Source organism: Vidua macroura, chromosome 1 (assembly GCF_024509145.1).
Source record: "Vidua macroura isolate BioBank_ID:100142 chromosome 1, ASM2450914v1, whole genome shotgun sequence".
Classification (NCBI taxonomy): Eukaryota; Metazoa; Chordata; class Aves; order Passeriformes; family Viduidae; genus Vidua; species Vidua macroura.
In genome coordinates this window covers 21014046-21074993 of record NC_071571.1, presented here as the reverse complement: position 1 = coordinate 21074993, position 60948 = coordinate 21014046, and the positions used below count along the sequence as shown (strand labels likewise).

The window sequence follows — 60948 nt, the reverse complement described above, 5'->3', positions numbered from 1 at the left end:
GTATTTTTGAAACGTAAAGTTCTATATTTGACAAGCAGATTCTCTTAATTTACCTACATTTTTCACCAGTAATACCACTGTTGCACAAGTTTTTAATGTCAAGCCCACACTGCAAGACAGAATACTTGTGTTCAAAGCAAAGTGAGTCCTAAGACAAATTAAAGAACCTTTTCAAATCATTGTTATCTGCAAAGGATTTTTTTTTTTTCAGAAAAAGAAATCTAACAAAAATACTCTCTTAATACTAAGATACTCGGCTGTCAGTCTGCAATAAGAAATGATCATGGTAATTCCAGAAGTTAGGAAATTAGCTTTTGGCGTGGGCTTTTTCTCCCCCAGGATGCATTCAACTTGAAAGTTGACATTTCTAAACCTGTGGTTCCTTTTCATCATCTCAGAGAAGCAGCAACCAAGTCCAAGTAAACCAAACTTTAAATAATATATGATTCAAGGAAAAGATTTTATTTTAGGGCTAAGAAGTTGATAATAAATAAAGGAATATAATAATGTAATAACAGATGTTCTCATGCACTTAACACATACAGTAATGCTGGCTTACACTGCTGTTTGGACAAATTAAGAAGAGGTATTTGGCAATATTGTAAGTTTTGAATAGTTTAAAGATTATAGAACAAGAAATTCTGCTGTTTTTACATTTCTTTTATACAAATTCAAATAAATATTAATATATCTATTTTTCCTCAAATTTTCTGTTCACTTTTAACATGCCCAATAACTAAGCCACAGTAATATACAACTGCCAAGAAAGAGTATTTAAGAATTATACTTATTCCTAAAAATGTATCTTATTAATGTCACATTATGCAAGCTCTTTAGGTAAAATTAGATTTTAGGAAAAACTGCAGAAAATTTAAACTCATTAAAACATATCCAGTGCAAAGGCCAGTCTAGTCCACACATTATGGTACTGTAATGTAAGCTAATATAATTTAAATAATAAAACATGCCTATATGATTCTGAGAAAGCTGAATATGTTTCATGTTTTAAAGATCTGACATCTAATATGCAGATTCTGCAATATCAGAATTTTTCAAATCTTCATGAGATGGCAAAATAATGGTAAGATCTTTTAAGTAGGCTTTTTTTTTTAGGGTAACTCACATTAACAGTACTACAGTGGCCAAAAAAGACAAACTATTATAATAGAAATCAATCTGATTAAAAAATTAAATATTCCAATTAACACTGAAAAAGTGTTTGTAATCATTATTTACAATTCCTCAATGATACCAGTGTATAACTCCACACAGTCAAAGTGTACCACTCCCCAAGCCATCTCCAATTCCGTATCCCCGCCGGAGGATCCGATGGCTGGATGTTGTTCATGGCCAACGCGTCAGTTTAGGGAAGGAGATCGGTCTGTGCTCCAGAGCAGTTCTATGTACGGCCATTTGGTCTGCAAGCAGCGTTTCACCGGGGTGTCGTCAGTCTGCAGCATTGGCTCTTCAAAGCCCATGACAACTGCTGTGCCTTCCACATACATGACCTGTCAAAGTAAACCCAACTCTGTCAGCCTGTTCAAGAACTGAAAGATGAGATCATTATTTTCACCAGGTCAGGAGAGGATTTGTTATGATACACATCAAATCTGTGAAGTTTTACATACTCCCTTTTTAATGAAATGGAAGTATGAAATTGAAAAACCCTCATCTTTGAATGCTTCTGCTTATATTATGGCATATGGAACTGCTGGAGATTTCACAGGCTTCATTTTAAGGACTTAATTACAAGCTATTCCAAAGATTGAATAGATATATTTTCTGAAAGAAGTCTTACTTAAGTCATTCTTGCTCCTTATGTCTCTTAATGCCTCACAATCTTTTACTCTAAATTCTCCTTCAGGAACTTAGAAGCAGTCATATTGTGTCTATTATACCCCTTTTTTCAAGAATGCTGAAAATGAAACAGGTCATCTTTGTTTCCTCAGTAAATGGCTCAAAAAATACTGATTTTTTGATGCAAGCATGAAGTACTAAAAAAATTCACAAAAAAATCTAAATAACCTAATTTAGCTGTAGAGTTATTTCTAGAAGTTGCACTTTCTGTGTATTACATCTCCACTGTCCCTTAGAGTTCAGATCCCCCTTGTGACAGGTAGGTGTGAGAAAGTGTTCTTTTCAAAATGCAGAGTTTCAGAGATGTCGTCTGGCCAAGCAATCCAGTATAGTAGCTCAAATACGATTAGGAGCAAATAAGTTTCTAATTCCAAATATATAATTTTGGAAGAAAATTATCAAAAGAATAGCTTTGTAAAAAGTCTGTTTCAAGTTTAGAGTATTTTGCCTTTAACTATATTCAGTTTTGCTTAGTGACTGTTATTAGGCCTTAATTGTAAATCTTACCTTTTCGTTATAATTAGATTGCTTCAGTCCATTGTAATGGTAAACAGTGAATGACTCTGAAACCCTTGAGTCCTAATAGAAAGAATACAGTTAATTTCATGAGGCATCCACTGTGCCTTGCTTCTCTTGTCTTTACAACTAGACAGATGCATTCAACCAGTAAGACTTGAGAAAACTGTTAAAAAGTGCCATTTCTTTCAGGTGACAAAATCTTCATTTAACCTTTCTTATCAGAAATAAAAAAACTAGATGTCAATAAATTAATGAAAAATGCCACCAAGAGCAAGTCATGATTTTCTGTGTTCACCTGGACAATCTGAAGTACAACTTCAGCACTGACTATGGAGAAGCCATCCTAATATTTAATGTCAGAAACCTTATGCAGTAGTCATATGCATGTTTATTTTTGACAGTTTGGATGACACAAAGTTTTTTACTAAGGACCAGATCCAATCTCTGGCTCTCCATCTGAGAGCTAAAAAGCTCCCATGCCTGTCTAAATAAACTAATTTTGAAGACACCGGTTCTGCCAAGGTCCAACAGCAAAGCTACTGGCTCTTGGTGATCTTTACCATTCCAGGTGTTTAAATGCTGTAGTCCTAAGAGGACTGAAAGCTTTGGATTCACTGAACCAGGAAATACAAATCAGGTGTAGTATCAGCTCTTTCATGCCTACCGGACCAGGCTCCAAACAAAAGCTATCCCTTTTTTGAGCACATGGAAGTAAAGGCTGGAACAAGAATAAATCTGCTCAGGTTACAGTACATCCATCAGATTACAAAATCCTCATTCATTTTTCTACTCTTGAATGATTCACAAACTCTATCTCTCTATGGGTCTCTCACAGCCATCCAGGCTATTCACTGGAGGGAGGGTGGTGAAAAGGAAGATAAGAGGTAACTCTGGTAACTCTGCTTACAGAAGTTGCTTCACAGAGATAAATAAAATTAAGCCTTCCTGGGGAGGGAAAGAGGACATATTAATTTCCCTGAGGAAGTTATGCTCACCCAGAAGGGAAAAAATGCTGTTTCCCAGTTCCTGTGCCATGGAATTTAAGAATTTTGCACAGTTATTGTTAAAAAAAAAAAAAAAAAAAAAAAAAAAAAAGGCTAGTATGGAATTCAGGAATGCCCCTCTCCAGGTGACTGCCCTAAGTGGTCTTTTGAGGTGGAGTTGAGTACTTAGGAGAGTAAGAACAGGGGTTTGAATATTCTCAGCAAAGGAATCTAATCTGGATCTCCCAAGCCCTAGCTAGATGTTCAAATATTAACATCAGCAATTCCAACCATCGCTGGTATCTGCATTTTCCTCACAGTATTTGAAAAGAAGACTTTCAAATATATTTTCATCTTCATTTCTGCAGAATTTCACTTTCAGAAAGAATTCTTAGCAAGGTGTCAGTATGGTTAAGGGCTACTGCTATCTGATCCACAGAGTACAGACAGACTGAAAAAATGGATACTGGCAGGTTCCAGTCCAAAACATGCTGATTGCTCAAATAGCACCCATAAGGCAGTAACAGTTCCCACGTTTTTTACTGGAGCCAGTGATGGTTTAACAGGACAGGAAGAACTGAGTGGTGGGGAATCACACGTAGCAGGGAATTAGCACTTGACAGACAGGCATTGACTCAGGGACTCCAATTTTAACAGGTGGCAGAGTTCCTCCAGCAAGGTGACCAAAGCAGCGTTCTGCCCATGACTGCACTGTGCTTTGTTCTCCAGCTCCCCTTCTTCAGTCAGTGATACCCTTATGACAGGCACGAGAGGCAGCAGTCTCATACAATGGCTCTTTTCTCCTCCACCTCCCTATGGCCCATGGTACTGGACAGTTTAGGCGCAGCCAATTATGGAGGATGTTCTTTGGCATCCTGAACTTCATTTTAAGCCTGGGGCCTAAAATGAAGTAGTGGAGTCTTCCGGATTTGCAGATGTAATATAATTGTAAGAAAGAAATTATATTCAATTGTACATATATTTCCACTTCCATACAAACAAATGAAAGGAAGAAGAAAGAGTTGGCAAAAATACAATGCAGGTGTAATTCTAAAAGGCCAGAGAAAATGAAGACTAACTCCTCCTTCTCTTTCCTCCAGATGAAAAAAGCATCTGAATGATATGATATATTCAGTCCCTACCATCTTTGGCAGAGCAATTCTAGTGTCTTCTGACTGACCAGAATGCTTCATAGTACAGAATGTAATACCCAGTGCTGCACAATCCTAACAAAAAGAATCTTGCTGAAGGCATTCAAACCCATCAGTTTCACGTTTCCTTGACTGTAAAAATTAAGCCTCATAGTTTCAGTGACACATTAAGCTAAGAAGTCTTTAAAGAAGTACTCCTCTCAGCCCTTCTCCTTCTTCCACCAGCCTATTCTTCTACCCCAGGTAAACCTGCTCTTTTTTTGCCAATACAAGCATGTGCATGGCCATGGAACAAGCACACACCTGCAAATAGAGCTCTTATCCAGACCAGCTTCCTGTTCTGGTTTACCACAAATCTGTTTAAAGAGGCTCCTGGTGGCAGGGAGGCAGTGTGAGAGCAGGAAAATGTGACCCAAGGCAAAGGGGAAAGAGGACACCAGTGCTAGGGTAACACCTGCCTCTCAGTAGTGGTATAGTCTTAAAGAATACATGGAACAGACTGAGAGTTTGAAAATAATTTTCCAATACCCTAACTTCCACATATGTTAAATCTAAGCCTATAATGATTTTTTTGTTAAACTGTCGAAAATTTTACATTATCAAGAAATGTACATAAAAAGAGTTTTAAATGTGTTTGCAACCTTTTCCCGTTTGCAAGCAACCTTTTTAATATTGATAAAACCAGTATGGTCATTTATTCTCAGAAAAACCAAACTCAGATGAACTTTCTGAGTAAGGAAACAATTCAATGTCATACTCAAAATGATTATATATTTCCTGAAGTTAAATTTAGAACAATGGAGTTTCCTTCCAGTGTAAAGCTGACAAAATCACAGACATGTTACAGAAAACAGAAATCTACCATTTGTGGTGGAATACAGAAGTTATCTGCTGATCAGCTGAGTTGAATGAACACAATACTTATTAAAATTTACTCTTGTGATATTCATGGAAGTTTTTAATGAATCTCAAAGCCAACCAGAATAAACAATGCTCTGCAGCAATTAAGCTATATTGATTACCTGCTCAGGGAAAAATTCTTGCAGAAAGGGACCCAGTAGTATGATGCCCAGTCCTTCTGGGTCTAATTTGGTCTTCATGAGGTTTACACTAAGATAAAAACATTGAATATAAAAGTATGAGTAAGACACTTTTATTCTTGCATGACTAAGTTATGCTGTGCTACCACAGTACTGACTGCCAAGTATAGCAATACTATTCTATTTTTAATCGTAAATGACAACTGCACCAGAATGGCATGCAAGTTGCCAAAACATGGTTATTTTTAAGTAAAAGTAATTTATTATTTTAAATTAAAGAAGTGATAATTCTGAAGGACCACCATATTTGGTAAAATAATTTGAAACCCATATAATCTAAAACCAGGTTTACAGCCCAAAGGCATTTTGCTGTCTTGTAAGCATTCTTTAAAGATACAAAAACCAGTCATCTTTCAAATATAGCTCTGTCACTGCCAAACAACCTGTTTTTAAATAGAGATTTGAATACCTCCCAAGATTTTCTAAGTACGTTGAAATAAAATTAACAGATACATTTCTTATTTACATCAAGTACTCGGTATCAAAGAAGCCAGAACCAACAAACAATGGAAATAATAACAATACTAATCTGGAAGCCTTACTGCATGACTATAGTCTAATTTCAGGTCACTGCAAACGAAGGTCAATTGTAAGACTATATATCTATTTAAGCAATATATTTCTACAGGCAGCAGATTGCATCTATTTGCATCTACCTAGCCCTCTGCTTGAGTTACAAGCTGTACCGTACACAAGAGCGTCCTCATTGGGTCAAACCAACTGAGCGCCTTGCCCAGTATCCTGTTCCTGACACTGGTCAGAAGTGGATGCTTATGATAGGGCAAACACACATCTTTAGTTTACCCTCCCCATTTCCAGCAGTCTGCTGCTCAAAGACATCTTCAGTGACAGGCAGTATCTAAAACACAAAGATATATATTTTTTTTTCCATGCATGTGCCTAATTGGCTTTGAATCCATCTATATTTCTGGCTCTTAATAAATTCCACTCAAAAAATACAAATTAAACTATGGATTCTGGGAATCATAGTCTTCTATGTTTGAACTGAATCACCTGATTCAGTTTGATGACACCTCATTTTTGTATTGTGTGAAGCAATTAACAGTCATTCCCTATTTACTGTGTCAATGGCTGTCTATCTTTTCCAGTTCTAACCTAGCTTTTCCTTGCGCTAATGGCATTCTGCATCTTTAATTAGCCTTGTTGCCAGCTTTCTGTAATATCCTTTTTCCAAGATGGAGTGAAACATCAGGCATTTATACAATGATGTAACTCCTATGAATCCCACTCCATATGTCTATCACTATGAGTTTAAATCTAGAGATCTGTTTCCTGACCAGTAATATCTAGTTCACAGACCCACAATGTGTATGTGAAATCAGCATTGCTTTATCCCCTGAGCAACCAATCTACATTTATTTTGACACTGCTCTGTTTCCATGTCTTCAAGTAACTTCTGCTGCTCTTACACATTCTTTTTTTTAACATCTCAAACATATTTGTATCAGTAACAATCATACAAATCCCTACTGTCAAATCCTTGCTGGTAAAATAACAAAATTCACAGACTTAATACAAATTCCCATCAAATTCCTCTAATTATCTCCCTCTATAAAGAAAAAGTGACATTTTTATTCCTTGATCAATTCTTTATCTACAAAAAATGTTCCTTCCTATTCCATGTTTTCACACGAACCATTTACCTGTGAATTTTCCCTAGACTGGCCTTCGAATCCTTTTCTAAGTCCTACTGTTCATTTGCCACCTTTCTCATTCCTATACTCTTTGGTACCAGCACAGCTCACAATCGTAGGTAACCTAAAAGAGTTCAGCAATGTCATTCTGATGTTTCTTCAGGAATTTGCATTTTTTTTTACTTATTTTGACACTTCAGAATGTTAGTTACTCTGACCACCCATCAAAAGGCTTAAGTGCGGAACCACTCTGTAATCTTCTCCAGTGATGAGAACTACTCCCTGCCATCTTCCCTGGTGAATATGAAGAACTCATTGAACTTTTCTAATTGACTTTAAATACTTTTAAATCATAGGGAATCATCTGTCAGAACTACAAACCTCTTGCAAGCCCCTTGGCACTGATGGGCTCAGAAGAATACTATTAGTTTTTGTTTTATAACTTTATTTATTAGTCTACAGGTTTTGACTCTGCTTTATATTGTATTTACATTTAACCTTCCATAAATCCAGATTCTTCCCATTTTTTTTAGTGTACACACTACGTTTTCCTTTCAGAAGACACACTCTTAGTTTCTCATAGATGCCTCTTTTACTACTTAGGCCTTTAACCACCCCCCAGGTCTCTTTTGTTGGGGGCTGTGAGCAGAAGGTGTAGTTTCCAAGGTCTTTTTGATTGTTGTACAGAAGCATTTTGTCCTTTTGGCTACCACTTATGTTTCTTCATCTTTAAGTAACTTCCTTTCTTGGTCCTAACATAGAACTAGCAGTAAGTTATTTGAATTATTTTTGTTTCTCCCTCAACACACAGAGGACGTATTATGTAAATCTAAAGAGAGTGGCTCTGTTAAGGTCCTTGGGAAAAGAATTTTAAAATTCATAAAACTGAATGTGGTATCCTATAAACTATGCTAATTTATTATTTTTTTTAAAAATCACTACTCAAGTGAAACCATGACTGAGAATTTGCAAGATACTGGACTTCAATCCTTCTATTCCTCATTCTCACTGCTCTCAAAGTACAAAATTTTGGCTATTTCAGGGGCCGTTTGAAATCTGCCCAAATTCTTGAAGTGCTGGAACAGAGTTGCACAAACATTGTGCTTGCAAACAGAATCATTACAGATAATTTTTTAAATGAACTTAAAAATATTTAATAAAGTTAAAGCAAGGTATATACTAATAAAGAAATACAAGAATTGTTTAAAAATACAGCACCACATACGTTTTTAAATATGGCCAGTGTACAAAATTCAATCAGTTAAGCAGGAAGGTAGATTTAATAAACTTGGATTGTGCTATGTTTCAACTCAGCTTTTTTCTTTCAGCAAATCATTAACACCTTTCAATGTTACTGGTACCACAGCAGAGCTACTGAACACATGTGTGATTGTGCTTCAGTCTCCTCAGTGCAAAGCTTGGCATCTGAACTCAAGAGGTTACAAGTGTTGGGGTGATGGCCTTTGTACTGTTATTGCTGAGAAGTGTGTGGGGACGAAAGCCTCCACTACTGGTCAAATAGGCAGAGAGCATAAAATGTTTTAAGCAAGCTAAACCTACATTGGCAGATGTGTTCAGATCAGTGCCCTAAAGGGCATCAAATGATTTGTAGAAACAGGCAAAACAAATGAGACAGGTGGGTCCTCAGATACATTTACTAGAAGACTAGAAAATTCTACTAAAAACACATACAGTGGCATTCAGTACTGGCTAAGCCACCTTGCTAATTCATGCCTGCTCTACAGACTTTTCTCCTCTACAGTTCTAAAATTCTAATCAGATCTGATATTTATACATTCTGAGATTCTGAGAAACTTAAAGCCTTGGATTAGATAATAAATTTAAATACTACATTTGGAGGCAAGGCCTTTAATTTTACTTAAAAACAAGCAAACAAAAAACAACCAAAAAAGCCTGTATGGAGTTTGAAATACATTATTTATACTTGCATTCCACACTAAAAAGACACAGCATCTAGAACCCAGACTGAGTAGGTTCTCAAGATAATAGTAACAGGCAATATATTTATTTAAGAGGAGATTATTTAAGACTGCACATTCCATAGTTTGATCATGGCTTTTCAATACAGCATGTCTTTTATGACTTGCTCCTCATATATAACTTTTTATTTTATGTGCTATGCACAATAAAATAGGACAGGGCTGTGCCACAAATGCCCTGAAAGACAAACAGCCAAATGGAAAAGACACTGCATGAAGAAAGAGGATTTCTGCAGATTTATTGAGACAGTAGAACAAAAAGGCAAAAGTTATCTTCTCAGACCTATTAAACAATGGCTTTTTTTCCTTTCCCCTCCTTTAAAAAAAAAAGTCTTTTGCAAATTTCACCATTTATTGTTATAATATGAATGTGAGCCTTTTGTCTTGTACTTTCTTTTGGTTTGGGTATCTCTTTATTTCAATTTTTACTCCTATCCTCCAGAGATCAACTAAATAAACTTCATTATAAACCACACTATAAACATTTGAAAGGACAGAAAATAGGCTCAATCACATTTCAGATGGCTCTGGTAAGTAAACTCACAGTCTCCACAGTCATTTCAGTTTTAACCCAACTAAAGTAGACCAAACATTTACAAGAGAGAAGCAACTTTTGGTGCAGTAAAAAAGTACAAGTGCTCAGCTCGCCTTTCTGGGTTAAGCATTTGGTCACAAAACATGGTAAGTTTTGACATTGAGGGTTAACTGCTGTCATTTAACATTAGTCTTATCTGTCCATATTAGAGCTAAAATATTTAACTCCAACCCTGGGAATCAATGTGTTATTTCTGAAAATAAATGGCAATTATAAACACTACTAGGTCCTGATTGCTGGTGAAAACAAAACTGTAACTGAAGCAGTTTCAGCTTCCAACTTTGCAGAAAGATCCAGTGGTAATCCAGACTTGTCTCTGAATACCTTGACGGTTTAGCTCTTCTGACGCACCATTTCACCCGCATTAATATATAGACAAATAATCCTGATTATCTCCTAAATATATAGTAATGGAGTAGGTTTGAGGGGTTTTTTTCCTTCTAGTTATTACTACCAAAGTTAGAGACATCTTAATCTTAATTCCTCCCCTTAAATTTAAAGCTTAACATTTGAAAATAACAGTCTGTGCCCAGAATGTAAAGTACGAAGAAGATCCAAACTAGGAAAAAACCCCAAAACCAACCCAAAATTATAATAGATATGTGGTAAAAAAGCCTTAAATGATATTTAATGTCATTAACTAATACTTCTGTAGTATTTAAATTTTATTATACGTACTATTCAGGATCTGAAACAAGGTCCAGAGCCTTCATGACATCTTCTAGAAGTGTGTCAGGTATAAACCCATTATCTGAAGAAGCAGCAAAGTTTCTTGTGAGGAAAAGAAACAAAATGCTTTCCAGAACAAATTTCACTTCAAAATACAAATACAACATATCTTTATCTGTAAAATCTGCAAGCAAATGTTTGGGTTCTAGAAGGAAAGGAGTTCTCAAACGCTTCTTTGACACTTTAAATAAAAAAAAGTGCAATAGAGAAACTGGATTTATCAGTCATACACTTAGAAGCTTAATACTTGCTACAGAGTTCTCCACAACGTACCTTGAGATAACATCTGTACTGTTTCCCCCTTTTGATTAGTTAAAATAATACCTGAATGCTAGACATCCTCTGTTTTCCAAAACATAAGAAAATTTTCCATGTATGCTGCATACATTCAAGAACAAAATTTCATGAAGGATGAATCATACCAGATCAGTTGTTTTATGAAAATTTAATATAGGAGAAATAAATTTTATTTAAGCTTTATGTTAATTAACAAAGAACATAACAAGGTTAAAAAATGTCTCTTTTAAAAACTCTACTTCCTATTGTACAAATTCCGTTACTGCAGAATTCTCAGGTAATTTCTTCATAGAATTATGGAATGGTTTAGGTTAGAATGGACCTTAAAGATCACCTAGTTCCAACCTGCCTGCATGGGCAGGGAGACATTCCAGTATACCAATGGAATGGTTAATGTCACTTGTAGATTGACTCCTGTACAGAACATTTCTTAAGGACTACGCATTTCATTCCTCTCTTCATGAGTACATTTCTATTAAAAAAATCTTATTTCAGCACAAAGTACAGCCCTTACCCTCAGGGTCATATGTCTGGAAAACTCTTCTTGCTTGTTCTGAAGGTGCTTCAGGAGCAACAAGGGCCATGTCCTATCGAGGTGGGAAAAAAAAAAAACAAACACAAAATTTACAAAACATTCTTACTTCAGATACAGATTACTAATAAAATATTTAGCCATACTTCATCCAGTTGGAACCTAAATTAATGAAAATTTCAATACAACAGAAGAAAAGTTAAAGTAATTTGGCAATTTTGCTGATAGTGACATAAAACAATCAAGAAATATGCTAAAGATTATTCCACAAACTTCTGAATCCCACAAATTTTATGCAAGTCTTATCATGCAGATGTTGTGGCACAAAAGCTAACTGGAAACTACAATTCCAATCATTTGTACTCGAGCTCCAAGTGGGAAAGTGTACAGAAGAAACTAATTTGGAAGGAGTCCCTTTGTCCTGCTCATCTCTCCTGATGAGAACAACTTGAAAATTGCTTGCTTCATGTCCTGGAAATGTAAATGCTAGATTTTTATATTAATTCAGTATCACAATAATGTAGTTTTAAGAATCCATAAATATGACTTAATAGAAACAAACCCACTGTTAAAAGAAAAATTTTCCACTAATTTTATAAATGAATGGTAACTAGAACATTTAAAGAAAACCAACATTTTAACAGTGTATCTTCATGTTTAGATATGTTCTGAAATAATTTAAAGTACTTTCAGATAAAAAGACTGTATTAGCTCAGCAAAGCTGGTTTCAGGATGCCAAATAAAGTATGAAGTTGTGCAGTTGTTGAGCACATACCCTGTCATAATGAGTAACACTAATGTTATATAGGGCACATACATACACTATGAAATTTTGCAGTATGTGACAAGCTCTTAAATAATCTGGAATACAAAACATACTAAGCAGGAACAGATTTCATTATCACAGTGTATTACAATAAACTAATGTAAATATTTCTCAGTTTAAAACTAGTGATGCCATAGCATCATTAATAAAGCTTATTAATGACAAGATGATTAGTGATTTCAGTATTCAGGATTTAACTCTGAAGAAGGGATATTTTAGTGGTAGTTTCTTATTACAAAAGTCAGCAGATCACAAAGCCTATGTAACAAGGGAGAACACTTAGACTTTCCAATGGTATGGAAGGATATAACCCAAAGTAACTTCCAATGGCATAGGCATATAATTTCAAATGTAAACTACATAGTTCTACTTTGGTTTACGAGTATGCAGTTCCTTCCACACAATCTTAATGTAATCCAAGAATAAAGACTACCATTTGCGTTGTCCTCCCTACCCACAAATTATCTTGTTAATGTAGTTCTTTCCACAGTTTCATATGATGCAAAACAGATTCTTGAAAGAAAGTCTTCTGCAACTGCCAACAATTTTTTTCATAGTCTATTTGAAAATAGTGTGTATTTCTGCTAGCATTTTAATTTTCCAGGTCCTTAGTTTTTCAGTTCATGTATGTATAAATGGGAAGAACTTAGAGATGAAATCACTAAATGCATTAGTCATACTGAAAATTCCCTCTCTTTTAAAGGAACTTTCAAATATCGTAAAGCCTCCATATTGTTACATATTAACTTTTTTTATTCACTAAATGTGATGTTCTGATGCTCTAAGCAAGTAACTTCAGATGGAAAGCTAGAAAACTCTCCCTTAGAGTAAGATGACCAAAATCCCAACCTCTCTTACCTGTAAAATAATTCTAACTTTTCACTGAGATTGTTGTAGTATAAAATGTTTAAAATGCAAAATCCTTTACATACAAATCTCACATAACCTCTTAACTCATCATGTCATTCATTTGCACTATGAAGATAACTTTAAAAACTTCCAATTAGTCCATATATTTGTACTGGGGGAAAAATACCATAGGTCTTTCATGCAATAAAGCTAAAAATGTGATAAACATCTAACAAAAACATATTTCAGCTGCCCAAGCTGATATTTCACCATATGTGCCAAAATATATTGCCCACCCCAGCCTTATGAATTGTATTTTGATATAACCCATGCAGTGAAAGTTCCATATAAGGGAATCTCATAAACAGTTAATTACAATAATTATTTCCAATACTAAGTACAACATGTCCCAAAAATCATGTTTCACTCATTGGCTCTTGTGATACACAAACAAGTCATTTTATATTATTTTGAAAAGTTATTCTCATCAGTCATACCAGTTATTTTAAGATCCCATGCTTAGCTTCAGATGCAAAAAATATTCTTCATAAGTTTTAATGAAAACATTCCCAAACTTTTCATTCTACAAATTCAAAGCAGAACATAATAGCTAAGCCACACTGAAATGCTGGCTATAAATTTTTTACAAAAATCAGACCCTGAAAGACCCATTGCCCTGAAAAATGAAATCTGCTTCCATATGAACTGCTTTATGGTTCTACACTATCACTACTGAGTGATATGTGGAAGAATTATACATTGTAATACTAACTTTCTTCTTTAAAATTTACCTAAAAACAGTACAGAAACACTGTTTCTTTATCAATTTTTAACTTGCTGTAACTTAATTGCATCTGGAGAACTGAAGTTTATTCAATCCAGTCTTCTATTATGAGGAAAGTGTGTATTTTTCAATGCTATAATCAGTGGCTTTCAAGGCATCAACTTTTCCAAAATTGCTTCCTAAGAAAACAAGGTTGATGTGATCTCTGAAAGTGATTCCCATCTCTCTAGCTGACTTCTGAATCCATTGCCCAATTTAAATTTTACAGGAGTCTCACAACTGATTGTTGAAACTGGATGCCAGGCAAAGCATCTCAGTGAGGAATTGGTTCAAAAAGAAATTTGATTTTATGTGCCAGCAAGGTTCCTTTGGAGACTGTATTTTGAAAGAGAAAAGACACTTCACACAATCCTACTGATGTACTATGCAACTATATCATTGTAATTTGGACACACAGGTCTTTCACACACGACTGGAATGCATTTCAAATTGAATAGTGCTCTGAAATTAGAATGTCCAACTTCAGATCCTCCTGTGGTTATAATCATTCATTCGCAATGAATCTCCACATCCATTCTACATACCCCAGAGGACACAGGGCACGTTCTTCTTCAAAAGGTGAAGGGACCCTGCTACCAAAGCCAGAACTAAAATGCTCTTTATAGCCTGAGATATAACAACTCACTTGACTAAGAGAGAATAGAATTAATTGAATGCAGATTTATTTGGGGGCAAGGAGCAGAAGTGCCACATATATCACCATGCATACAAATGAGTTTGTGTCCTAAAGGTATCAGATAGTTTTACTTGTAGGGACTGAACCAAAGTGTCAGTGAATCAGTAGGAATCTGATTCTCCTCTAGTGCTTTGTACATCAGTGAAATGTCAATGTTGGTTCTTTTGTTCTTAGGTAGTGATAATGATCCTGTGAGCCATACAGACACATAGAGAACCTGTCTTCTTTTTCCATAACCTTTTTCTCACCTCTAAAAAACCCTGCCAGTAGGACTTGGACTTGTAGGAAGTGAACCAAAAATTAAAATTTAACACAGACTGGTATGAGTTGAAAAGAAGGAAATGTATCATCACTATAGTAGCAAAAATAGGTTCAAAGACTTAGAATGATATAAAAATCCAGTTGCTGACTCTCATTAAGATGAAGAAGGCTCAACAGAATTTAGGCATTGCTTGAAATTAAATAACAGCTTTTTTTTGGTAGGTTTTCCTAGGAGCTATTTATCAAACCAAGGAAAAAAAGAGTCCTTAAGATCTAAAATGGGAGGCCATTATTACCATTATACAAAGAACTGAACAGTTACAGAAAGGTCATAGATCTTTTCTCCTCTTAGGCATCACTGAGGAAGTATTGAGACCACTGAGGTATGAAGTTACTGGTTCTAAAAATACCAACATAGCATCTACTGTCAATCTAGGCAGACTATTGTGAAGGGTCGGTCTGGAAAGGGACAGTTAGAGAATTATGCCATGGTAACAAAGCAAGTCAAATTCTAGAGCACTTACCTGTGAAGTCAGTCCTAAACCATTTGATGTTATTTGATATAAATTTATTTTGAAAGACTATGAGTCTGGCTCTGAACAGAGATGGCCAGTGAAGGCTAGTTGAAGACTTCCATTTGTGTTCAGGGACATAATCCACACTAGTAGTTTGTAGGGGGCAGTGCCCTTGGTTGTTGCAGCCATGGCAGTGCCCTGTACAGACTGCTTACCATGAATTTCTTACGCTGGCCAATAGAATGTGCCATTGCTATGCAGCATACTATCTTCCACGAGAGAAGGCATTAAAAAATGTCAAACTACTGGAACATATCCAAACAATACTTGAAGGAGTATAAGATTTTTCCTCACTTGACAGATGTATATGGAGGAACTGAAGGAAAGGTCCTAGAGTTGCTATACAAGAGCTCTGCAGCCACAACTATTTCCACTTCAGAATGGCAGGTGTCAAAGATCATATACTGTATCCTCCTAAGCCTTGAAGAGGGGCTATGAGTCTATCTGGGATTCAGAAAATGCCAAAAGAAAGTACTTTCCTTGAATAAGAAGAGAAGAAAAAGACACAAAGGAAGAACGCCACTCCCAAAGTAGCGGAATTCTTATTATCAAGGGTCAGAAAACAAAATACAGGCCTTGAAGTTTAGACCAGGAAAAGACAACAATTTATCTGAAAGTGTTCATCAAGGGATAGTGGGGGTGCTGGAGGAGGAACATTCATGACAAGCAATTTGCTGCAACAAGGTGGTTAAAAGGAAGCAAATTTGCTCTAGCTGTACACTGCCTTGCAAAAGTGAAATGACTGCATTTCATCTACAGTACCTGCAGTACCTTGCTGAGGACAGAAGAGAGCTCTCAATAGGGAAGAGAGAAAAGCTACATATGGACTACTTCAAACTCTTTTTCACCTTCACCCATAGTACCAGGCAGAAAAGAGAGCCTACTTAATCCAAGGGTGGGGTGAGGCTGTGGAAGAAAAGCGAACACAAACCAAAGAAGAATTAGTCACAGAAATCTGAGGACCCTGTCAGTCTGCTCATCTGGAAAGCAGGGCTTTTAACATACACTCAAGTAAGTTATAAAAACCACAATATATCCTCCATTCCTTTGGAAAAGGATGGTTTAATAATACAGTCAACAAAAAAAAGCCACAGCATTGCAGTTTTTAAAAATAAGAGAAACTCAGAAGTACAGTGAATACCTATTTACAGTTACATTGCCACAGATGTTGGTGGTTTAGTTTAAAACATCACAAGAAGGCAAAAATTCACTTGCTCATTCATTAAAAAATAAGAGCTTTTTCAACATGTTCCTTGCTTTCATGGACAGATTACAAGAGATTAAACCAATAAAGAATAGGTATATAGTATTTTTATTATTCAGTTATTAGCTTGTTTTCCTCATCAACACAAAACAAGGTATTTTTTTTTTAAAGTAAAAATACATTACTGGAATTATAGACCAAGAGTCAGCAAATTAGAGCTTACTGGAATTCTTATCTAATAACTAAATTACATACTACTCTCCAGTCACAAGCTTAATCTGAAAGGGCAGCTTTTCAAATTATACTCATATAGCTTTTTTTTTTTTTTTTGGAAGACAGAACACAATGCTATACAAACACGAAACTTTGTTCTTAAGAGGAATCAAACTGAAAGTGGACAATTCCATGTTTTATGACTTCCAAAACCTCCACAATATAATTAATTCAGGATGAACTTTAGCCTCTTCTGTTATGCTACCCATTTTCTATGTAAAAAAATGAATATCTAGTATTAAACACTATTTCTACATCTAACACTTTTTCAGCCTATAGACAAGAGCTGATTGCTATAAAAGCAGTGGTGAGTATTAACATATTACCAATTCTATTTGGGAATTACAATAAGGAGATGAGAAATAAACATGTATGTCAGGAACATTTGATAACAAAGTTTAAAACTAGTGAAGATGCACTGCAGAAATTTAAATCTTCCTAACTACAGTTCTAACAATACTGAAAGCTGCACTAAATGTTGGAAACCAGCCTACAGTATTCAGTTTCCTCCTAAACCATATAATTCTCTCTTGGGATGACAAAAATCCTCTGACGTGCTTCAATCCAGAATGATGAAATGTTTTTTGAAAATAGACCAGATCAATTATTTTTTAACTCAAATATGCCGAGTGTTTCTAAAGGACAATTCTTAGCCTGATTCATTAACCTAACAGTAATATTTTATGGCTTTTCATGTAATGTACAAGCTCTGTACATTACTGTGAAGTAATGAAGAAAAAAAGTATATTAATAATGGCATGTGATCCACTGTTATTTAGTATTGATAAGTAGTATTTCAGGAAATCTTTATATGCACATTGCTACATGTACAGAGAAAATACTAAATATTCACACACATGACAGTTTCATATATTATAAAAGCAGTCATTTATGTTCATCTTTGAAGTATATTATTTCAGGTAGCTAATTCTAACAGTAGTAGAATAGAGCAATTAGCTTCTATAAAAACAATATGTTTTATTCTTTTATTAATACAAAACACGTGTTTTTTTTCACTAAAGCTGTATTATAAAGTAAAGCCCATCTCACTTCACTCCTGCATGACTTTCTTAACTACACATAGGCAGTGACTGAATTTCTTCTCTAAATACATCTGAACTGCTTCAATAGTTTCATACCACAGCCTCTGACAACTTTGGCACCCCTCTATAACAGTTATTTTTAAAGTACACATATAAGATATCCTAAACTATCAACTAGTAGAAGAAAATGGCATTGGACTCCCCGTAACACAAAAAGAAAACAGATTTCATAAGCTTCTTATGTAAAACAAACCAACACTGGAAAAAATGTACTTAAATATCTAAATGAGGTTGCTACATGAGGTGGCTATGAGGTTGAGTTTTAGAAACAAAAGAATATGTTATACACATAGCTAATCACATATAACTTCTTATGTAAGAGGAGAAAGATAGAAAATGAAGGCAATAGCTAAAGCATCACTAAATGTGCTTCACCTTTGCTAGAAGTTCCAAGATCCCTCCTCCACAGACAATCCCTGTCTCTGCCTTTTCTCTGTATTTGCATCCTTTCACATTTAGACTTTCAATTCATTCAATTCAACATCCTAACCTAAAAGTAGAGCTGCCTTATCAAAAGAGGTCAGAGATGTTATTTTTATTTTGTATGAAACAAAGCTGTTATCACTAAGAAAGGAGTAAATAAAGGGATGGAAAACTTATTTTTCAACAATTAAAAAAAAAATGGTTAGAAATTGGTTGCTAAATATCTTTGTGACTGTACTTGGATTAAACCTGATGCTGTATATGGATTCACCCTAAGTTCCCGGGGATTCCACAGCTGTCACATATATTAAGGTTTTGTGGATCAAACAACAGCTACAACCCAGATTTCAACCAGGTTCCTGTCATTTATAAAATGACCCAAAGTCTCCTGATAGAGATTCTCTACACAAGTTCAGCCTGTCATGTCACAGGTTTATTACACAGTGTGTGAGTTTTGCAAAAAACAGAACTTGGCACAAAGTTTCAGAACAGACTACAACAGTTACTATTTTAAAGCCTATTCTTATTACTGAAGCATGTGTTGGCAGTCTCATCTACTGTTTCTAGTTCCCGCATCTATCCCTGTAGGGTTTGGGAATACGGGAATAAAGCAGGCTGAACAGAGAATAAAAAAATATGTAAGCCTCCACTTCCAAGGATACATGGTGCCCTGCTCAGAAAGAACATCTGGTCTTCAGACATTTTGGAGAAAAAATATGCAAAGAGACAAATGGCCACAAAATAATTACCCTGTTGTTTTGCAAAAGTACACTTCCCTTAAAAATATCTTTAATAGGCATTGAGTAACTATATTTAAAACTCTGTTTCCTAAGTTCTGTAATATATTAATGACTTCAGGACATTTTCTCAGGAAGAAAAATTGTAAGGGGAAGAATGATATCTCAGATTCCATCCAGAACATGTATTTATAACAAAGGAACAAGGATTAACAGCCATTCATAGAGATTCATTTTCCCAAATGAAAAGGCAGATAAACAGTTCGTAAACTGGAACTACCAGTCTGTCACATGGTGAATACTACATTCCCAATTCTTAGCATTCCCAGTACCATTATCTGGTATTAAAAAGATGCAGTTAGTAGGCTACAATTAAAAGATAAAGTAAAAGGGAAGGTGCTTTGTAAAGGAAAGAATGGAAGGCGTGAGCCTGGCACTATCAAGGTTGTACGACTTCTACCTCTTACCTCAAAGGTACATGGCATATGTGGAGAAGTTTTTGATTTTATTTGCCTTCTCTTCACTGTATTACTATAAACATGTTAAATTCCATATTTTGGAAAACAATGGTTTAGCTTCTAGGGCTCTTATGAAAAATTTTGTGTGGAAATGACTCAAAATTTCTCTTTCAAAATTCAATTTCTGGAATATTCCGTGAAGATAACCCCTGATTATGAATATACTATTTGCTGTCTTAAATTGGTTTATTTACTGACCTGCTCTGGTTTATAACCTTTGACAATCAGACATATATGCAGTTGTTGGGGGGGGAAATAAGGAAAATAAACTCAACTTTTTTACCCTCTCCATGTGCTGAGGTTGTATCTTATGACAAACAGCACCTTTTACCTCTGCCTTACCTCTGCCATAAATACACCATTGTGCCAAAGCCTGGTGTGGACACTGGAGCATAGCACTGCATTTACAGGATTTCTGGAAAGTATGTTCTACTGCTCTTAATTAACACTCTTCTTTTCATTTTTCACTTGATGCCAGATTAACTATTAAGAGAGCTAATGTCATCTTCCTAACTGTGTGTGTATTACCCTTTTCACTTGATTTGGAATTACAAATACCATTTTTTAAGCAACAATTTGTTAAAAATCAATTTGATTTTTAAATACTTCAATACCATTAAAAACTCAATTATATTTTAGCAATGAACCAGTATGTCTATTAATCCACATTTCATATCCAGAATTATTTGCCCATTATGTGATGACTCAGGCCCAATGTCTTTGCTGTTGTATCAAATATAACTGGAACCAACACTGCTTTCATATTTAAAAGGGATACAGAATAATAAAAGTTCTCAGCCTTTGTTTCTATCTCTACTTTTAGAATTTGATAGTGACTTATAAATTATAAAACTGCATTTAGAAATTTCTTGGATGTATTTACTACTTGCAAACCACTCTGCATATGCTACAGAAAGGAATGAAACAACTAAAATGTGTTTCTTTAAAAACCAGTCTTTCCACTGGTAGGCCAATGTACATGCAAACTAGATGTTGCTCATAGCCTCTTCCTTCCAGAGACAGGAGATTGCAATTCCTTCTAGAAGTTTTCCTATGAGGTAGGACCCAATTTGTTACCTTCCAGCCCCCAATCTCAGTTTACATATGAAAGTCATACATGCTAATAGGAGGAAAAGGAAAATGTACTTCTCATGATAGCACATCCTATGAAGGGGCAAGAAATGACCCACCATTTCTATACTGCTCTGTGCATTTTTCACAACAGGTGCTTTACAGGTTTTCCACTAAACACATAGCTAGCTCATGTTCAGAGACAATGCATCCATCAACTTATTGTCCAAATATTGTCTCAAGGAAATGACTGTCCATTGGTCTCAAATATGTTCCCACATATTTACTAACAACTTAGTGCTAATTTTTAAAAATCAGACAAAAGTTTTTTTCTTAACCAAATGAAATGCAAACACAGCAAGCAGCGAATAAACAGAGCACACACTTTGAAGGACACTAGAAAATTGGAAAAGTAAATTCATGGATTACCTCTAGAATCACTTTTCTTCCTAACTGTATTTAAAACAGACTTGAAATTATTAAGGAGACATCTTCCTAAAGATGTTTAATGTGATATTCATGGTTATTACTTAGGCATATTTTCTTTGTAAGTTTTCTGATTCAGAAGTGCTGTTATAATAGACTAAATTGAGAGCTTAACAATTTGTAGGAAATTCCTTCCTTTTTGATTTGTGGATCTAGAAAAGGTTCTCTTATTGCACTGGTTTTCTATCCTTTATTATCTCATCCTCCCTTCCTTAATTTTAAAGTGTAATTCATGCAACAAGTGGTAGTGTTTCATTTTCAGTTTTTATATCTAAGTGTTGCTGGATAGAAAGCTTTTATTGGAACTGCTAGAACTACTCCCCATTCCCCATTTTGCAAGATTTTATCTAGGCCTAGAAACAGCATTCCCAGAGTCAGTTCAAAGGCATTCTCTCAATCTACCTGAGCACAGAATAGTATCAAAATGTGTAACATTTCAGGATAAATTCTCAGTAAGTATAGTAACTCAGAGGGGCTTTACCTTTTCCAGTATTTCAAGTTTTTTTTTAGTAAAGCTGAAGTAGAGACCATGAAAATGATGAGCAGACAGAGAGATCTGCTATTTCCTAGCAGCTATCAGAATTGGCTGCTCATTCAAACAATGTGGGAAACAGGAAAATAAAATGAAACAACTATTTCTTTTGAGCAAGCTAAAAACTGTATGATGGCTACAGTTTCTCATAAAAGCCACCTCCACTTAAAACCAAAACCACATGTCTAATTAAATAAAAAACCAAAACCAAACACCCCCCCTCCACCAAAAAAAACCAACAAAACACACCAAAAAAACCCCAAAAACCACAGGGGCTTCATAAATGACAATGCTTCAGATTTTTTATCTTTAGGGAAGATAAAGCCACTGAGACTCTGATTGATGCCAAATTGATGCCAATTGATGCCATGAACTGGTTTCATTAGAAACAAATATGCCACCACACCCTGTTGCATCACATATAGAGCCTCTTTTACTAGAATGAAAAATTTAGACAAAATCTAAAAGTTACTTGATAAACGCTGGTGTAAAAATGACTGACATGAATGTAACAAGTACAAGTTCTCCCACAGAAAATCTTCCAAACAAACAATAAACAAACTGTTCAGAAGCACTTGTTCACAGAAAGGACTACACATTTGTAGTAGGAACTAATTAACCTGCAAGTAAAATCGGAGTAGACTCACAAATAGCAGGAGAAGGTTTCACACTTATGCTCTGTGATATCGCAAAGCTAGAGAAGGGTAGAACCTTTCAGAACTATTTTATTTTGATATATCCCTTGCTAACAATGAGACCTCAAAGCTGGCCTTTCTACTAGAAAACTCATTTGGAATTGCTTATGAACCTATGGAATGTTGTGTTATTCAGAACAACTTAAATTCATTTAGCAATAGCATTTACACTACAAATATACACTACAAAACCAACCAGTAGAGTAACTTCAATTCTTTTTGGGAGCCCACAGTTCCCACAGGAAACAGCTTCCATCAACATTAATTTTAAAAATGGGTCTCTTCCTGCAGAAAGCAGCTCTTAAATTAACAATAGGAATATTTGAAGAGTCAATGCTGATTTAGTCAGGTGAGCACTACTGTCAAAAACAGAACAGCATCTACCTCCCTGCTCTGAAGCAGCACACAGAAAATGCGAACCCTACTTTAGTCTAGAAATTATTTCTGCTGTTGCCTCACACATCTGTATCTTTTCCATTTAGGTGTCAAGACTGTTCCAACAGAACCAATTCTTCTTAGTCCTGAAAACTAGAGACCCTATATCCACATGCTCTGTAACCATTTCCTGAAGTGGAATCTTCAAAATGTGATTTTAATTTCTTCTCTGATGAAAACATACTTTTTCAAAATTTGGTTACCTGCATTTACTCGTTATGGAAGCAAAAAACAAAAGGAAGTGCATAGATATTTTTCACTCCCTTCCTTAAGTAGAAGAATACATATAGGTTATTTTTGTAGAAACCAAGGCTGTTAACACATACTAATAATGACTGAATTTTCACACATGCATTTAGTTTCCTTGCACACCACTAACAATCTCTGTTGGTGTTCTGAGCTTAAATGCTGCACCAACTAACACTCCCCTTGGCCCTGCTCGGGTAAACACCACTGACCCACATTTAGGCTCTCCTATAGCAGTGTCAGTGTTTGGTGAGGTGCCCCTCAGCTGAACTCTGATGAAAGAGATTGTTTAGGAAGAGAAGTCAATGTTCTTTCTTCTGAGAGACAATGCTATCAAGGATGCAGAAGAAAGGCCCTGAGAATGTGTAGAACAGGTTACAGTGATCAAAGTCAGAGAAATAAAAAAATGTAATCCAAAACCAATGTGGTTCCAGGAGTCCAGGACAGGACATTTTCCTTCAAAAGCAGTAATTTGTAACTTATTCAGATTTCTCAGACAGGTGTTTTCTCCGCTTATGTGACTCTTCAAGTCTAGAAATGCCATAATGCTGTAACTGAAAATGGATAGCCAATTCTGCTGGGGCCTCTGTGCACAAAGATATAGAAACACAAGAAATTTTTTAAAGACCTAGACAGCTGAAGTCAGCAGACATATATTTATTCCATGCTGTCTTTTCACTTTCAGTGAAAAGACAACAAACTTCAACAAAATGTGGATTTGTCATGACAGAATTTAGAAAGCACCTATTAACCTCCTGTTGTTCTTCCTATTGTTTGCATTGGAACATTTTCTTGCTATATTTTGCATAACATTTCAACTTGTTGGTACTCTTTTATACAGTGTCTGACCACATTCTGGCATTCCTTGAAGTTCTGAATTGTCTCAGCTTGTCATAACTTCCTCTGAGTATTATAAAAATAATTATGAAATGCCTGTACAACATTTCATCCAGAACATCACAGCCTTATTTAGAGCTGCCCCAGTTCCTACTCTCTCTTATCCCTACAATGAAAGAGGAAAAAGAAATAGAAAAAAACTGTAGTAATATAGCTGATTTTTAGAGAATATTTACAATATCACATATTTGCCTTCACACCGTCTGACAGAACATGCAGGGAAACTCATTGTGTCAGATGAAAGATTCCTTGTTTGGTTTTGTTGGACTGAAGCCATTTGAAAGTTTTTCTATTCACTGAAAGGAAGAGTGGGCAGGGAGAGGCAGAAATGATGGCTGCTTAGATTTAGTAGCCTATAAATAATCTGCATACTCACTTTTTCTGGCAAAATCTACCTTGTCACAAATGCACCATGACCACTAAGAGTAATAGCCACGTTATTTTTTCAGAAAACGTTAAATTTGGACTGCTGAGCATTAAGCAACTTTCTGACTTTATACACACAACGGTTGTGAAGAAAAACGATGGTACTATTTATGGTTCTTTGCTAGCGACATCCTCTCCCCCACAATGATTCACAAAGTTTTTCCAACTCTATTATGACACACATAACTATCAGAGTTTTGAAGAACTATTTAGGTAATATAGATGTTCACGTGTGCTTTCTGACTTCAACATTTACCCATCTGCAGAACAAGCTGTAGTATTTTTGCTCAAGACAATGAGGTTTCATTTCAAATACTTCCAAATTCTATTTTCTTTCCAAAAGATCTAAGTACAAATAATTATTTGGCTGATGACAGGTTGGCTAAGTCACAGACAACAAAACCACTGATATGGTCTTTAATAAAATGTGCTTAAATCAAAACAATAAAGAAATAATTTGTTATTTCTCTCTATCTCCAAATCTCTGTACTAAAATAAGGCTAATAACTCACTGGGTATGTACAGAAATGCTGCGACAGTCAAGATGTGGAAATGAAGACCATGCAGATAGAAGAAAACTTGCTCTTCTAGTAACAGGAGAAACTGCTGACCCACTGTAGACTTGTCTTAAAACTAGGAATCGACTCAACTGTCTCTGTCTACAGCTATTTCACGCAGCAGCAGTTACAAGAGAGCTTAAGCCCAATTACACACTTTAGTTAATAAATTTTCACTTTAAGCTATAAGTGTGACCTTCAGCCAAAGACACTGTGCTGCATTTTGCACATTAAAATCCATTGAAAATATACAGAGTTTTAGAATGGCAGCTACAAACAGAATAATTTATTTTACAAAATGAAACATTTCTCAAAGTCACAGCTAAAAGAATGGTCGACATTCAGAGTAGCGCAAATGTATTCTGGCAGACAACAATAGAAGTCTACAATATTTAAATCAAAATCGTCTGAGATAGAAGAGTGCGGTGGTTTATTGTTCATTCCACTGATAGGAGAAAAATGTTTATCATTCATCTAATGTAAAAAATCTGAGTCAAACATCTAAATACTAAAGAACAGCAGCCAGCTTTCTTTCTTTAAGTAGAGCAGTATGCAGAATATGAGTAAAACATTTTGCTTGTTAAACCTCCATGCTCAAGGAAATGAAGATTCTGTTCTCTTCCCTAATTTTCCCATGCTAGTTGTCTATAGCAACAGTAGCCTAGGAAGGTTGCTGTTTCCAGATTTCTATACCAAATTACTCAGTTAATGACAAAACTGACTACTGTTCTGCTTAATAGAATAATTAATAATTGCCTAACATTATTCTATTTAAAAATAAGGCTTTATGCTCCTGTACAATATATGCAGCTTGAAAGAATTAAAGCTTGGGGTTTTTTTTAAATTTAATCTTCACTGGTTTTGGCTCCACAGTTCATTTTTCTCTTTCCATTCTGAACATTTCCTTCTCATGTAATTAAACTCACCACCAAACTAGAAGCTACATCCTCAGTATCAAACATCATTTACACAACTACACATGCTTTAACAACTTGCTGATTAACCACTGGCAACGAATTCAAGTTTCTTCCTGTAGTTTTTGACATGTAGCTTCAATTGATGCAATAATTGATTGTCAACACCATTCATATTTGCACTGCAGCTGACATGTCTGCTCCACCTGAAATGCTCAACAACTGCTACTTTAGAAAGGGTGAGGTTAGACACTCAAATTCAAAAACTAAGAGCTTTTACACACTTTCAGCTCCTGCTTTGCATAATAATAACAACAAAAAAAAATCTAGGAAAGTCTTTGTCATGACTATGTCAATTCTTTATTCTACTTTTTAATAATCACAAGCTGAACTTCTACACAGCCTAAGCGGAGCTCAGTGAATAAAGAAGAAACAATTGGAGACACCAAATATTGATACCCAGTTACTCTAAACCCAGGAAACAGCCTGCAGCATCCTAAAAGAAAGAGCATTAGGAGTGGATTTCTGTAGGGAAATGGCCTCTGTAGACACTGAACATTAGCTGTATTAACATTGTGACAGGAACACTGGACTAGCATTAACAGATCAATTATAACTATTTGCATCACACTGCTGTCTACATGGTACTGACTTTGATGCTACTATTCAGAAAAACTGGGGATAAAAATTTCAAAATTGAAATAGAAAAGCTTTACTAGGGAAGACTGGGGAGAGAGTAAAGCAGAAAAGAAATATCCAAAGGTGAATAAGGACTTTTCTATTTCATGGAGTAAGGAAGAAAGAATATTTATCTGGCATTAGGGATTAAAAATTTGCAAATAAAAATTTCAATGTGTAAAACTGGTTTATTAATTTTTTTTTTAATTTAAGTTTAAAGATTAAAAAATACTACTACAAAAACAATTTTTAATCAGAAACAGGTGTTCTATAAAAGTAAAATTTAAAGTAAAAGACTTACAATCTTCAACTAAAGAAACAGAAATTGTCTCCTTGGAAAATCTGGTCTAAGATTTTAAACTGAGAGTCCTCCTGAAAGCATTTTATGTTTCACAGGCTACAGTAGATATCTGACAGACTATGTATCAAGAAGTATTGTAACAGTCCTGATATCTATTTTAAATCTAGAACAACCAACTAGAGATTAAAAATTGTGAAAGTACTGCCAGGGAGCTGAAACTACTACATAAATCTCTCTTACACTATAGAAATTTAAGACAGTACTTATCCCAAGCATGGTGTTCCAAAGCATAAACTATGCCCAGCCCAATTAATTAAGCAAAAACCAGAAGATTTCACATTGCAAGTTATGAAATATTGCTAAGTATGGGAACAACTCTGCCTCCAAGGAAAGGCTTAATTAACAGTTTTACTGACTATGTTTTTACATTAAAGCCACATAAAAGTCACTTTGTAGCAAGATCTGTACTTTGAATTTATGTGGTGTTTATCTGCCTGTGGTTACCAAAACCACATCTAACATACCTTGGCAAAGAAGACTGTGAGGTGTGTTTCACTGCCAAGTATCCAAATGGGAAATTTTGGAGATTTCAAATAGGACCCAACCTAAAAAAGGTACAGCAAAATCAGAAATACAAAGCAAACCCAGAAAGGTCATCTAGTTAGTGACCAAATTAATGAAAATTTAGTTAGTTTTCAGAATGGTTAGGACTCCACTGATATAAAATGTTTAATAAAATTATATAAGTGTTTAGCTTGCAGACAAGTAGTATGCTTAACAATACTATAATCAGATGCTAATGAAAGGTAGAAGTTCACTTGATTTACTAACTGGTTTTGGATTGATTAATTCAGAATTGACCTTTATTTAATAAATAGACAGCCAGTTGCAGTCAATGCATCAACATTCTGCCAACTACATTATTCTCTTTAACTCTGAGATAAGCTGAAGGAATTTAATATAGACTATACAGAAAGCAAAGAACAACAAAAAAGGTTCAGGAATTAAAGAGTATTAATGCTGTTTCAAAAGTAGTTTTTGTAGAACAGCCAGGACCTGTGACCCCATAGGGGATGCTGGATAAGCTCAGGGAGGACTGTCGCCCACGAGTGGGACCCCAGGCTGGAAGAGGCAAGCACAAATTCCCTTGCAGCTCATGGAGGACCAGCATATGGACTGTACTAATTAATGGTACAGACTCCTCACTATAGCAGGAGTCTCTTGCTGCAGCCAGGCTGGGAACAAGCACAGCGGTTCATTGCAGTGTTAAAACAGATAACCTGGCTTAAAAGGACCAAGGGTGGAGGTTGTAATGGATGTCTTTAATTTGTTATAAGCCATGATTTGAGTTGCTGTTACAGGAATTACTGTAACAGGAACCACCTGAACCAGTGGAGGAGAAGCCCTACAAGAAGCAGATGCAGCGCAGCAGTGACCTGACCTGAGCTGGCTTTGGTGCCCAGTGACTCCACACAGCACCACATCTCCTATTCTAAGTGACCACCAGAACAGATGGAGCCCAAAGCCATGGACTAAATTAACTCAAAGGACATTTCATGGACATTGTACAGACATTCAGCAGGGGTGGTCAGACTAAGGGAATGAGAGATATACTTTATATCAAAGGGTGGAAAGGGGGTGGTGGTTAATGAGGTTGTATTGAATAGTGTGGGACCTGAGCATGACATAAATGGTATGGAATAAGGGGTGGAATGTGCTGCTTTCAAATGAAATAGGGTTTATTTTCTTCACAGTGGCTGGTATGGGGCTGTGTTCTGGATTTGTGCTGAACACAGGGTTGACAATATAGAGATGTTTTTGTTGCTGCTGAGCAGAGCTAATACAGAGCCAAGGCCTATTCTGCTTTTTTACAGCCACACTGGCAAGGGTAATGGGGTGCAAGGGAGGTTGGGAAGAGACACAGCTGGGACAGGTGACCCAAAGTGACCATAGGATATAAAGTGGGAGGGAAGAAGGAGGAAAGGGGGGACATTTGGAGTGATGGCATTTGGTTTGCCAAGTAACTGTTACACTTGATTGGGCTGTGTTCTCCTGGACATGGCTGAATGCCTGCCTGTCCATCAAAAACCATAATTAATTTCTTGTTTTGCTTTGCCTTTGTGTGTGGCTTTTGTTTTCCCTACTAATCTGCCGTTATCTTGACCCATGAGTTTTTCAGCTTGAACCCTTCTAATTCTCTTGCTGATCCTGCTGCTGCAGGAGTGAGTGAGCAGGTTTGTGGGACTTGGTTGCTGGCTGGAATTAAACCACAACAGTAAAGTACAGAGTTTCTCAAATAAAAACCAGAAATCAAGAAATTCTGTCACAATAGGAAGAAACAATATGGACTAAGGTGCATATCAGCAACTTTCAAATGTTCAGAGATAAATACATAAAATACCTTTTAAATTTTGAATATATTATATTTAGAATACAGTTGCTTAATAGTAGTTTTATAATTTTTCCTTAGAGATATTTGTTTTAAATGGAAGACAGTGAAGGCATAAAAAGAGATCAATAAAATTGCAACACAACGGCAAGCCATTCTGGGACTTCACAGTTTTAAAACCATCTACAAAACTTTAGCTAGAGTTATTTCAGTAAAAACACAAAGTTTTCAGTAAAAACATAAGCTTCTAACTATCAATAATTAATTCGTGCAATAAAGTTCTAATCTAAATAGCATCAAACAACATTTACTCAGTAAGATACATTTAAAAATTTTATCATATATTTGTCTTAATATATGTCTCATATATGTCTCAATATATGAATTTGGACATTATTTGAAAGTTCTTTAAGAGCTCCAATAATACACAGTGAAGCTTTCAGTAATACTGTTAAAAAAGCCCGCAACATCTTAATGAAAGAAAAAATTTAAACTATGTAGAAAACAGCTTACCTTACAGTATCTCAGTGATTCCATCAATGTCAAAAAGCCTACTGTTGCCTGTTTGTGTATGCCAAGAAGTTCTGTTTAAAAGAAAACACAAAATTTATTCAAGAAAAATCTGCAAATTCTATTTTAAGCCATTTTTTCTTACTTTCAAAATTGGTCAACTAATAACAATTTTAAGTTATTCAGTTTTAGTAACAATAGCAAAATATCAAGATATAGTCAAATATGGTAATTTCTCTCTCTATAAAACACAATCTCTATAAATAAAATCTCTCTAAAAAATAAGATCCAGACTCAAGCTTTAAGAGGTTCCTGTTGATAGTCTCTTTTATAAACCTGTTGGACTTTGTAGGAGAGGAATACTTGAAGTTTACATCACAATTATTCTTAGAAAAATCTAAGAACAGCTATCTTCAAGAAGAGAAAATCTCATATACACACATAAATGAATGTTTCTTCCTCTCTCCCTCTTTTTTCTTAGAGTTCCTTGGCCATATTTATCTTAATTTCACATTCTGAATATGAAAACACAATTTTTGAAATAATAATTTTTTAAGCAGAAAAACTAATTTGATTTTCAATACTGACTTCCATTTAAAGCTCTCAAACACACACAGCTGCCAGAAATAGCTGAAATATTTATGTACTTCTGATTGGAAGAGCACTTACAGAGCCTTATTTGAGGTCCTCTAATATAAATAAAGGGAAAGTATTTCAAAATTCAAGCTTTGAACCTAATTATAAAGATCTGGAAGAAGCTCTGGGCTTTTGTATACATCATCTAAGGAGTTCCAAGTAGTGTCTGCTTAGAACAGCTCTGCTAGATCCCCAAACAATAACAAGAGCAGCACATACTGGAAGCATACACTATGATCAATTTAAGAATATCTGGACTTCCTTTATTTTGTTGAACGCTGACTTCCATATTTGAAAGTTCCCTCTAAAACACTAAGTCTCAACCATAATTTTTAACACCAGTCATCTGTGTACAACAGCATAAAACTGACATCTTTATCCATGGGCTAAAGCCTCAGGACCATAGCAAGTGAAAGAAACCATTCTGAATTTAAAAGATTCCTGGATCTGCAGAAGTGAACTCTGCAGCACCAAGCGTGATATACTCTCTTCACCAGCTTCAAGTTTACCTCACTGAACTTTGCAACAGTGCAGAACAGTTATTCTAGTAATGGTTTAATTTTTCCCTCTATTGTTAAGCAAAAGTCTCCATATAACCAATGCTGAAAACCAAAACCCAAAAAACTTACATATATGAGCTTGTTCACTATCTTTGTGTCTGGAAGTACAACTCCTTCCTTAGAGTGTGAGCTATACATATTAAAAGCCTCTCTGCAGTGTAGAATTCCTTGATCTGAAAGCTGTGCTTTCACAGATTGCCTTCAAACTTGCTTGGAATTACAATATTCAGAGGTGCACAGATCATCCTCAGCAAAACCCCATTATCTCCCTGGCTAATAGCTGAGAGGCTATAAATTGCCATATGCAGAGACAATTCATCCTTTCTTTGAGCTGGGAGGAAGAGAGCTACAGCCCAATTAAAAAAACTACTGAAGAATACTGTGAACTAGGGAACAGCTAACAAACAGAAATAGCACATTTATATGTGCAATGAAGGAAACAAGTGGCAGAAGTAAGCAACAGTACATTAGAGAAGTAATTTTATGCATCACATATATTTCTTAAAACCAGTAACAAAAAACAGTGTAAAGTTCAGTCTGCTAAACAAGGGCTTCAGATGTAGGAGCCAATACCTGGGCACAGAAAAACTAAGTCACATGTAAATAATATTTACTATTCAGAAAATTATTCAACATAATGCTATGATTAAGTACTTTGTCCCCCTGACAGATAACTAGATGAGAACTCTTGACTGATAACTAGAGAGTGCTGTGATTCTGGCTATGACAGTGGCCACACAGAGTGAATATTCTGAATAGTTAGTAGTCAAGCTACACAGACTGCGTATCTCTGTAGGAAGCTCCTAGGTTAACTTCAGCCTGTAGTCACTGATCTACCCATGCCTTCTTCAGAATCAGCCAACAGAGAGGAGAGACACAAAAGCAAAAACTATTCTCAGATGATTTACTAAGAAACAAAAGGAGACTAGCTGCACTAAATCAAAGTTTATTCTGTGAATATCTTCACCCCACAAAGAGAGAAGATGACTGGAAGACATCTGATAACACCAAAGATCAACTAAGAAAATGAATATTAATGCCTCTTGTCACAAAGTTTCTCTTGCAAAGGACTCAAAGGACTTTTGCAAAGGACTCAAATTTCTGAACCCACTTCTGTTTCCATCCGCATCGGCACAGCGCCACCCAGCGGCCACACCAACCCCACAAATCCCTGGCACCGCCGGGAAAAGGAGTTCCAGCCCTGGCCGCATTCATAGGGAACTGCTACAGTGCATGGAGGAACAACAGCCCTAAAAAAGCAGTAAAAAATACCAACTACCTCCCCATAGCTTCACACTGTGGATAGCTATGGCAAGAGAAGAGATCAGAATAAGAAGAAAGGTTTAAAGGAGAACATGTAGATAGTCAAAGAAGAGACATCATTTCACTGGCATTTTTACCACCAGTGGCCAAGAACAATTCCAGTTAATAACTCCTACCCTATTTGGAAAATATGCAATACTGTGAGAGCCAGTGCTCTCAGTACATTCTGCAAAGACATGGTAATTCCTTAAGTTTGGAATTCAGTCTGTTTTTTCATCACTGCTAAAATTACTGGTAATACTTTTAAAATGGCTTATAAATAATTTTAATTATTTATTAATTTAAAACTGCTTATCTAAATAGTTGAAAAAGAGGTAAAGTGACTTCAGATAACTTCTGAATAAAACAGTATTCAGTCCTTGTTATTTTGATACCTTCAACCCTTCTATATGAAAAGCTCATAAGCATTGACATGAAAGCAGCTGAAGGTTCTACACACAAAGAGAAACAAAATCCAAGAGAAATGCTCAAAGAATAAAAGATAACAAAAAGAATTTCTATATAAAGGAAATGTGACAATGGATCCAAAATTCAGCCTAGCCTAAGAAGTTGCAAACAGTACCAGCTGCTCTTTATCTTTCTTTTTGATAGACTGTAACAACTCACTTGGTAACAAATATGATTATAGACTTAATACTGTGTTCTAAGCAGCTTCTGGGTACAATTATCCAACGGCTTCAAGAAAATGGTGGGCTCCCAATATAATGTCCAATTACTTGACTGGTCAGAAAGACTAACAGGACACATAATACCGGATCCTTAAAAAGTACTAAAGATCATTTTATGTTCCTTCGCTCTCCACAAAAATACAGACTCTATGGGAGTTCTAGGTTTTCAGGGCAAAACTGACTGAGAACCTAAATGTTGTCTATTACTGTGTCCAAAGCAAGTTCAGTATTCTCAGAAAAGAAAAAATTCCAACTTGGATAACTAAGAAATAAAGCCTACCAGAAAGATAATCTGTAAGGCAAATGAGGGAATGAACTCACAGTTTTCAAAACCAATATACTGAATTGCAGAACAGCAACTTAGCCTAATGTAAAGGAAAGCTCCTAGAAAATTCAGATTGATTGATCAATCATAATCTAAAAATTAAGACTGATATATCATAATCAAAAAGGGAAAATTAAAGTACTGAAGAAAACATACAGATAAAACCCAGAAGACTAATTGAAACATATTTCTATTAGAAATAGGGGGGATAAATGACAACAATGTCAAATAGAGGAAAGATAGAATATCCAAATGACATTCTGTAAGTCTGAAAGCATAGGCTGCATGAAATCATAACCAAGTGCAAGTCTAAGATGTCTCAAGGGAGATTATATTACTTGTTCATCATCAAACCAGAGCATTTTGATTCAGGTATTGCATGAACCTCATTTCAAGTAAGTATTTTATGTGCTGACTTAGGTGATGGAAAATCATTGTAAGAAACATGCTGATGAACCTGAGATCGACTTTGTAGCAGTTAAAGAGGAGATGTGAACAATTCAAACTGTTCCTGTTTTCATATAATTTCTATTTGTAAAATGAAACCCCAAAACCACAAAAGCCCTCTAATAATGAGCTTCCACTGAATCACTCCACTATGTTAATGTTTCATGCACTGGGGAGCCCAAAACTGGACACACCACTCCAGAGGTGGTCCCACAAGTGCCAGAGAGCGGGAAAGAACCACCATTTCTCTTCAGCTGCTGGCTACACCCTGCACAGCCCTTCTTTGTCAGAAGGACACACCATGACTGAGTGCACCTCACTGCCCACAGGGGCCTTGGGTCCTCTCCTACAAGGCTGCTTCCCAGCCAGCCAGTGCTTCCCTGTGCTGTTCCACGGGTTTATTCCATCCTGGGTGTAGGACTTGAGTGCATCTCAGGACATTACTGTCAGTCCATTTCTCTAGTTTGATGTGGCTGTTTTGAATGGTGGCCTTGTCCTCAAACTTCCCAAATTACAGAGACTGCACTCCCTTCCATCATCCAGGTCATCAGGTAACGTCTACGTTTAACTTGTAGCTGGCAATCCTGTATTCACTGATACCAACATCAGCAATTTTGTGCACTATGCTTTATTTCCATTTGGAGTCTACTTAATTCAAAGGGCAGTAAACAAGGAGACTATCAAAACAGAAATGGAATATATTCCAAATCTATAGGTCAGCATCTCAGAGTATCTTAAAAAATAACAAGCATAAACTAGAACCAACTTACTCATTCCTGAACACTCTCTGTCTCCATCCCACACGTTAGAAACAGCATGTCCAGTCAACAGCAGATTAATCAAACTTTGGCTACACAACAGAAAGAAATTATGTAAGACATAAGAAATTAAAAGGGACATGAAATTTATTTCAAAAAATGTGGTTATCTGTAACAAATTTAAAAAATTATTGGATTGCCTAAGCAGACATTTTGTAACTATTTTCCATTAACTAGTGTGTATTTCAATTCAGGAACCCTAATTATCATCTCCACTCTTTCAAACATGAACTTGACATAGAATGTAGCCCTGAATTTGAGAATTATCCATCTGAAAATTCAACGAGAACAGAAGCATTTCCTCAGAACTGATGTTAGTAGTTAATAGTTAATAGGAGTTAGCAGTGAAATAGACACACTTTTCAGTGTTGCTTTTAGTTATTTTTAAGTTACAATTGAGTTTGAGTCTCTCTTTTAATGTCAGTAACTTCCTAAAAGAATGATCAGTTACATATGACAAAGAATTAGCCCAAAAATCTATTTTAAGTGGTACCAAACTTTTTTGCAGCTTACCTTCCATGACCATAAACAGGATCTATCAATGGCTCAGTTGCATCTTCAATTTCATTTTTTATGTTTTCTATACCCTGTAGAAAAATTACAAACATTGTTCTGTCTTAAGGAATGAGTTGCAACATTTATACAACAGAATGCAACAGTAAAACATTGGGAGGCTGATGTTTTTACATGAACTGATAACAGGCTGCTTTCTCTTCAAAGGAAGATGTTTTCAAACATCTTGCAAGGAAGGATATTTTTAAAATGTGGAAGTCTCCCAGATCAAAAGAGAAAAAGACAAGCCAGAACCCCAAAAAAAACCCCAAAGGACTGAGCCTTTCAAATTTTTAGCCTGGAACTGTACTGCAACATAGATGAAGATACCATTTCATCAATATCTGGACTTAGTTCATCAGTTTATTTGTTCACCTTTTACAGAAAAAGGGTTACATGATCAAATTTTCTCATAACAAAGAAATAAAACCCACCCCAAAAATACATCAAGCAACCCACAAACCTTTGTCAGTATTACAGAATACAGAAAGAGCAATACTCCAAATCTGTTTGTCCACGCTGAATATTGATCCCAAACTGCAGCCTTCAGTTCAGGGAAGCTTTTGAATGCTCGTTTGCTAAAGACAAAAAACAATAACAAACAAACAACAGAAAAGAAGTATGTATTTAGATGAAGCATTAGAATAGTGTCACAAAGCACTACCAAGAATTACTAACACCTAACATGAAAACATCAAAGTAAAAGTAGAACAGATCTGGTATTATATACAGAATGACACAGCAGCTCCTCTGGAGTTATGGTAACTGCCATCTGCAGATGATAAATAATTCTGGAGCAAAATGCAAAAATGAATGGTTTTTACATGCAAACACTAACCATAAAGTTACATATACATGTGAAAGAGCTGAGTGGCTTGCACCACTACTGTAATTCTATAAAACACTGTTACTGAAATTACAAATAGACTATGTCACCAAAATAACATTTGCATTATACAGTGTTCTGAATGACATTCTGCCTATAAACAATGGAGAAATAAACCTTCTACTTAACCAGGTAAGACTATCTTCCAAGCTTTTGAAGCAATTATTTTATTTCCCATAGGAATTTGACTTTGTTAGACACTAGCTCTAGATAAGGCGAATTGTTCAAAACATTGAACATTGACATTTGGGATACTATCTTATAGCATAATATGGTGCCTGCCTGGATGATAAGGTAACACCATGTGATCATATGTTTAAAAAGGAAAAAAACTGAAATAAAAACTGAGGAAAGGAAGAAATTCACCAATATCCCAGTGAAGCAACACACTTGCAATTCCTTGGGTAGTTGGAGCTAAATATTACATTTCAGAACACAAACATTAGTTTGAGTAATTCAAACTAGATCATAGTCTTTGCTTATCTTACACAAACAGTACATTATTTTCTTTCTGATTTCTTGCACACTTTTAGTAAGCTTTGTTTAAAAAAGAAACAAAGATCTACAAAAATATATTCATAGATGGGTTTACTCTGGCTAATACTTGATTTCTAAACATCATTTCTTCATCAGTAGAGTACACACAGCATACAAGGTATGCAAGGCAAAGCCAGTTCTGAAATCCATCTGATGGCTAAAGGCAAATGCCAGAGCATTGATTCCCAGTGAGAATGGCAGAAAAAAATTAATTTAGTACCACCAGTCCAAAGATTGAAGGGATGAGCAGGAGGGGAGGAGAAAGGGCAGGAAATTAGTGTTTTGATCAGCTAAGGTTATAAAAATTTTATATTCTCCTCTTTCTTATTTCCTTATATAACAATAGGTTTAAAAAATAAACTATAATTACTACTGATAAAATGAGCTGTGGTTATTTCAGTTCTAATTAGCAACATTTTCCATCTCAGGTGTTTTTTGGAATTCTGCTGCTCTTTATTTACTCTTTGGGGATTGATTTGTATAATATTTACCCAACTGTTCACTGTGAAAATAAAAGGCTGTTACCTTTAAATATAAACTCACTGGAACTGTGAGCTATGGGTTTAGACCCTCAAAAAAGAACAACGTTTAAAGTATGAAACAAAAATCAGTCTTGTATATGAAACATTTTAAAAAATGTTCCTTATGATATCTCAAATCAGGAAAAAGTACTGATGACATTATATAATTATTGAGGATTAACATCTTTAACTTAAATGGTAATCTTGATTAGACTCCCAAAACTTTGTGTTCATAAACTTGAAATGCATAAATTATCTAGCCAATTTATACATTACATTGCTCCAGTTTTATTTTAAAGTCTAATACTTATGCTCAAAATGATATTCCATTTAAAATGGCTAAAATGCAAAGAAAAAATACAAAACCCCCAAACCAAAACTTGAAATCTAAGTTTAACCTGATGACTAACACACAAAAAGTTCCTCAGCATACCCCTTTCAGGCCAGTGAATATAAGTGTAACTTCAAAATATTGTATTTTAAATGTTCCAACATATTACTTACTGAATTAATGCATGAAATCGCTCAAAGCCAAGCTCTTCGACAGCCAAGGCAGCTATACACAAGAGACACTTTTCAGCACTACACATGGCAAAAAAATGACACAAGATACACACAGCAAGCTAGAATACTTTCAAGCTCTAATTATATTTTTAATCCTCTCCTGACATTTAAATTTACATTATTAGTATAAACTAATTTACTGCAACATTAAGATTCCACCATACAAATTAGTGAGAACATTTCTATTTGGACTAATCAATTTATTAAAAGCACAAAGCCACTGGTGTGTTGGAAATATTTGTCAGATACTGAGCTGTTGATTTTGTACAAAATGTGGCTGTCACAAAGTCACCAAGCATATGCATACTATAGATATAATTTTGCAGGTCAACAAGAAGTACTATTTCCTAGAAAAGCAAGCGTGATTATTTGGATCATTTTATCAGTGTAGGTAAGCTGTATTTTTTCTTTGAATATATACCTCTGTTACTGAAATTTAGTTTGTTTTTTTTTTCCTTTAATGCTTATTTATTACAAATGAAAAATAATTATTCTAAACAGTGTTACACATTCTGTTTTTAAATAAGTTCCTGCTGTTTTCTTTCAATAATGGATAAACAGCCTTTCAAATTAGTGTGCGTCCAGGACATAAAAAAATACAGCATTAGTGTCTTCCCAAGTTCAACACAGGCTTTATACCTTTCCTTTATCTTTCTGCTAGTAGAGCAATACACAGAACAGATCTGCTTTCTGATAGATACCACCTGATGCTGAATATTTAAACAATGTCTGATCACTGAGCTACAGAATGCGGCTGCATACAATTCAGTTAAGATCTGAAGCTATTAGGGCTAGTACTACTGATCAATTCTTCCCACCAGAATTCCCCAAAAGGCATTTTGTGCCTATTCTGATTGTATTTTGAAAGATGCACTTAATTTGCCCTACATGCAAATACAACTGATTCTTAACCAACAGAATACTTTCATTTTCTACTTAAGAAATACAGCAGCAGCCTTAAGAATTTTAGTTTTTGTCATTTGAATAACTACAAGGAATTGCTTAGATTACCAAGAGTAAAACTGACTTAAAAGAATGTATTTTTAAGACATTTTTATAAAATATGAAACAATGAATTTGAATTGCAGAAAATGCTGCAAAAACTAACCTTGCTTGAAGAACACGTGTTTTTGTAAGCAGAAGGTTAGAGGGACTAACTCATATAAAGCAATCTTTGAACCTGGGAACTTGCACTACTAAAGGCAACACATGGCCAACAAGTGACTGCTATACACCACAAAAGCAGATGAAAAATGCTATTGCATTCAGTAAGTGTGCTCGAATCCACCTTTTGTTCACAGAGCAGGATGATAGGCAGTTTCATTCTGTTACTAAAGAACAGAGTGAAATGCTAAGATAATTACTATTTGAAATAAAGGGAAATAAGTAGAAATTCTAAAGAGAAGTAGAGCTATACATAACCCAAACAATGCTAAATAAAGACAGTGCTTAGTGGAATGAAAAAGAACAAACAGCAAGAGAACATGAGATGTATGAGAAATACAATTGTTTAGAAATTCTTTAAAATGATACTCTATCATGCTGTGTCTAAGCATATTTCATGACTTTATTATAAACATACCCTCATATTCAATTCTCAAACAGCCTGCCATATGGAACTGTATCTGTAATACTCCTCGCTCACCCAACTCATCTCTTAAGTCCTATCAACTACGACAATGTCAGTTTCTATTTTTATTGAGTGCAGCAGCCAATCAAGAAATAAATGCACTAGCAGTTACACAACTTTGCATTATTCACAACATCTTCTCCTCAACATCTTTGTCCCACCCCTAACCAGGTTAAGAAGATGGTCTACAGGTAAATAGCAGGACAGAGAAAGGGAAAAAAGCCCAAACCTAACTAACATATCTTCAATTGGTAAGTGTACAGCATTACACATAGAAAGCAAAATGCTGTACATAGGAGAGGTGCACTCACTGTCTAGCAGGGAATATAGAATACAAACAATGAAAGAGATCAACATTGCCCACGACATAAGCAGGCTGTACACAGGAAAAGTATCCTGGTCTTCCTTGAGCACATTCCATGTTATTAAGGACAAGTCAGGCAGAACTTGAAGACTTGCACAGAACCGCGAAAAATGTAGTTATGTAATAGAATGGATTAGTTCGTAAGTGTCAGTGTTGAGAGTAATTATTAACTTGAGTGTACATTTAAAAACACTGTTGAACATTTCCTACAGTTAAAAGTCCTTTGGAATCAAGCAATACATTAGTAAGATCCTGTAGATAACTAGTCTCTGCTTCATTTCATCCAGAAAACAAACTCCTATCACTGGCAAGAGCTTCAGAGACAACTAAAAATAGGAAAAATTCTGCAATTTCAGAGTTACAGCTGCCTTATCTTGGAAAGGATAAACCAGAAAAGTTGCAGATAAAACTTTCTGTATAATACTTTTTCTTACTTTAAAAAATGCTTACCTTGGAGCTCTTATGCACTGACCATCTGTTTTTGTAAATAAATATCATTTTAATTATTATTGTTTGAGCCTTCTAAAGCACAGGGAGCATTTGCTAGAAGCAGATGAATATGACTTTGAAAGAGCTCCAGCACTACAAATTGCTATAACTAGCTGTGCACATATAAATCTATTTGTACAATTCTTACTTTGTAGTTATGCCACAAACTGATGAATAACATATTCTTTCCATCAAAAGATAGCACCTCGATAAGCAATATATTCTCACATGAAGAGATTTTCATACTTCTTAAGGCACAAATTGTGAACAAAAACTAAAAGAAAAAGCAGCTTATCTTTTAACACATTAGATCTTTCCTGTTTAAAGATTAATATATACAACTCTCTGATCACATGTGCACAGACAAACTTTCCATGTCACTGACTCTGCAGTAGTTAGATATGACTGGATGCCTCATCTTAGTGCAACAGATGATGTCTCCTGGATCCTTGATGTCAGTAACTCATGAAGGAGTGAAGACATTTGCAAAAAGCAGGTAACTGAAAAACTCCAAACTACCAAAAAAATACAGTAATTTACCAGAAGGTGATTTAAATTGTTTGGTACTGCACAGACAAATGGAAAACGGCTACTTCTCCATAATAATATAGGATCCAGAATAATTTAGAATAAATAAACCATTGAAGAATTTTCTACAAAATTCTTCTAAAAACACAAGTGACAAATATTCTTCCAGTGTTAAGAAGCATGTATATGTTTCAAAATTAAAGATGTATCAGGTCCCAGTAAACTACAAAATAAAATTGAAGAGTATGGAAATTGCTGAAATTCTAAAGAAACACGTATGTTAGAACTCCAGTGATAAGGCACCACATTGCTTTCAGCAAAAAGGATGAATGCCTCTAATTACAACAGACAAAAATCTATCTTTTGCTAATGGAATCACAAAGGCAAACCCCCCCATCTGTGAATTAATAAAATAGCAGTGGTCCCTCAAAAGCCATGTAATACTTCACTAAGTGATCGGTAATTTAGCACAGAAATACATCTTACAAGGTTGCTCCTCTTGATGACTAGATTCTGCAGGACTTTCAGAAATACTAGCAGTTTCTTCGGTTGTTTTTCCTCTTATCCATGTTGCCAGACAGTATGACTCAGAATTATCAGAGCAAGCCATTTCCAAAATATCACATAATGTATGACAGAGAAGGTTCTTCTGCTCCTCTTCTGAAAGATCAGAAACCTACATGAGTCTGATTGCTGAGAACCATTGTCATTCATATATAAGCTACTAGTATCTTTTTATACATTAATGCTATCTAAATAATTTTTACTCATTAACTTTTATCTCATTAATTACTAATGTTAATTGCTCTTTGACTATAATGGACCAAAGATTATAAGGCTGTCTTTAGAAAAATGTGGTTTTATAGCATTTGTAACCCATTCTCTTTCTTAATAAAGGATTTCAATTAAATATTTCTAGAACACAGAAGTATTAAGGACCATCACAGACCTCACAAATAGGAGTTCTGAAGCACATAGTATACATACAATATGGAAGAACACAAAGTGTGTAATATTTTAAGTTTTTTTAATTAATGCATGTTTTACAAATAAATAAAATGGAAAAAATAATGAGGGGAAAAAAAAAAAGGGTCTCAGTACCTGGACAGTCTCTCCAAGATGACTTTTCACTGGTAAAAAGCTTCTTCAAAAGGAATGCCTTTGTTACCAAAGAGTAAAATATTATTAAAATACAAGACAACACTACCTTTTGTGCTACGTCACAAGCACCAAAGCATTTTTGCATGTTTTTAAAAGAGTTTCAAGCTGCTTACCATTCAGAACAAGACTCTGAGCCTGCCCTGTTTAGTGACTCTTCCTCATCAAACCAGCTACAATGGTGGCCTTGTAACTACATTCAACACCACTGAGTTTGAACCTCAAGTACACTTCAAATACACATAGTGCATATTGGCATATACACCTCCAGACTCACAGGACTGCAGGAATGGAGGCACAAATATTTTTCAGTATAACTGATCACTAGTACAAGATATCTCTAGTCATTAACACAAACCCCTTTAGTAGATAACAAACCCACCTCTTTTAACTATTTCAAACAATAAACTGCAGAACAGGTTAAAGAAATCCTATGCATCTCTACACCCCTGCTTTGCTTTATCAACAACGCCAATGTAATGCTGCAATTAAAAAAAAGCAGAACAAAAAGCTCTAAGGTACAGAGAAGGAACAATGAAAGAAGAAACTTCATTAAGCAGTCTTGCCATCTTGCCATTTCAGGTATTTTTAGCACCTCAGAAACAGCTGGTTCAGCTTTCACTGCCTTCCTGACACGCTCACCCTGTTCTCCCATTACAGATTTTTTTTTTAAAACATATTTTTTTTTTTAGCAAACCTTGTTAGATGTGAAAATCAACTACTTCAAATATTTCTAATACAGAATTACAAAAAAAAAAAAAAAAAAAAAAGCAGACACTGTGACACAGACATTATCCTTAAAGGCAGGGAATTCAACAGATGTGAAAGGATTAGGATTAAATTTGTAACTGATCTTTTCCTTCTCCCCTTTATAATGCATTCCTGATTTTGAAGTTACTTCTGCTTGGATCAGCCTGCTGCATTTCCTCAAACAAATGTCCTTCTGCAAAATTATAGTTCAAAATCAGCCCATGCTCATCCCTGCCTTTTTACAGAGATTTTGCCTCCTCCACACTTTAATTATGAAATCAAAATACAACTGATCTGCAATTTTTTTCATATCTATTTCAGCTCCAAATACATAAAGAACAAATTTTGGGCTTACTGATTTTAAATTATTCCTATAATAAAGGCATCTTACCTGCACAGGTGCTATCACTGCACAAGGGCCACCTTCAAATTGTTCTAATGCAGTTGATTCAGAGTCACTAAAAACAAATCCTGTCAAATGAAAAAGGATTTTATTTAATGAAATATGTAAACAAGTATGTATATTCCTTCCCTAACAGAAATGACACCTGATTTATTCACCTTTAAAAATCAGGTTTTTGTTTCCTTGATAAATGTAACTGCATATGGTTAAACTATCTGAAGCAAAAAAAGTCACAAATACAGATGAAAGGACAGACATTAATTATTTATATCTTCAATTAAATCATGACCACAAAGGTCCAACAGATAGGGTTTTAAACAAAAGAATTTCTAACTTAAACCATGGTTTTTATTTTATGATAGTTTATTTCTTATCAATAAATTTAAATTTGTGTATTATTTTGTCTACATCTGTAATAAAAATACGTCTTGGAACCTTCACTGAACACATATAATACATTTCTATTCCTGATGAATGGCACACTATGCCTCCCACTGATCTCATTTTTGACCTATCAGCACATCCTATTAAGACTGAAATATGCTGAGTAGCTTAAATATTCACTTGCAATTCCTGCATTAAACCTCTTAATGGTGTTTCACAGAAGATACACTACATTTACTGAGATGCAACATCACCTATTTTCCCCCTTCAGCTTTAATGCTTTGTATTAATAATTTGTATTTCAGAATTATCTTACAGTCATATAATAAAGCAAATACTGGAGCAATTACAGCAAAATTGTTCATTACCACCTTGCCCTTAAACTTGTCTTTAAGATAGGTGATTCTTATCTTTCATTTTTCATTGATAAATGCACATGCAATTACCCCGATGAAACTGACACACAGCAACTTAGAGTGAGTGGTGTTTTGCATTATCCTTTTAAGAAATGATAAGATTGTGCCAAAGTCATTCTAGTTCACTGTAATCCAGAAACCATGCAACTGTAGTCAGCAAGTAGCCAACAAACACAAGCAAGTGGAGGCAGACAGAAAGGGGATACACATGCATCTTGTCATGGACTGATAGTGTCAGTCTCAGCAGAAAGAAAGTTCAATGCTACTTTCACACAATTTCTCCTCTTCCCAATTCTGTAGGATTACATGCTGCCATAACAAAAGCACTCTAAGCCCTGGATGTGAATTTGAACTGAGGAAATGCATCCCCCCACACTACAGCATGGCAAGTACGTCATCCCAAACAGCAAGAGATAGGACAACTGCATGTTTTGTACACCATACTTCATCACACAATAGTAGTTGTTACACAGCAATGTGATTTTTTTTTTTTAAGGATCAGGGTAGCCATGGGGTTTCCACTGTATCTGACCAAAGGCTCCAGGTTATTTTTAACTATATGTGCAAACGTGCATTACAAAGATGTATTTTATAACCAAAACCTAGGTGCCTATGTCAAGCCTACATACTTAGATCTGGCATCACCTGATGTGGCAATGAAACTCCATTAATTCCTACTTGAAGCAAAGTTTGCAGTAATCCCATTTCACTGCCCTGTTAACATGCCCTACTAAGAAATATCATCAGTCTTTTCAACCTTCTGAATTGGTTTGTGCAGGCTTGGAATATTAATAGGTAAGTCCTCCTCTGCTTTGAAGCGTTACTGCATGCCACGTAAGCACACTTCAACAAAAGAGCTTTTTTAGTTGTTTTAATGATTTGTTTCTGCAGAAAAACAACATACTTGCGTGTGGTACCACTAAACCACACTTAAGAAATCTTGAATTTGCTTCACATTCTTCAGGCTTCTTATAGAAGGCATGAACTGTCTCAGCTCAACCCTGCCCTGTTTTTCAAAATTGCTTCCTAAAAACAAAGAACATCTATTGATCCACCAGAATGAATACAAATATGAGATAGACAATGTAAAGTCGATATCACACAGAATTTCACAGAATACAACCACAGGCAAAACACATATAAAATACCTGAGGAAACACTTCTTATTACTTAAATGCTGCTTAATGCTTGATAAATACTAAGATTCTAAAAGCTGTTAAGCAAAAAAATGGACTTCAGGTAGTATGGTCTTGCTCTTCTAAAAAGTTTTACCTGAGCTGACTTCCAATTCTGTAGAATTTCAAAAAGCAGCATTCCGAACTCCAGCTGGGTTCAAGTCTACCTCAGCCTGAAATCACACCCACTTACCTTTTTAACCCTCTACAACAGTCACATTTTGGGCAATCTCTGTAAACACTCATTAACCCCACACTCTTCCTTATGATCCGTAAGAATGACCTGGCCACCCTTTAAGCTACCAAGATGAGCATCTCCAATCCAGAGTAACTTCTGCTTACTCCTCTCTCTCAACTTTTCATATCTATCATACAGCTCTTTTCACTAAAGATAAAATCTCAAAAAAAAAAAAAAAAAAAAGATGTAACACAGCCAAAATATTTTTTAATTAATGTGTCTGCCTTTTATCCATGAGTACAATTAGAATCATTTCTCTGCAAGAAACATAAAATAATGTCATTACCATGTATCTTCCATGTCATTTATAACCCTATTAAACACTGCATTGACCCAATTTTTTCAACATCGCTACTGCTCTGCTGCTTTAACCTTTTGATGCAGCATGGCAGGGAGATGAAGTGGATCTAGATTCCTGTTGGTAGCCAGTGCATTACTCAATATTTTGAGTAATGACATTGAGAAATTTGTCTTTATATCCTTTGTCCACTATAATCACACAACACAAAGTTTTAGTCTCCTTATTTCCCCATTTGGCATTTATGAAGGTCCATGTTTCTTTCTTGCATCTAATTCTTAGCTCTTCTATGTACAGTTTACCAAAATTAGTGTATGACTTACTTAATCACATCACTGTTGTCCTTCATCTAATGTACCACATCACAGTCCAAAGTACTACAAAACCCATTCAATCTTCTATTATGACTACTCCACCACCTTCTTGTATCTTTTTATTACTAGCCTATTTCTAAAAAGACACCATAGATATAACTGTCATTTCTCAAAGGATGCTGAGTCTCTTCATTATTTTCACTCTGTACAAAAACCCAATTCTACCTGAATGAAAGAGACAAGGGAATTAGCAAAAAGCACACAACACTAACAAGTGATCCTTGCTGATCCAATCTAGCTATAAAGACGCTGCACTATCCACTTTTTGTTCTAGAATCACAGAATATGTTGAGTTGGAAAGGAACCACATGGATCATCAAGTCCAACCCCTGTTCCTGCACATGAGACCCTAAGAGTCATACTATGTTCCTGAGAGTGCTGTCCAAACGCTCCTTAACTCTGACAGACTTGGTGCTAAAACCACTTATGTGGGGAGCACATTCCAGTGCTCAACCACCTGCTGGTTTTCCAAACCTTTTCCTGATACCCAACCTAAACCTCCTCTGACTCAGCTTCATGCTGTTTTCTCAAGTCCTGTCACTGGTCACAAGACTGAAGACTGCCCTTTCACTTCCCCTTGTGTGGATGTTGAAGACCACAAGGAGGTCTCCCCCTCAGTCTCCTCTTCTCCAAGCTGAACGAACCAAGTGACTTCAGCCACCTCTCACCATGGAAGTGCTTTTCTTTTTCTCTTTTGGGATACAAGAACTGCCTGACAGAAACACTAGAATAACACATTATTACCCAAGAATGAGGTTCACAATACACCTAATGTTTCATTCTTTCTCTAGCACTGGGAATAGAATGATACACATTTTGTTTGTGGCTTTGGGTTTTCCAAGCATATCTTTACAGTAAAATAAAACTTCTGAAATTTTCTGTGGGGAGAAAAACCCACAACAAACAAAAACCATTTTCCTGCCCACATAAAGAAAGGGGAATTTACTACAGCAATATCAGAACAAAACTCCACTGAATGGGTTGTGGATAAAGAGACAGAAGTCCTGTAAGGGATTAAGGAATGTATACAAACTATCTGGTAGGCTACCATTAAACTGGGCAACTGGAAGCTGGAAGAGAATCCAAACAAAATGGACCTGTATGTTATCCACATACATAAACTGTACTTCCCACTATGCTTTTGCAGTTAAATGATTGTTGGAGAAGACCATTCCATATCTTTCTTTCCAAGGACCAGTGAGAACACAGCTTACCTAATTCTGAAAGGATGCTGAGTGCAAGCCTGCCAGATATTTGTATTGGATAGACATGATGTCTCATGTCTTGGGGATAATCTGAAGAGCAGTTCTATACATGAAATTTGTGCCTTGGATCAATGGAGAAATTTACTCCTAACATAGGTATGTTCCTTTAGGGTTCAGTCATCTTCTCAGCTCCCTCCCAAGTCCTCACGTCTATGCCAGGAAACACCAAAGAGCAGACTGAGGCTTTGGACTACATTCCTGTGTCTGCTTTCAGGATTCTGGTAAATGGAATCCACAAGGTTCAAACTGCAAATTCTGCTGCAATCATAAAGAAAAAAATTCTGTAAAGAACTCCACACAAAAGCCCTCACAACAACTTTACAGCCATGCCTTTGTTAAGTCTGGAATAAAACCCATATATTTAAAGTTGTCAGTGCAGAAACCTGAGGGAATTACTGCCACTAACTTCCAACAACACACCCACATGAGCTGGGTCAGTTCTGTAACTGCTTGCAGATCAGCCTCTCTTCAAACTAGTATGATGGTCAATGAGTCTGGTGCATAACAGGATTCCTGGAGTGCACTGTCTTCACTGAGAAACTGACAGCTATCAGTCTTACCTTCCTCAACACCCTCCCTACTGCCTACTTTTCTTTTCAAATGAAAATCATAGCTCTCAACTTCGAAAGGGTTTGAGAAAGGATCAGATGATGTTCAGCAAGTATTCAAAATAAATGCCAGTGCTGGCACTACAGTCAAAAGAAATAAAAACAAACAAAAAAAAATCCAACACCAAACTAGTTGTTTGATGCTTTTAGCACTTTTTATGTGGAACGGGGTCTACATTTTAAACTTTTAAGTCTTTGGAAATAATAAAGGTTTATATATTTTTGTTTTTTTTTTTCTTTTAAATCTTGATGAGTCAGTGTTGACGGGCCTCCTTTGCAGCAAGTAAATGCTGCAGAACTTTTTCAACAGAATAGAAACTGAAAGCTGGGTGAAAGTATTATGCAGCTACATAAGGTAAGTGATTGGAACTGACTGTTTTGATTCTCAGCACAAGACCTCCAAACAGTCTAACTTAATGTCACGAGGTTTTGCTACACAAAATTGATTATACTGAGAGGGATATAGGGAAGGGAACAGATGCACTACATATTCTAGTCACAGGACTTTCCCTGAAGACAGATTGGAAACAGCTCCATTGCAGAAGCCACCAAGAACTCCAGAGACCTTTTCCATTAAACCCTCACTCAATCACAAGCACAGCGCATTATAACACACATTTCAATACATTTTGAAACTGTTGAAATTTCTCATACAAACTATATTTAAACCTTCAAATGTGGCAATCCAAGATTACCAGCTAAAGAAATAATTAAGCTTTTTAACACCAATTCTTCTTTTCTGACTTGGCACACACCTTATACTGAAACCACAACATTACCAAAACATAAAGAGATATTACAGAAAGTAATTACATATCAATAAGCAATTTTGTTAGGAAAAGCAATGGCTTTGCTGCGCCTGCTTAAATTCTAGATCTTAGGAGGAATTTGGCTTTTTTCCCTAAATACTTATCACTGAATTATCTGAAGACAGATAAACCTAGGGGAAAAAAAATATAAGTCTGGTAATATACTGTGTCCAGTAGTGGGGAGCAGGTGCGCAGCTCCCAAATCTACTGAAACTATGCAGATGACAACACCCTTGTTAAAAAAATAAAAAGGAACAGAGAACACTAAGAAACTTCTGTTTCAAACAACTTTAACCTATGACCTGGATACATTTTTTTAAATCTATAAATTCCACTATTTCACTTACGTATTTTCTCCAGTAATCAATAGTTTTATCACGAACATGAATCATTACTAGAATTCCTCAAAACCCACAGTAAGTTCTAGAGAAGGCTATGATTCCCTTCTTTCAGCCAGGACAGGTACACAGACTGATTCCTTGCATATAATTCTTAGAGGCAAGCATTTCAATTGCACTTTTAAGGACCACCAACAAGCTTCCATCAAGAAGAAACCATTCACTGGATACACAACTTAAACGCAGAAAAAACACCTTACAAATACCACACGTTCCAGCGTTACTGGTGCTTTACCTCTTGGCATGTCCTAATACTGGCATGCACCTGCTTCCACGGCCAAATAACCAGTTCAAAAAACAAATCTGTGGGTCTCTGTCCCAAGTTCGGCCCCGCTTTTGCTATTTGTGACTCATATGTTCTTCACAAAAAAACCAAAACCAAAGCACAACTTATGTTCGTTTCCACAAGCCATGTAAAATTACGACATAAGACGCTGTTGTTATATTTAACAAATTCAGACCCTTTTCTACACAATTTTAAGTTCCTGGGGAGATGTGTGGCTAAAGACGATTATGCTGCAAAAAACCAAAATAATTATTTAGCAAGGGAAGCTGCTGCATCATTTTCCCGCGTGGGCCAGCGCCGAGGTGCCGCTGCCACAAGCACACGAGCAGTGCCCGCGGCACGGCGCCCCTCAGGCACACGGACCCACAGCGCGGGGGCGGCGCGGGGAGCTGCGGGCGTGCCCCGGCGGGCGGGCAGCGAGGCGGGAAGGGCCGGCGGGGCACGGCGCACGCAGGTACCTTGCGCCCAGCGGCAGAAGATGGTGTCGGCCAGCCCGCGGGGCCCGGCCTTCTTGCCCCACACCAGGTGGACGAGCTCCTGGCCCGCCTCGGACATGGCGGGGCGGCGGCGGCCCCGGCGCCGGGCGGGCGCGGCGGCTCCGGCGGCTCCGGCGGCCCCTGCGCAGGAGAGGCAGGGGCGGGGCCGCGCGGGCGGGGCGGGGCGGGGCCGGGCCGGGCCGGGCGGGGCCGGGCCGGGCCGGGGCGGCCCTTCCGCTTCCCCAGCAGGCCCTGGTGCTTCCGCGGGCCTGTGGGGCTGGTCACTGCTCTGGCAAATCCGGGACGGAGCTGTTGCCTTGGGGAGCAGCGTTTCGACTTGAAGGTTCCCGACATGAAACTGTTGTACATTCGCACTTGGAATTCTTCCTGCGGTGTGCAGCCAAAATGGAGCTGCGGTGTTCTGCCTGCTTTCTTAAACAATTACTGTATCGGTAGGGTTGGAAGGGAGCTCTGGAGATAGAATTAGAGAATCATAGAATCATCGGGGTTGGAAGAGACCTTTACGAGCATCAAGTCCAACCATCACCCAGCACTGCCACTGTAACCCCTAAACCCCGTCACCAAGCGCCAGATCAGACACCTGTTAAACACTTTGGGCATGCTGACTCCACCAGCTCCCTGGGCAACCTATTCCAATATCTGACCACAGTAACGGTGAAAAAGATTTTTCTAATAATCTAATCTGACTCTCCCCTTTGACAATCTCCACATCAACTTGTCCAAGCCCTTTCTAAGGCAGAGTCACCTGGAGCCTGTGACAGGAAAATTTCCAGGTGGGTTTTGAATGTCTTCGGAGAAAGACTTCATGACCTTCTTGGGCAGCCTGTGCCAGTGCTCTGCCACCCCCAATGTAAGAAAATTCTACTTCATGTTGAGGTGGAACTTTTTGTGTTTTAGTTTATGACTATTGCTCCTCATCTTGTCGCTGGGCACCACTGAAAAGAGAGCCTGGCACCACGCCTTTGGCACCTTTGAGGTATTTATATGCATTGATGAAATTCCCTTTCAGCCTTCTCTAGACTGAATAGGCCCAGTTCCAGCAGTCCTTCCTTGTACAAGAAATGCTCCAGTCCATTAATCATTTGTGTGGCCCACCACAGGACCCTTTCCAGTAGTTCCTTGTTTTTCATCATACACTTAAGTGCTTTTATAAAGATTGAGCACATATTGAGGCCGTTACATGTGCAATCATTCTCAATTAAATATGAAAATATCCAATATCAAGCATGTGTCCGAGTTTCCTGACGTGTCATACCACAAATTGATCAGAAGATGGGGTGGTTGTACTTCTGATTTTTAAACGTTTTCAAGTATATGCACAGTTAAGCATTTTCTGAATAATTACTGACAAGTCATCAATTTCCTTCAATATTGATAATCAGAATGGATTCTTGGAATAAATAATGTAATTATAATGGACACTTTTTGATTTTTAGCATGAAAAAAGAACTTCACAGAATGAGAGGAATTTAATTAGAATTAAAGGCATCATGACAACAAAATTAAATTCTGTACATACTATAGCAAAAGCCATCATGTTGCTAGGTTTTGTGTCTTTCAAATCAATAGTGCAGTAAAAAGCAAATTTTGATATACCAGATAGATATACCAGACTTGAAATTGTAAACATCTCATGAGCAGGAGAAAAATACCAAAGTGCATTTATTTTAAAGCGTGTTGTTGTATATGCATGTGAACTATTTCAGAAAAGTAATCCTCAAAGTGGTGCCATGGTGCAAGTCTAAGTCAGCTCAACAAATTTCAGACTATATCCATTAACAGGAAGGCTTTACAAGGCAGAGGAAAGAAGTGCAGGTTTTAGGCCAGCTTTTCAATTCCTGGGCTTGTTTCAGGGAAGAAAATTTATATTGTCATGGCTGCTCAGGGTGCAATCTGAAAAACAATTCAGTAGAGAGGGGGAAGAAGGCACTGTAAAACAAGGATACTGAACCTGCAATGGGGTGATTGGAACTGCTTTATGGCGGAGAAGTTGTATAGCACCACCCAGAAGCACCAAAAGGCTGGAAAACCTCCTCCTCCTCCACTTCCATCTCTGGTGTCATGGATCATCACTTCAAGAAAAACATTGTGTGTCTCCAGAGAAGGGCAATGAAGCCAGTGAAGGGTTCAGAGAGTGAGTCATGAAGAGTGGCTGAGGGAGCTGAGATTGTTTAGCCTGGAGGCTCAGGATGGGCCTTATCACTCTCTATAGCTACATGAAAGCAGGCTGTAGCCAGGTGAGAGGTGGGCTCTTCTCCCAGGCAACCAGCAACAGGATGAGAAGACATAGTCTCAAGCTGCACCAGGATTGGTTCAGATTCGACACCAGGAAGAATTTTTTATGGAGAGGGTCATCAATCATTGGAGTGGACTGCCCAGGGAGGTGGTGGAGTCACCATCCCTAGAGCTGTTCAAGAAATGGCTGGATGTGTCACTCAGTGCCGTGGTCTAGTTGACAAGGTGGCGATCTTGAAGGACTTGATGGACTTGATCTTAAAGGTCTTTTCCAGCCTAAATGATTCTATGACACTGCGGTGATTGTGGAAATGAAGTTAACGAGCATGCCCTTTGATTTCATAGGTACAAACAGGTATTCACAGTGAAACTTTTCCACATGTAAGGAAAGCTGAGTCACAACCTGGAGAGCTCTGAACCAGAAGAGATTCCACAGTTTAATGTGCTCTAAATTAAAGTGCAACAAATTTACTTTGTCACCATGGAGTGGAAGAATGCTGATAAGCATTCTTCACATCTGTGATTACAGACCTGCAGGTGACCTAGCAGTTCATATCTCCTGTAACATCACAATATAAAATTAAATTTCTATTTCCAACCTGAGTTAGAATGACAAATTGCCACATTTTGGTGCAGCAGCAGTATTTTGTGACTGGTTTGCAGCTAATGCCTTGTGTTGTGTAAAAATGCTCTCACCAGCAACTGATGTGAACTCGGATGTTGGTTATTTGATCTGTATAATTTGGTATGAGAAAAAACATTTTCAGAGTTACTCACAATACTAGCAAAAGCAAAGACAATAATGAGAGACACAAGATGTTAAGTGATTTCACCCAGCTTGATTTAGTTGGCATACAGAACATGGAATTCAATATAGACAAATAAAAATTAATTCATCTAGGAACAAGGGAGCAATTCTGGGGATATGTGCCAACTGGAACAATCTGTCATGCTGGTTAGGAAAAGCATTGGGAAATTATTTTGGAAATACCATGAAATATCACTGAAATCATTAGCCACACTAATGAAAATGATAAAAATCAAACTATATATCAACTGTAGCAAACAACACTGAATCCAAGCAAATGAGACTCTGGATGTCATCAGTTTTTTTAAGTGTTGGGCATTCATAAGATAATGATGTGTTGCATATGCCTACCAAAGATTTGGACAAGAAGCTTTTTGGTGTGAATTTTTGTAGATAGTTGAGTTTCAGTTAGTGAGCAGGAAATTAAAAAGTATGATTAGAAGAAAATACAACCTCATTTGTACAATAGCACATTGACAGCTATGCAAGATTTCAGAAATAAATGTAAGTGAATTGAAGTCAGAACTCTTAACAAAGAGAGTGCAAATCTGCATACTACTACTTCAAAATAGTATTTTAGAAAATTATGAAATTGGTATTTAAATCCTTTTTTTGTGGACTCTGGGATGTAAAAACTCATCTATGAAGTCAGGGCTTCATGGAAGATAAACAGCATATTTATCTGCCTTTTGGGTCTTTAAGTCCTTCAAGTATTTAGAGGTGTACAGAGAAAGACTGAAAATTACGGCTCTGCAGCATTGTTTTTTGTATATTTTGTATATTATGAATAATATGTATATTATAATTTTGTATATTATGAATAATATGTATCGATTTTACACTGCTTTTTCAAATAGTTTCTCTTAATGCAGTTTCTTTTTCTTTTTTTAATGTTGGACTGCCATCATGTGGTTGGTTTGGTGACTTAAGGTGCACCTTTTTTTTCTTTGTGCAGTGCAGCTGATTCTCTCTGCAGGCTAGTGTGGTGGGTTTGGGGTTTTAGGAAAACATAGCAGATACTGTTCTTTCCCTTCTAATCTCTACTCCAAACTCAGATTCGTTTGATTCTGTTGGTTGCAGTGTGTTACATCTTAGAACAGCTCTCCACTAGACAGAAGGAGTAGGTAAAGAACATAAACATATAGTCTCTAAGTATGTGGTCCCATTTGGTTTACTTAATATATTTTTTAAGAATTAAATCTCTTCATGAAACTTTTTATTGAGAATTTATGGGTTTACTGCTATGAACTGTTGACAGACAGCAGTACAAGTGACAGATATAACTCAGTAAACTTCATTTACACTGAGATAGATTTGCCTTACTTGTCTTTAAAAAAGCTGGCTTGGGTGGTAGGAAAAACAAATATATGAATTAATGTCAGTCAACTTAGTCCATACAGATCCATAGGGAATTGCAATGGTGTTGTATTACTAAATTGTTCTGAGGAGGTAAAAATGCATATTAAAGTTTTCTACAGTTCCCTTTTCTGTTTGCTTCCCTCTTCTAATTACCTCGCCCTGTCCTTCTGCCCTCTCTACCCAAGAAAACAAAAATCAGTCTATCAATCAGATCTGTATAGAAAAAAATGTAGGCTAGAAAATGTTGTTGAACCAAATCACAGAAATGTTTAGCTGTCTACCTGTTGGGGTTGGATGCCTGCTTCCTACTGGTGTGAATCTATCTGGACTTTGTTTATAGTGCAACATGAAGTACTGTATGACTATTTGCTCTCAGGGTGATCACTGAGGAGAAATTTTAATAACAGAAGTCATGCTCAAAACTCCATTGTGTGCACATTTGTGTTTGAGGAATGATAAATGTCACCAGCTTACAAAATGCTGATTACTCCGTTCCTTGTAGGATAGGCACGTTTTGGACTGTGACTGACATTCATTTTTCCAACTGTTTCTTCTCACTGAAGGGCTTAAGGTAATTGTATTAGCAGTGATGGCAAAGTGGTGATGGGAAGAGATGCTGATCCCTGTTTTATGCTGACATCAGACAGTGGGACATTATATGGAAGAGACAAGAACATGGTCATGCTTATCTGCCCAGTGTACCCATCCTGAATTGGGGTAGCCTAATAGGGGGTTTTGTCTGGCAAAAGAAAAGGTCCTACAGTCTAGAGCAGATTAAGGTGCTTTTTGCCAGGAGAAAGACTGGGAGGAAAATTGGGACCCAAAATTTAAATTCTTCAGGTGTCAAGAGACATCCTATAGCCCTGACACTTTCATGGTCCCTTTTGTCTCTCCTTAGACCTCCTTGTTTTGAGAAGAGGGTAAAACTTTTATTTTGACCTATGCATCAGGACCAAATTCTCTGAGAAGATAAGAGTCCAAGTCTAAGAAACAGAAAGCTCTCATGTCTCTTATTTCCTCTTTTGAAATGATGAATTAGTGTTAGGTGGAAAAATTTCCTAGTTTACTGGCTCCTACTGAAATTACAGAAGAGAACAAAAGGGCAATTTCATAGGTGTTTGCCCTCAGAATCTGTTGAGACTAAACAAGTGATTGTCCTGTGCATGTGAATGCTTGGGGTTGACATCTTTGTGGAATGGGAAGGAGTTTCAGGAGAATCACAACTTTCTTTGATAGCAAGGTAAAAAAGAGTTATTCTTGTGTATATACCATATATTACTTCTTTTATATATAACATATATATAAAGTATCTTAATACCATAGACAATAGATTAGTTTTAGGTAAGCTGTTTAAAACTGCTGGAGCTAAAACTCCATCATTTGCAGTAACACCAGTGAGTGAATATCCCTGTACTCCTAGGATAACCTACATCAGAACATAACCATTCTACTCACTGTTGCATTTCATTTAGGATTCATAAGTGTATGGAAGAAGAAAATGGACTGTTTCAAAAACAGTCATTTATTCATTTTTTGCAAGTTACCATGGCATTTTTCATGTTGTTTAAAGACAAGAGTCATCTTTTCCCTCCCAAAGCATCCTGAGGTTCTCTATTATTTTCAGATAAAATGATCTTACAGAGACAGGTAAATTTAAACATCCATTATCCTTACATGGTCACTTAAAGTGTAGTTCTCAGCACATGCTTTGGATTATGGGCTTCAATTTTTTTGTGAAAAAAAGAGAAAAAAATGTAATTGGCAAGGAAAAAAGTCGGTAATTATTACGACTATTAGCAGTGTAATTAAATTAAGGATGTCAAGTTCCAGCACAGTGATACTAATACTATATCTCTGGCAATAGTATTTAGAAGTGGCTCAGGTAAGCTTAAAGCCCAATTATGCAGTGGGCTAATAACTTGCTGTGCAGTCAGTATCCTCTGGTTAATTGCAGAGTTTTCCTGGCAGTGACAATGCACAAAAGAAAAGATAAAAGGCATTTAGATTCATCAAATTTAGTAATGTGAACTGCATTTCAAACAAAAATGTTATTTGGTACAAGGGACTGAATTTTTGATTTCAGAAAAAGTTGAATTGAAACATATTAATTGCACTGAATGTTAAAAGAATTAAATATGCATTATTTAGTCAAAATTAAACAGGAAAGTTCCAGTCCTCTAAAAGGACTCGTTTAGACTAGCTTTACTTTTTATCTTGGAAAGTTGGTTTGACTGGGGAAGTTTTGTTTCCACGCAAGTGATGTGTTGGAAGAATGCAGAATGAAGAGGTGGTTCAGAGGGCTGATAGGAGGTAGATACTCAGAAAGTGGTCTGTACTAAAAGGGATAGGCACCTCCTTCTCTAAGTATGGCAATCAAAATCATTCTCCCATTTCAGTGTCTTGCTCTCTAAATTATTTTTCTTACTTTTACAGTTTTGTGTTTCAAAGAGCTCTTTTTTAAAACTCTGACGCACTGGTTCTCACCTCCCCTTCATCTACAATACTTCTGTTTAATAATGCTTGCCTTTTTCATAAATTTTCCAGCCTAAACCATTTTTTTGTTTCTTAAGTATTAATCTAAATGTTACTCCTTTTTCTATACTTGCAGCAATCTATTCCTTCCTGTATGACATTGTGTCCTTCTGATTTGTGATGAAAATTCATTATTTCATCTCTTTTCACAGAGGCAGCTGAAAATCCCATCATACTGATGGCATAGTGAGTATCATACTGATACTCTCTGTGCAAGAATCTGTAAGTTCTTTGGGCCTGTGACCGTGCAACCTTAAGAAGTATCATATACTTAGGACATTTTAAGAATACATAAGGAGGAATGCAAGGATCAAATTAAAAAGGAGCACTCATATTGGGAACACTGATTTGTCCAGAGGAGATGTTGGGCAGTACTGAGAAAAGCACCCATCAAATGAGAAAATTCAGAGAAAGGGGGTTCAAGAGTAACCTCATTATTGAGTTGAGGTGGTCTTTTCTTTCATCAAAAGATGAATTCCTACTTTCTCTTTATAAAATGTTACCATCACACCAAAATAAATCATAGGATTTTATACATCATTATATTTATATATAGCTTATTTGTATAGATTGTATGTGTGTGCATCATGCACTCAAGCTCGACCTTTGGAAGAATGCAACCAGTGGTTGCTTTGGATCATTGAAATTAATTGGTTTTCCATATTTGAATGAAAATTCTTTGCCCGATAGAGGGTGTTGTAGTTCTTAGAATAGCTAGAGTACTGCTACTTAGCTTAACTAAATTTGGTGAAAAAAAAAATCCTCAGCACATTCGTGTGCATAAGAAATTAAGGGTCAGGGAGTTTTGCTGATTTATAGCAGCCGAACATCTGCATTGGAATACACAAAGTGAAGGATTCAAATTTACAGTTTCCCACAACCATGACTTGTCTCTGTTTTACATACTGTTGGCATTTTTACTGACAACTTCTATCCTTGAACATATAAACCATGTTAGACTTTGGTTTTTTTTTTTTTTTTTTTAAATTTCTCCCCAAACAAAATTATGCTTATATTTTTGTTTTCTTCTCATTCTTTTTATTTAAAAAAAACCAGAAGAATAAATACTAGTAAAATCTAACAACCTCTCTCCTGTCATTCTAAGCAGCAATTGATAGACATCAAAGCTTCAAGAGAAGATTGTGATCTATCACTGTCTAGATTAATTAGGAACATATCCTCAATACCACATTCCTCTTTCAGTTAAAAACTGTGTAGATGAATAGGAGCATTTCCTCAACACTACTTTTGGTTGTTACTTAAAACCATCTATTCCTCAAATAAAATACTTGGAATTATTAATATTCCCTACAGACCATAACTGCAAGTATTAGAAATGTTACCTTTTATTTTAATTTTACTATTAGATGGAAATAAACCAGTTTCCTTGTTTTATGAAAATTCAGTTTTCTTTGGATTTTGTGAAACTAACAATTTCAGAAAGTCCTGAGCTTATTAAGAGGTGGTTTTTTCTTCTCTTTTTGCTTCCCTCCTACCTCTTCGAAATATACTAAGTAGCTTTGGGTATTACATATTCTTAGAAACCTGAAAATTAATTCTAAAAAAAACCCTGCTCATTCAGCACAACAGTGGGACTGCTGCTGCTAACACTGCTTTAAGAAAAATAATCAGCACATAAATTTAAAGTATTATGGCAACTCTCATTTTAAGATGGCTGGCTGTGAAGTCTGATATTCAAGCATCTTGTCACAGTCACTAGAAATGGTTGAAGTTTAAATACTTGTTATTAAATGCATGAAACTGGTAGTGTCAGAGCCTGTTCTGCAATTTGACATATGGTACATCCTTGCATAGTGTTTTACAAAACTTAACATTACATGAAGTGCATATGGATGGGTTTCAAAAGCCATTTGCCTCTCCTATTGCCTCACTAATTTATTTTTGCTTTAAAAATCTTCATAAGCAGTCAGCATTAGTATATTTTCAGCAGCATCACCTATGTACAGCGAAATCCTAGTGCAACTTTCGTCTCCTCTTTTTATGATAGCTTCATTCTGTAGCAGTGCAACTGAAAGCAAAACTGAGGAGCTCATCAGGAGATGTGAATGTAAGTCAGTGTTATGATGACTCAAACAACGACAGAGAAATGTTTTTGGCTTGGAAAATTTTTCATATGACATTGAAAAGAAAAATCCATGTGTGGCTTAGCATGGCAAAATTTGTTACAAGCTTTGTGCATTTTAGTGAAGAAATCTGTTAATTTCAGGCAATGAGTGAGAAGGACATATACTCTAAATCTTGCACTTATGAGCTTCCAGTGTTGATGTGTTTGCATGAGAACTTGCTACAACTGACAGAGAAAATGAAAATCCCAACTCCTTTTGAATTTTAGGGGGCATCATGTTTACAATGAGCAGAAACCTTGGGGAAAGAGAAGTTTCCCAACAACATTTCAGAAGAAAACGCAAGGCCAGCAGACAACTAACTGGTTTTGGCTTCCCAGATTTCTGGATTTTTATTTTCAAGTTTGCAGCAGTTGGAAACAGTCGCCATGGAACTGCTTCTTATGTACTCTGGCCACCTCTCATCTCTGATAAGCTTTCTTTACCTATCTATCCTCTGTGCCATGTAGTCTGGGAGGATCATCTGCCTTCTATTCTGTGATGAGATTACCAGCTAAGCCATTAAGAGTAATGGATGTTGTATTGCAAAGCTTTTAAGAATGTACACAGTGCTCCTACAGCCAAACTGGTGAGCTGAATAAAAAGATGGTATGATGGGTAGAAAACTAGCTCAACCACTGAACTCTAAGATAGTGATTACTGGTCCAAAGCTCACCTGGCAGCAAAGTATGAGTTGCTTGCCTCAGGGTTGGATTCCACCCATGCTTGTTCTCAGTAACAGTTTGGATGACTGGATCAAGTCTATCCTTTGCTGGTTTGCAGATATATGAATTGGGAAGGGAGTCCAGTACATTGGGATGCAGGGCTGCTGTTTAAAGGAACTTTGTCAGGCTCCAGAAATGGGCTGTGAGGGACCTGAGGAAAATTACCAGAGGAGACTACAAAGTGCCAGGATGGAAATAAACCCATGGAACAGCTCAGAGCAGCACTGGCTGGCTGGGAAGCAGCCTGATAGAAAAGGACCTGAGGCCCCTGTGGGCAGTGAGTTGCACTCAGTCACCAGTGAGCTGCACTTCTGGCTAAGATGGGCAGCTGCATCATGGGCTGTGCTAGGAGGAACGTAGCCAGCAGCTGAAGAGAAATAATGGTTCTTTCACTCTATTGAGCACTTGTGGGACCTCATCTCTAGTGCTGTGTCCAGTTTTGGGCTCCCCAACACAGAAGAGATATTGACATAGTGGAGCAAGTGCATCAGAGAGCCATTTTCATGTTTAGGGGGGCTGTAGCATATGAGGTACAAGGAGAGATGTGTTTTTTCTGTCCTGAGTAGAGAAGGCTAATGCTCTATATGCCTCCCTCAACAGGAGAGTGTTGAAAAGACAGAGCTAGGCTCTTCTCAGAGCAGCACAGTGGGAGGACAAGAGCCTGTGACCAGAAACATTGGAAACCCATCCGAGTGCAAGGGGAAAACCTTTGCCCTGAGTGGTCAAATGCTGCAACAGATTGCCTGTATAGGTTGTGGAATCTCCGCTCAAGGACTCTAGCCACTTTTGACTAGCCACTGCCTTCAGCATTTGGATCTGAATAGACTTACACTGAGTAGGGCGTTGATGTGTTTTCCAGTGGCTCCTTCCAGCTACTTCTGTCTAAGGTAGTCATTGTAGGAGGGTGGATTGTAAAAGAACAGAGATAGTGCTGAAGGTGATCTCACCTCTGAGGATTTGCAGCTGTGCTAATTACCAAAGAGTAGGAACAGCCTCCCCCTTAATAGGTCACAGCTCTGTCTAATAGGGATGGGTGTTTTAAAAGAGTGGATTAGCTACTCAACAGGAGAGTTGGGGTCTGTTGGCTGTGCTGTGAGGAGTAAGGGTCAAGTGGTTGTGTAAGGGACAGAAATGAGTCAGTGTTGTGAGGAGCTACTTATGAGAACTCCCAAAGAGAAGGTATGAAAGTTTTACATTTACAGTAGAATGATGAACTGATGGTGGCAGTCAGTTCCCATCCACTGTTGACTGGTGCCAAGCACTGATGCCGACAAGTCATTGAATGCATGTGGACTGATGCCAGTAAGAGAGGTTTCTCGCTCTCTTCATTCATATTTTTGAAGTGACAGGTACAGGTCAGTGGAGTTTTGTTTTGCAGGGCAATATATAAAAATGAAGCAACTAAAATGAAAGAA

The 60948-nt window shown here is 36.5% G+C and overlaps 1 protein-coding gene across 2 annotated transcripts; it reads right to left on the bottom strand.

Moving 5' to 3' along the window:
• Positions 1-441: 441 nt before the first annotated feature.
• On the bottom strand, positions 442-49863 carry MINDY3 (MINDY lysine 48 deubiquitinase 3). 2 transcript variants are annotated; one of them, XM_053988994.1, is made up of 15 exons: positions 49713-49863; positions 42992-43071; positions 41794-41851; positions 41179-41352; positions 37622-37673; positions 35637-35751; positions 35135-35208; positions 34574-34653; positions 29848-29918; positions 27470-27550; positions 11401-11473; positions 10539-10611; positions 5533-5620; positions 2365-2436; positions 442-1508 (listed from the first exon to the last, which is right to left on the bottom strand). In XM_053988994.1, exons 1-15 carry the CDS (start codon positions 49807-49809, stop codon positions 1359-1361), a joined length of 1338 nt encoding a protein of 445 aa, XP_053844969.1. In that variant the 5' UTR covers positions 49810-49863; the 3' UTR covers positions 442-1358. The 2 variants fall into 2 exon arrangements, with proteins under 2 accessions (XP_053844969.1, XP_053844979.1); XM_053989004.1 differs by lacking the exon at positions 2365-2436.
• Between the last annotated feature and the right edge of the window lie 11085 nt (positions 49864-60948).

What these genes read in the sequence shown, in the direction of transcription:
- MINDY3 (XM_053988994.1), bottom strand. Translation starts at nt 49,809, where the DNA reads ATGTCCGAGGCGGGCCAGGAGCTCGTCCACCTGGTGTGGGGCAAGAAG. An exon ending in ATCTTGGAGAGACTGTCCAG is followed by an intron (nt 41,353 to 41,793) that starts GTACTGAGACCC and finishes CTGATCTTTCAG; the next exon opens with AAGAGGAGCAGAAGAACCTT. An exon ending in CTTGTTTCAGATCCTGAATA is followed by an intron (nt 5,621 to 10,538) that starts GTACGTATAATA and finishes TTTTTATCTTAG; the next exon opens with TGTAAACCTCATGAAGACCA.